This window comes from Dermacentor albipictus, chromosome 1, assembly GCF_038994185.2.
Source record: "Dermacentor albipictus isolate Rhodes 1998 colony chromosome 1, USDA_Dalb.pri_finalv2, whole genome shotgun sequence".
Classification (NCBI taxonomy): domain Eukaryota; kingdom Metazoa; phylum Arthropoda; class Arachnida; order Ixodida; family Ixodidae; genus Dermacentor; species Dermacentor albipictus.
The window spans coordinates 46,633,233-46,705,321 of record NC_091821.1 but is presented as its reverse complement, the minus strand read 5'-3'; the positions used below and the strand labels follow the sequence as shown (position 1 = coordinate 46,705,321).

Here is a 72,089-nt window from a genome sequence, read left to right as displayed (position 1 = left end):
GTTGCCATTTAGCCTTATGCGTAGCATAAAATCAGGAGGGTTTATAACTGCTGGTGTTCGAGCGCTGACAACACCATGCAGAAAAGCACTCAGAAATCCTTGGCGCGGCGCCACCAGCAGAGAACGAAACACTATGCGAACACCGCGCTCACGCCTATGCGTTGCTTAAGCTTAACTATCGCGCATTTATTCAATACGTGCTATTGCACCTGCCGCCAACATATTACTATGCTAAACACCTGTGTAATCTTGATGGCGCAGATGTACGAATAGACTAATTCAGAACTGGAAAATCCCGTAACTGCTGGCTCTTTCAAATGGAAAAACGGATGAACCAGATGGCATCCCAGCGGAAGCCTACAGAAGCGCTTAGAGGAGAAGGAAGCGATACATCACGTAACGTGGTGAGAAATATTTGCGGGCGAGAACAACATGTCCCATATTAATGGCGAGAAAACACCATCGTCTCCTCTCATTAGAGTAAGATTCAAGAACCGCAAGAACTGCGCAAATACTGTGACACATACCATGAACAATTTTGAACCGATCTCGAACAAAATGGCATTACCAGAAATAAGTTTTGGGCCCTAAAAGTTTGGATTCACACCTGTGAAGTCACTACAAATGCAATCTTTGGCCTCGGGGCATAGATGGGTACAATGTAAAAGCCAACCGTAATTTTAACGGTGATGTTTTTATCATTTTTGGCAAGCCATCAACGCCATACCGTTAAGACGTTTCTATCACTGTGAACAAGCAGGAAAGGAGAGACTGGTGAATACAACGAGACAAAAAAAAAATGCTCGCGATAATAATGCGATTCGATTGGCTGCCGTGTGGAGCATATCGGGGTGTACGCCTTATAATACGACGACCTGCCGTCCCCTCGACGGTCTAATGCTTGGAAATAAAGCTGCCAAGATATTTCCTGTCATTTACAGTAGTCTTTGCCGCGTATGTATAAATAAACACATCGACGGTTTGTGCACCTCCTTAAATGACATTTGCAAAGTTAATGAGGCTCCGTCAAAAAGTGTGCAGAGACCTTACAAAAAGAAGAAAAAAAAAGTGGCGAGCTTCAGTTTGTCTGGCTGATTCAAAGAAATGCATATTCCGGAAAGCAGGGACAAAGCTTCGTATGGCGGCCTCTATAAACTGGAAGCTTTGAAGTGATCCAATCGCAGTAGCCCAAAGATTGGTCTATCACCTGCATTACTGCAAGTACTCTGTCGCTGTCCTTTCATGACTGCTCATGGCGAAGATAAAGGATGGCTGTCCTTTATCTTCGCGGCATCCAGCTCACTCAGACGACGGACTGCTCATGAAACGAATGATTCTGTGAGCCTCAGCTCGGGAACGATCTACACAAGAATCCACTAAGTGCTCCTGAGGGTCATAAATGGAGGGAGGGAGGGAGGGAGGGAGGGAGGGAGGGAGGGAGGGAGGGAGGGAGGGAGGGAGGGATGGACGGACGGACGGACGGACGGACGGACGGATGGATGGATGTTATAAGCGTCCCCTTTGGAACGGGGTGGTGGGTTGCGCCACCAAGCTCTTGCTACTATACTGCCTAATATCCTAGCTAGGTTACACAATGAAAAAAGAAAAAGAAACACTATCAAATACCACGCCCAAATTTTCTGATCCCCTATTGCGAACTGTGCTTTTGTACGTCTCCGTCTTTTGTCGTTTCCCTACTTTTCTTCCACAAATCCTCCAATCGCCTCTTACTAATGTCTATTGCGGACATGTTTGCTTTTACCACTGCTCCCGCTGAACCCAAGGGCTTCAAGGAGGCCAGTGGTGCCTAAATCGACCGCTGGGTAGACGTCTTCACATTCTAATAAAACATACTCCGTCGTTTCCCTAGCTTTACAGCAGCAAGCACATGCTTCTTCCTTCTTATATCTCGCTTTGTAGGTGCGTGTTCTAAGACAGCCCGACCTCGCTTTGAAAAGTAATGAGCTTCCCCTTGAGAAATCATAAATGGTTTCTTTCCTGAGTTCGTTTTTTCCTCTTAAGTAGTTACTCATGGCAGGTTTCTGTTCCATTGCCGCCACCCATGAGACTAATTCAGCCTCTCTGACTTGCCGCTTGACCTTCTGTGTTGCTGTGTTGCCCGCCCTACAGGCCGCATACTTGCTGGTAAGCTTCCTAGTTCTTTTCCTCCACTGTGAATCAATGTTTTTCCTGTACAGATACCTGAACACTCTCCCAGCCCATTTACTTTCTTCCATATTCCTCAGCCGTTCTTCATACTCAATTTTACTGCGAGCTTCCCTAACTTCAAAACTAGTCCAGCCCATATCACCCTGCACAGCTTCATTTGTTGTCTTCCCGTGAGCGCCCAATGCGAGGCGACCCACTGACCTTTGGTTCCCGTCGAGTCCTGATTGTACCCCTGATTTAAAGCAAATAACCGCATTTCCAAAAGTAAGTCCTGGAACCATTACACATTTCCACATACCTCGGAGTACCTCGTACCTATTGTATCCCCATAGCGATCTGTGCTTCATTATGGCTGCATTTCTCTTCCCCTTTACTGTTATGTTTTTTTTCCTGTGTTTCCATATATCCATTGCCTTCGCTTATCCGTATACCAAGGTATTTATATTCTGTTACCCGAGGTATTTGTGGGCCCTGTATCTCCACTGTCTGTTCACTGCTTTCATTGAATACCATAACACCTGATTTTCTAACACTAAATTTCAAACCTAAATTGTTGCCTTCCTGTCCACAGATATTATTCAGACGTTGCAAATCACTTTGCTTGTTAGCTAGCAACACAATGTTGTCCGCATAAAATAAACCTGGGGGTTGCTGCTGTATTACTGTACCCGCTTGTATGTATGAGAGATTAAACCCGATATTATCAACCTTCTAGCACCCTCTCCATCCTTACCATGTACATCATAAACAGCAGCGGGGATAAAGGGCACCCCTGCCTCAGTCCCTTGTTGATATGAACTTTCTCCTCGCTCCTCATCCCTTCCCATTCAACGCAAACAGTATTTTCTAGGTAAATCTCTCTCAAAGGCTGTAGACAATCGTTACCTAAGCCTTCCCCTTCCAGAATATCCCACAAAATGTTGCGGTCTACGTTGTCATAGGCTCCTGTAATGTCTAAAAAGGCCACATACAACGGTCTGCTTTCTGCTTTTGATATTTCAATACACTGAGTAAGAACAAACAAGTTATCATCCAAACGCCTACCTATTGCTCTCCCAAAATGCCATCATTCTCTTCCCATGCTTGAAGCTTTAATTTGATTGCCTGCATTGCTAGCCTGTATATTACCGATGTAATGGTCAACGGTCAAAGACAACCATGATAAGCGACCCCCTGTGGCTGTGTGGTGAACTTTTGCGTGCGTGCGCTCATTAACTGCCTTTTCTGTCTTTCTCATTACTGCGACCCCGTTTGCTTTTCTCCAAGAGAGAGAGAATACAGAGGAATGCAGGGAGGTTAAACAGAGGTAGTTCCGGTTGGCTACCCTGCACGGGGGGAAGGGTTAAGGGGGATAAAAAGAGAAAGAGAGTGGAAGGGGGAGATAGAGAGAAAGCGAGACAAGCACTAACAAAGCGCGTACACTATAGAGCGGTAGTGGGCGACGTTCTAAAAGTTTGTCGTTAAGCCCCGTAGACCGCAGGAACCTTAATAATGCGAGTAAGGCCTTCAACGCGGATGTTCTGTCAGAGCACTGACCTAAATCTTTCAGTTCTGATAGTGGACGATTGTCCAACTGGTCCAGTACTCTGCACATCACTTTTCTCTGGCCACTATATCCAACGTTGTGTAAACAACTGGGCACAATCATGCCCAACCTTCCTGGCCTTTTTTTTTTTCTGCTCTTTTCCCCTTCCATTTCGGCGGTGATACCTACATTCTCTCTCGCTTACTATACTCTAACTTCACCCAGTTCACACGTATCGTATCTACGGATTTAGTTTAACTTCTAACATAATTATTTATTTATTTATTTATTTATTTATTTATTTATTTATTTATTTATTTATATCTCATTATTCCAATCCACTGTTGTTACCATTCATCTACTGTCCATTGCCACTTTTACCTATAATTTTGCTGCTGTTGTCTTTTTGCACGATTATTGTCTGTTTTCCTTTTTAGTTTTTCTTTGTACTTTGTTGTCAAATAACATCCAATTCATCCTCCTGATAAACTGCACTTCGCTTCCCTAGTGTTGCCGTCCGGTCCTTCTTTCATTGTTTGTGTTCTTTTCTTTGTTAACACGCAGATGGTGACGTTGAATATCTCTAATACGTGAGAAAATAAATGTAATGCGCAAAGTTCAACACAACGACGTAGTAAGAGACACGGACCAGCGCTAACTTTCAACTAACTTTATTCCTTGTCCCTCGTCAATATATGCACTTAATCGCACGTGCGTGAAACCGTGTGATCACATTGTCATGAATACAGCTTATAATAGCAAGCCACGCAAAAAAACACTTGTCACTATTCATTAGAGAAATTGATGTGCCACTTGCGCATTCTTTCCCCCTGAAAGGTATATAGAATGATTCTATCAGCTCCCGGGCAGTGGTATCATAGCTTTTACCGAAATTCTTGATTTCTTGGAAATCTCGAGCGCACATGCAAGCTTGACAACTCGCCGGCAAATGCGCATTCCCTTTATTTCTAATTGAAAGCTCATGTTCCTTTGCACGATCCTTTACACACGATCCGGTTTGTCCTACATATGACTTTCCACAAGGTAGCGGTATTTTGTAGACAACGCCAGCCGCGCATCTCTGATATATTTCCGCCAAGTATACATACCTTGCGATTTTTTAACAAGAACACGCGAGAATCGACTGCATGCCGCGTCAGTTGCCTTGTAGGGGCGTCTAGAAGCGTACGGTGAGGGGCTAGTTGGTATGACATTGTGAGAACAAAGAAAAACTGCGCAAAAAAGGACAAGACAGAGAAAGAACCACACGACACAGGCGCAGACTAATAACTGGTTTAATGCTCCAACGCCTCTTTCCTGCCAACAACAGAACGCATGCGCACCAACCACAAAGACCAATGCCGCTATCATGTAGTCGAGCCTAGAAACGCCAACTCCTTGCGGTACAAATGTATGGAAGCCTCAATAACACATTTATCTGGCCCTAATCTCGCGATTTCTAAACAACGACATATGCACAACCGCTTTAGAAATCGCGAGATTAGGGCCAGATAAATGTGTTAGTGAGGCTTCCATACATTTGTACCGCAAGGAGTTGGCGTTTCTAGGCTCGACTACATGATAGCGGCATTAGTCTTTGTGGTTGGTGCGCATGCGTTCTGTTGTTGGTAGGAAAGAGGCGTTGGAGCATTAAACCAGTTGTTAGTCTGCGCCTGTGTCGTGTGGTTCTTTCTCTGTCTTGTTCTTTTTTGCGCAGTTTTTCTTTGTTCTCATATTGTAGGGGCGGCGGGATCAGAGACAGTAGGTGCGGGCGCGCAATGCAATTCCCAGTTCGTATGTATTCTGCAGCGCAGGTCGCTTCAGAAGTTCCCCTTACAAGGACCATGACAAGCCGTGCGGTCGACGCTCTCGTGTGTTCTGGTTAGAAATTTGCGAAGGTGTACGTAAGCCCTCCTGCGAAGAAATCAGGAGTTGATAGCCAGCGCTTGTCTTGTTTAATCTTTCTTTGATCCTGCTGCTGCGCTGTTTTCCTCGGAATGTCTAACCAACTAGCCCGACTTCGCCCTCTTGTCAAATGAATCTTATGATGACGGATCTCACGGGGCGACCGCTGCACCAGCTGAGCTTGTGCCGGACATATCCTCGAAAACGCGATGGCGTTCACTTTGCTTTTCATGTGGTGATAGTAGCACGGTTAGTTAAAAGGGCCACATATGACATCTCATCTTTCTTTTTTGACGCCAGAAATGCTGATGTTGGCTTGGTGAGTGCAGGCACCACAATGTGGTAAAGACGGTCTAGCTGCAGGCTTGAAGCTCTACGGTAAAGTTACACGGTGGGCAGCGATAATACCGGTAAATACTGTTATTATCCGCAATAAGAGAAGCCAGATGATGTGCTTGAAGACGAGCGCTCTATCTTATGTGCATTCTCAAAGCGCCGACAAGAACATACGTCTTGATGGGATAATCATGAGCGAGCTTGGACTATTGGTACTGCCGTGTATGTACAGCTGGGCAGGCCAAGACATGTTCGTAAAGCTTGAGCATGCACATAGGGGAGGACATGAAGGCTGCTCCTACAGCTCCCACCACTCAGCACAGGTAAGCTATTGGATAATAAACCCATTAACACTGCGTTGTCCAATTTGAATCGCTCGCACGGAAGGCAACTCGTGCCCCACGATTTTCCCGTGAAAAATCTTAGGACGTTAGTGGTCATAGGGCCTATAACGTAAAGCTATTCCAATATGTTTTCTCCAATCTCCTGATGTCGAAGTTCCCTAATCGCCGAAGCAAGTATCGGACGGTGACCCGCACGGTTACCTGAAGGGACCAATCAAACGCTCTTCTCATTTATAGGAGGTCACTTTTGCTTGCTTTAAAAACGAATAACATGGCCTACACTGAGCGGCTTGTCTTATCCAATTGGCTGACAAGAGGCGAGGAGCACGCTCAAGGAGCACTTTTGGCATGGCCCCGTAACCTCTGCTTCTGTTCTGTGCAGGCTGCTATCGCACTCCTGGTGGCGCCATCAACGGACACACTCACCGACTTAGAATGCGTTTCCGCGCATCTTCCTGACGCAACCTGTGCTTACATCGACGTCGACGCGCATTTTCCTGCTGTGGTGTCACCAGCAAGGCTATTCTTCCGTGCGCGAACCACATCGACCGCTGCATCACCATCAAGGGACATTTAAATGGCTTCTCTGGAAACTTCACTTTCAGTAGGCACTCGAGCAGCACTTTCGGCATGGCCCGTAACCTCTGCTTCTGTCCTGTGCAGGTGTTTACTAAACTTTCCTTATACGCGAGAAAAAGTGATGACCGCTTCTTAGTGCTGTTCCCATGCCCACGGGTGTTGTGTGAGACCATTTGTGAATGCTTGACTTCGTGGTTTGCCTTATTGATGAACTGTTCAGGGGATGTTGAGACAAACCCTGGGCCTAGTACTAGGGCGGACACACTTTTTGATATTGAAACACTGCCTGACGACCCTGCAGAACAAATGAAGATAATGTCTCGCTTCATTAAAGACAAACACACCCGCTCACTCCAGTCCTCAAAAACTTTAGCCGAAGAAGCCGCCGATATTAAAACTATCAAGAATGGCCAAAGAAACATGGAAGCGAGATTCACGGTATTGAGCAAACGGATGGACGATATGGAAGAAAAATGCAATAATTTCGAGGCAAGGTGTGTAGTACTGTCTACTATGAAGAGCACTGTGGGGCCCTAAAAGAAAGAAACGCAATTCTGTGGGCTCGCGCCAATGAGCTTGAAGACAGATCTTGGCGAAATAACCTAATCATTCGCAACATTCCAGACGCTAAAGAAACATGGGAACAAACCGAGAACAAGGTTATATCTGCTTTGAAAACCGTACTTCCATTTTTTCATCCGACTCAATTGAACGTGCTCATCGCTTAGGCGTTTTTTCACCGGGAGAATGCCGACCCGTAATTGTAAATTTCTCGAATATTAAAATAAAAGGAAATGTTCTTTCAGTACGTAATGATCTCAAAACAAGAAATATCACTCTTAGGGAAGATTGCTCCCCCGCAACCCGTCTCGCTCGGGGAAATCTTACCGAGTCTGGAAAAAATCAGCCCGGTGCACCTGCGTTTAAACTAAGATACGACGAACTACTTATGAACGACAGGTGCTTCGTTTTTGACGCCGAGATGAAATGCGTGAAAGAAAAGCCGTCGGTCGCAGGGCCAACGCGCAAGGAACATAGTTCCTGCGGGCAATTTCACCTAGCGGAGCGAGAGGTGAAGTGGACAGACTTCACAACACCATGTTTCCATCTTTTTTACTAACATTAGAAGTGTGCTGAACAAATATTTTTCATTGTTCTAAGCGATTGACACTTGTTCTTCACACATTATTGACTTAACAGAAACGTGGCTTTCGAACAACATTAATGATTCTGAAATCTTTGAGGATGCCCATCGCTTCGCTATATATAGGGAGGATCGTGCTGCGAGTCGTGAAGGCGGCGTCCTACTTGCCATTTCTAACGACATTCCTTCTTCACGAATTTCTATTGCCACTGATCTTGAAATTTTCTGGGCTTCATTTAACATTCATGACCAGAAGGCAGTTATAGGCGTATGCTACCGATCTCCTTCTTCCTCGCCCACATTCGTTAGTGAATTGCATGATGTAATAATAATGTATCATCACGTTTTCCATCATCGCCCCTTTACTTATTAGGCGACTTTAACTTTCCGAACATTAAATGGAACTCTCAGTCTCCTTCATTACTCTTTTTTTCGTCTCAGGCCAGGGAATTTTTCGATTTATGTTCCACTTTTTCCTTTTCGCAAGTGGTCACTCAACCAACTCGGAATAGTACTTACAACTGAGCCCAAACTAACTTCCAACATTAACTTCCTTCCGCCTTTGAGTGACCATTCTGCTATGCATTTTACCATTAGTGCCAACCACCCAAAAAATATCAAGAAAAAGAAAACAATACTCAACTATAGGAGAGCAAACTTCGAGGCCATCAATAGCTAACTACATACGTTTCTTGGCACATTCCTGATCAACTTTGATGACCGTTCTATGCAAACTAATTCGGACCTGTTTTCTCATAAAGTAAATGAACTAATGAACAAATATGTTCCCAGCCGTATCTTAACTTCTAAACCACAAGCCTCCTGGTATAACACTCGCATTAAACGACTTTCTAACCGTAAAAAGCGTATCTACCGCTCAGATAAGTTGTCCTCGAGTGCTTCTTGTTGGACGGCATACCAGGCGGCTTCTAACGAATATATTCTAGCATTAAAACTTGCTAAGCGTACTTTTCTTGCTGTTACTCTTCCATCTATTCTTAAAACTAGCATTAAAAATTTTGGAAAATAACTAGGCCTGTCTCTGATAACTTATTCTATTAAACGACTCTACTGGGCAGCCCGTTCCTAAAAATTGGGCTGCAACTTACCTTAACGAAGCCTTTCTCAAGAATTTTTCGGGAACTCTAAATAAGCAACTTCCTGAGTTACGTAACTATGATTATCCAGTCATGTTTCCAGTAATAATTCATACATCTGGTGTTGCTAAACTTATTGCAAGCTCGACTACAATTCTTCGCCTGGCTTTGACTCAATTAACACTAAGTTCCTAAAGAACACTTCCGCATACAGTTCTATTACACTAACCAAAATTTTTCAACAATCACTCAACACAGACGCTTTGCCTTATCAGAGGAAGGCCGGGAAAGTGGTTCCGCTCCACAAACTAGTAATAAAAACTTGGCAACCAACTATCGCCCCATCTCACTTACCAGCACGTGCTGCAAACTACTAGAACACATTGTATTCACAAACCTCGTCGACTTTCTTGAAGATAACAGATTTTTTTCACCTGCACAACATGGCTTTAGGAAATCATACTCATGCGGGACTCAACTTGTATCCTTCACTCATCAGTTGCATCGAATTCTTGATGGTTCATCATGCACCGGCTGCATATTTTTAGACTTCTCAAAAGCATTCGATAAAGTCTGTCGCAAACTTCTAGTCCACAAGCTAACCCATTTGAATATTGATGCTAATCTTTTAATATGGATCAAATGTTTTCTTGTTCATCGCTCACAATACGTTACTGCTAACGGCTGCAATTCACCGGTGTGCTCTGTTGCTTCCGGAGTGCTCCAAGAATCGGTTCGCGGTCCTTTGTTGTTCTTAATATATATTAACAACCTTCCTTCACAAGTAACTTCTAACATTCATCTCTTCGCGGATGATTATGTTATCTTTAGAGAAATAACTGCGGATTGTGATACTAACCGTCTTCAATCGGACCTTGATATAATATCTAAGGTGCAGTTTATGGCTAATGGAATTAAATGTTAACAAGTGTAAAGTTATGCATATATCTAGAACACCTAACGTCTCTCCGGTAAGCTATTTAAATTACCTTTCTTTAGAACAGGTAACTTCGTACAAGTACTTAGGAATGCATATTAGATACGACCTTACCTGGGCAACTCACATTACTCATATAGTGAACAATGCTAACCGCTCTCTTGGTTACTTAAGGCGAAACTTTTTTAAGGCTCCACACTCTTTGAAATGATTGCTTTATAAAACACTAATACGCCCGAAATTAGAATACTCTAAATTAGTTTGGAACTCTAATAACCTAAACTTAATTAACGCATTAGAATTAGTTCAGAATAACGCTGCTCGTTTTATTCCTTCGAATTATAACAGAACTGTCAGCGTAAGAGCCATAAAAACTAGCCTTTCTCTTTCATCTCTTGCAGCTCGACGTAAGGTTTCCCGTTTATGATTATTTCACAAAATTTTTCACTACACAACACTGCGTGATGTATTCATCCATACTCCACACTACGTATCTCGTCGCATCGATCATTCTTCCAAAGTTCACGTCCCTTCTTGCAGCCCAAATACATTTTCCCAGTCATTCATACCTCGGACATCACTAGAGTGGAACCACCTTCCCGCCAACATTGTATCCATCAGCAATAATCTTTTGTTTCTTGATGCCTTAACCAACATTACTTGCTAGAATGCTGTTTAACGTGCTTTTTTATCTTGTCCTTTCTTTGTAATAACTTTTGTAATTGCTCATTGTATTCCTACTTAATTTGTCTAATTGTATTTTTATGTTGTATATCTTTCTCTTGTAAGACTTAGTGTTTGAATTTACTTGTAACCCACTCCTCTCTGTAAAGCCTTCACAGGCTTGAGGGTATAATAAATGAAATGAAATGGAAGGGGAGAGGGATTCGATGGGACCGAGCCACTGCACTGAAAATCGATAACCGGATGAAGAGGGTTGTGCCGGCGTCTGGGATTGGTCCGCTTTCCCTTACTTAGCTTGTAGTGGCTGAACGAAAATCGCAGCGGCATGCAATGGGAGGTTAAGAATACTGCTAAAACGGATCCTTAGCAAAGAAGAGTTGGCAGAGCGAAGTTGTAAACGTGCCGAAAGTGCTCGAGAACGATACACGGTCACGCAAAAAGTTTTATTTTACCCAAATAAACCCATCCTCTCCGGCAGGTGCGAGTACCCAGTGCCTGAGCGATCGGCGACAGCCATCTTTTATTCCTTTCGGAACTGGGCAGCCTGCGGCTATTCAGAAAAAAAAAATTGTTTCGCTCGGCATATCAACGCACCTTTAACGCGTACACGTCACTCTGACGGGGTGAGTTTTCGCGGTTTTGTGACGTCGCGTGACAGGCAGGTGAAGTGGGTGCAGCTCGAAAACTTGTGACCAATAGCCGAGGGTTAATGGCTAAAAGGCGTCGAATCAGAAATAACTATTTTTTGTTGTTGTTGTTGGGCAGTCCAATCATTCATAATCAGTGTGTAACGTCATATCAGATGGGGAGCTATCGCGGTTTTTGTGGCGTCATGTTACATACAGGCGAGGTGGGGGTGGTCCAAACAATTTTCTAACCAATTGCGGAGGGCTGATTGCAGAATTGGAAAAGTTTGAATAGCTTTACGTTACAGCGTCCATAGTTTCTTTTTCAACTAGTAGGCAAGAGAGGTTTAGGGCAGGTTCGGATCGATTTTTACTCCTAGAAAGTAATGCACCTTTGTATAGATAATTACGTATCAATTACTTCAAATGCCGTACGCTCCATTACATTGTGCGTGACAGCAGCTACAAAGCAGTTCTCGGAGGACACATCCAGAGTTCGTCCTCAAACGCAGTCTGACGCTAGTCTGGCCACTTTCTGGATTCTAACACGCACCCAAGACGCGTTATCCCGGACGCCCAAAGGTAGATATCGTCTACATACACTGTAAACGGAAATAACTCCGAGGTGGGAGTATACTGCTTGTCCTCTGGCGACCCCCCGGTTGGGAGTTTATTATGCTCCGTATGATCGGAGTAGAATTTTTACTCCGTGCGAGCGGAATTCTTGCGTGGAATTATGGGAGTTTTTTTCTGTCTTTTCTTTATTTTTTTGCTTTTCAATTGACGGAGTTTTTTCGAGGTGCAACGGGAGTATAAGAAGAGGCATCGCATGAGTTTGCGCGAACATGTTTACATGCAGAGGCTGCTGGTCAAATTTCGAAATATGCACACGAGACCGCTTCAAATTCGGCGAAACAAGTCAATGAAAGCACATATATAATGACATACATAAACATTTCAGAAACGCTCAATGCAGAAATTTGGAACACATCCCACGTACACGCGATACTTCAGAAGCAACGGTGCCAGCATATATAGCCACGATACTGTGTGCCTCGAAACCGCCTAGGGAGCAGCTGTGCTGTTTTCAGAATTACGACTCACATGCTCGTTCATACGAGATCTGCCTCTCTGAAATTAACAGAATACCTTAATCAACACAAAACTGTTAATTGAGAATAGTGAGAGAAAAAAAGTTAATGACGTAATTTTTCAAAATTATCATGTCATTCTGTGAATGCTGAAGCGACTTCGCACACTGCCGGCGTTCGCGGCCAAAAAGTAGTGCGTTAGTTACAGAAAGCAAGAAAAGTGTAAGTGCGTGTGCTACATAGCAAAATTAAAATTTTGCGATATAGTGGTAGCGTAGCAAGAAATTATTACGTCTCAGCATGACACGCAGCAGCCGACGTAACACCGAAAAATGCGCAGTCATACATTTTATACACCGCACTACTTTCTATGCGCCCAAGCAATCTCTCTCGGTTGTGAAAAGGAGCTACATTGCTGATCTGTCGAGGGAATCCTTAAACTCGGAGCCAGCAGGCATGCGTCTAAATCAGTGTTTCGGATAGAGCGTAATGTTAATGCAATATCGGAAGCAACCACGTGACCAGAACTTATATGCGCGATAACAATTCGATTCACATCGCTCAATAAGAAGCTTTATTTTCAGTACGCATACTTATGTCCTACCGCTTTTCTTCGGGCGAGGATATCCGTTCACAGATACATAAAAACAGTTGCTTGCACTCCGATCTTTCTCACTGGCAACACAGCACCGCAACGAACTTGGGGTACGCCATTCATATGCGACTAGCACGCATGTCGTCACTCGAACAGTGGCTGCTGTTGCCATTGCTACGCGGTCCTTTCAAACACTACACTGGACATTGTCAGCATGTACCCAAAACGACATAGAAGTCGCATTTCGCGTACTGAAGAACACAAGCCAGGGTCACGCAGCACGAAAACACAGTCAGAACCTGAACCGACATCACGAGCCAGTGAGCAGCTTCGAGGTATACTATAGAGCGACACATTAACGGACTGTGGAAGGCAGTCAACAAGGCCACCAGCTCTGGGTTAAACGGCGTGGGGCCACATAGTGGTACGCTTCGGGAGGTACCATGGTGCGATGTCGCACCATCCTCTGTTTGAATAAAGTATGAGCTGTACTTCAAATAGCTGCATATCCATTAAAAGACACATCCACCTAAGCCTAAGACTCAATGATGACTGGATGAGTATATGTAGTGTCTATAGTCGGGTGCGGAAGTGCGGCAGCCGATTTCCTCCGCGACTAAAGAAACAGTCCAGCTCAAAAGTCCAGGCCAGTTCGAAGCGCGGGCGGCCTTGTTCTCCGTTGGCGGGGCCACCAGCTGCCCGGCTCATGACGTCAGTCTAGAGTGCGCGCCCTTTAGTGGAAGCTCGTGTGCATCCGCCTTGGAGGGCAAATGCCGCTGCCTTCTAAAGTTGTGCCCGACTATAGGTGGCTCCAACGTTCAAAGTCATCGCCACCAACAATCTTTGTAGTTTTGTTTTTCTTTTTTTCAAATGAAACAGAGTCAATTATGTTATCTCCAAATAAAAGTTCCTGTCGAAACCGGCCATGGCGTCAGGGTATATATTACACGTCCGCAATATAGTGCTCGTAATCATAGTGTTAACTGCGAAACTTCCGAATTAAAGACAGCTGTAGAACTAAAACACCTAAATGCAAATTCAATTTTTCCTAGGCCTTCTGCCATCGAGCACTGCCGCTTGACGGATAGCCATTGCAACGAAATTGCAGTCAGGATACTAATCACTAGTTGTGTTGAGAGATAGGAAGACATTGCGGCATTTTTTTTTCTATAATTGCTCAGCATCAGCGCCACAAGTTATCGGAAATGTTGCCACTGAGAAACGGGTTTAATTTACATTCGTAACTGGTTGGGTACGGATCAGTCGTTGCCATTGTTGAACACTACGATGAGTCACTGTCGTGATGGATATATCCACAGGTATTAGTTTTTGTATATATCGAGGGTATGAAGAAACATTCTAAAGTTTCGCAAATCGTTGTGGCACAATTAGTATTTCCAATGTACAACAACATGCCGGCGCAATTCAGGAGTACACAGATGGCTCGTGCACTAAAGACACTTCAGCGTGTGCCTTTGCTATACCGACATTAAGCGTACAACGCATGTTTCAGCTCTGTCCTGTTGCTACACCAACCACGGCAAAACTCTACGTAATATTGGAAGCGACTATTTATTGCAACTAGTCAGCCTCCACATAAATCGGTCGTGTGCACAGATTCACAGTCTACACTTGAGCTGCTTTTCAACGTTCAGGCAAAAAGTTTACACTGTAAGTTAATCGTGTGAATTGCCGAGCTGACACAAGTTGCGGAAACTCGCGGTCACGAAATTGCACATCAGTGGGTTCGCAGTTATACCGGCACAACTGGAAATAAACGAGTGGACGAAATGGCGAAACGTGTACACGAACATGGAGAAGAACACAATATTGCGCTGTTCCAGAAAATGAAGTTGGAAACATATTACGAAAACACTCAGCGAGGAGATCATCTGCGACATGGTTCGGTGAAGAATCCAAAAGATCGTCTTTGTATGCCGTAGACTCTCGGCTGAAACTCGGTGTATATGAGAAGATACCGCGAAGTGTGGAAGCGTTGTTCCACCGCTTTCGCCTTTGTGTAAGCGCTGAGTCTTGTTGCTGTGGAGTGGCGGATGAGGACAGAGCCCACGTCCTGATGGACTCCCCATTATACGTCCAGCAAAGGCAACAGGGAGGGAAAGAGATAAGAAGAAGGCAGGGAGGTTAACCAAAATCACGTCCGGTTGGCTACCCTACACCGGGGGAATGGGAAAGGGGGAAAACAAAGATAATAGGGAGAGAGAGGAGGGAAGGAAATTGCAGTGAGTTCGATGACGTGTGTGGCCTTACAGAAATTGCATTAATAGTCACAAATGGTCGCACAAGCCCGTCGTCCTTAAGAAGCACAAAAGTGCCTTCACCGCTTTTTGGGCCGACGGGCGATGGGGGCGGTGTTCTAGCAGCACCTGCACAGAAAGCGGCCGATTGTCCAGTTTTTGAGAAGCTTTGGCAAGTTTGTCTCTCAGGGATGTATCGTGGACAGTGGCACAGCAGGTGGTCGATGTTTTCTTCCGTGCCACAGACCTCGCATGCTCCACTGTCAGTCACTCCAATTAATGTAGAGTATGCCTTTGTGAAGGCAACTCCTAACCAAAGGCGACAGAGAAGCGTAGCGTCACGTCGAGGAAGTCAGAGTGGAGGCCGGAGTTGCAGGGAGGGGTTTAGTCGATGCAGTCGTGTAAGTCGTAAGTTTGTCGAGTTCCACTCGGTCAGTGTGAGACTGCGTGCCAGGTGTCGAAGCTGCCTAGCGGCGTCTGTCCTCGAAAGCGGAATTGGAACGCTCTGCTCTTCATGATGCGCTTCAAACCTATGGTTCTGGGAAATCATCCATTGTTTCTTGGGACAATGCTTGGACCATGCTTAGTTAGTAGCCTTGGAAGAACAGCTTTCAGCGCAGTAAAACACTTCTTTATAAGTACGGACATGCGCGCGAAATACTATATAGGGACAGTTTTGTGCAGTGACTCGCCTTTGTTATGTTTCGTTTGTTTTTCTTTCACTTGTGAGCGTTTGCGCGCCCTAAATTATTCTTTTACACCGAAGCTGTATATGGCTAGCCGATTCATCCGTCCGTCTGTCACCTGTACGCCGAAAACTCCTCCGGCGCAACCCCATGCGCATGCGCGAAAAGAAAAAGGTGAAAGAGAGGCGCGCGATTTGCTGCACCAGTAGTGACGTCGTTGCTCTCCATCGCAGCCAAGCGCGCGCGCAGCAGTTCTTCCCCGGTTTCGAAATTGGTAGGCCACGCGTCATACGTACTCCTGAGGAGCAGGCATCTTTCGATCAGCAACGCCCCGAGCAGAACTGGGAACAACCTCGTCTGCGCCGCGCTGATGCTGCAGCCCGGGCACAAGAACAGGCTCGTGCAGCTGAGCGCAAGCAGGAACTGCGTACCGAGGATCCAGAAGCCTGCCAAGCCGTCGTTTAATGAAGCGTCGGGATTAACCCAGTGATAAACACCGAGGCCACACGTTTCAGCTTCACTGGTTAACCATCTTTACGGAGTGCTTGGGCAGTGATGTTTTTATATTTGGTTATTATTCTTTTTAATTTAAAAAAATATATTTTTTGCATATAAGTGCAATGGAGTAGCCAGAGACGTACTGCTTCCGACCTCTTCCCTTTTAAACCCCATTTAGGCATATTTACCTACTAAGGATAGTGGAATTGCTACGGAGTTTCAGCTGCTTCGAGGGGATGCTTCGGTTACAACAAGCTGTACGGTGTCATGGTATAATTGCATTGTAGTTGGCAGCGAGGTTGCCACTCTATGTGTCTGCTCGTTTGCCCATAAGGTTCCGTGATTCACGTATGGCATAGATACATGCAGCCCGTTACACAAGAACGCTATCGTCAACTGTGACAATCATCTTCAATTGTCTCTGCCGCAAATTTTTATACAATTCGACAAGATTAGGAAAATCACAGAGGCCATGTGCGGTGAACGGGGTCAATTGGCTGGCGTCCCTCGTGCAGACGCTCTTGGCTACATGAATGTTTCGATGACCCCTATAGAGCACTGGACATTTAAAGGGGTAGTGCTTCTGTGGCGATGACTAAGACTACGAAGACTACGCAAAGTTATCCATATGTGCGAAAGAGGCTTAAATGGGTCAAGTGGTTCACAGAGACTTTCGCCTTGGACTGCAACGCACTGATGCGACGCGGAATCGTATGCGATCGCTTCAAATTCAGAGAGTTTTGCAATAGGCCTAAAAGTACACGTAGCTTTTTCAGACTTGTTAATTATGTATCGAGGTTTCCAGGGAGATACTGCAACGACACATGTCTCCATGAATGAATTGTGCTTAGGCCGGTCGAAGCGTTAAAGAAACGGTAACCTCGCGTAACCTTTCCTAGGCACTTGATTTAAATATAACTCGGACTGTGGTCATTGTCATGGGATTCGTTATCTGAAACCTACAGCCCACTGTCACTGAGGAACCGTGAGGTAAAAGTTAAGTGCAGGCAGTAGCTGTAAATCAAGCGCCACAAAATCGTGGGACAGTCATCGTTTAGGCAGAAGAGTCCATGATCCAACGCAATGGATGGCGCACGTCTTCCTCGACAATCCATCTTTAAGCTTCCCCGTGTAGTGAATGATGAGCATTGAAATCGTCGACATAGCCTAAGGTGCATTAAGGGCTCAAGTCACTTGCAAGTGCTTCTTTGCATGTGTCAGGTTTGCTGGTACGTTCGTGGACGGCCCCTCTCAGAGACGGTGGCACTGTGCTGGTCCTTTTGGTCCTTCTTGGTCGCGGACTGAACACATCGTGCTGCAGGCAGACGATGTAAGGGATAGCATTCTTTACTGCCAAGTTGCACGCTGCTACGTCCATGTCATGGAGTAAGATCGTGTAGTCGTCGCCATCGTCGTCACCTTGCTGCTGTCGTCACATACATACACGCTTGCGTCATACGCGATTGCTCGCCTTACACAAGCATGTTGGTCCATCCAGTAACGGTTTGCAGAATCCAAAGCGATGCTAGGTAGCCAGCTACCGGCAAAATGCTTCGCATAACACCGATTCCCGCAGTGCGTAGTATCTTCATATTTTCTTTTTTTTCCCAGCTGCATGCTAACGAGCTGACGGACTACCATGACACGCACTTAACGCGATCGTCGCCGGGTTTTACGATGTCGGCACGACTTTAATGGCTGGCGGGCGCCGTCCGTTCTCGCGCGCACAGCTTTTTTACTTGCTGCCCTTTCCGTACAGCGGTGTACAGATTTAGCGCTAACAACTAGCGGGGAAAGAAATGGGAAAGAACCCCTTTTCAAAGGCGCAAGCATTGCGAGGTATGCGAGTCGGCGCTCCTGTCTGCCCTCATGCGTGGCCCACGCTTTCATTCAGACTGGCGTACACCAACCGGGATTCGGCAAGTGAACGTGCTCGTAATGTGTGGCAAGGTATGCGAAACCGTTGTAACAGTGCAATAGTGGTGCATGTGGTCTTACTAGTGCGACTTGGGGTATACGGGTGACTGGCCTTTCAACTTTTGAATGTTTACTTTGTTGGTTCTAGCTGTTTTCATGTATGCGACCTTGTAACCAGCATTAGTTACAGCTTACCGCGCGTGTGTGCGCCAAATGAGTAACACTTGTATGCAGAAACACGGCTCATGATGAAGAAAGCCTGTCAGAAGGCCTGCCTTCATCCCGCGGCAGAGCCGCGCGGCTTGCGTGCACAGGTGAGAAGTGAAAGGGCGCCGAACCGGTGAATTGAGGATTACCGGCGTCTCTTGGGAAAGGCTGCGCGAACTTGCAAACTTCCGCGTCTTTGTTTCCCTGGATTTTCTTTTCTTTGTTATTTTCGTCAGCTGCACTTTAACGGCAAAACGAAAAAAGTAAACAAGTTTAGTGTAGTTCTTTGCGAATCGGATGTCATAAGATTGACAAGCAACTTACCGCCAAGCCTTTTCTTCGTTATTTCTTATGTATATCAGAAATGGAGCTCGTTATGTACGCAAAGCACGACACAGCGGCCATCCATCAAACTTGGAGCCAGTGTAGACACATAACGACGCCAAGGGTGCCTCTCTTCAACGCCCGCCCGAGCTTGTTTACCGTGTGTGCGGCCAGGCAAACATCTCTAGCACCCATCAAATCATCTCTCTCTCTCTCTCTTGAACACCCGTCGTTCAACTTATGCATCTAATCATGGTGGAAACAATTTGAATATTTTACCCTGGTCGTTCCTAAACCCTAAGAAAAGGAAAACTGACAATAGAGAAACACCTTTAGAGAAGTTGTGGAACCGTAGGCGTGATTGCGGAGTTATGGCCCGTGCAACTGCGGAGATTTCCTCGGCCACAAACGCTGTTGATCCGGCAAAGATGCTGTGAGCTGGCAGAAACTTGCGTGAGTCCTTCCTGCAATGGCTTAAGCCACCACGCTTCCATCAACTTTTGACGCGGCCGGAAACAAATGACGGAAACAAATGACAAACACAGCCTGTACGTACTCGGAGCAGGTGTCCCCGCTGCTGGCTTCCGACAAGTCCTTTACTTCCGGCCTGCTTCTGTCACTTGCACTGTTCCACGTCTTGAGCATTCCTTGTGTTACAGCAGCGTATACAAACACCCTGCATGCGTAATACGCGTGCCTTACGCCTGTTTGCTCGGACAACAGCCGAACGTCTGCGCGAGAATTAGAGCGGAACGGGAGCATTGGAAGGCACAGAGAAGGGGGTACTAGTTGGTGCAGCTAATTCTTTCACTCTACTCTTCAAAATGAAAGCATATGAAAGTCCTTCTGTATAGACCTTTTCATCGGGCGAGGAGGAAAGGGCACGCCGAGAGCTGTTCCTCCTCTCTGTCGTGTGCTAACCGGCGCGGCGCTGCTTGAATGTGTGGCCATCGCGTGCTGCGGTACGACTTGGAGATGTTGTAGCTCGTTCTCCGAGATGTTTACGTGCTGTCATTTGATACAAGGTCACCGGGGAACCACTGTGTAGCCTTTGGGTGCAGCGGTAACTATATACAATGTGCGGAAATTTCACTTGGCTGCGCAAGCACGCAACGTGCATCATCAGCCGCGGTGTGTGTGCATGTTGGGGACTATTTTGGCTGTATCGGTGTCCACCCGACGAAGAGCAGCGGTGTTTGTGAATTGACAGCATGAATGGAAAAATATTCTCACTATCTGATCGCTTGGCGTGGGAACTGAAACATAAGAGTGCCCGTCTACGGCAAACCCAATGCAGCCTCGAAACATCTAAGCGCCAATTGTTATGTAGAATCTTTGCATCAGCCACCAACGTCGTTCTCGCGTATTTGAAATATACTTACTATGCCTAAATTAGCCTCATGTATGAGGCTGATGGTGTTGCTCAACATAGCGGTCACTGCGGTTGGTAAACCAGCATCATAAATATAAGCTTTGTGCTTCTGCATTTCATCGTTGCCCTGTAAAGCAGCAATATCCAAAGGGGATCGCATAGACAGAATGCAAAAGGCGTTTCGTGAGAAAAAGTTTCCTTAAAGACCGTAGCAATTTTATTTAATCAATTCGTTCATTTCATTTGTATTCAACACAGTAAGATAATTCACACAGCGACTGGACCGATAGCCTTATAAGGTGTTGGCGTTACACTAACGCATAATCGTACATGTCGTCGCGTCTTGATCATCGATTTAAAGTGTTCATTCCTTTCTGTCGCACAAATGTTTTCTCTGACTCATTTCTGCCGAAAACCAGGGCCGAGTGGAACCGCCTTCCCCCCTCCATCGCCTGCATCGAGGAGGCATCATCTTTCAAGACTGCAATAACTGATTATGTCTTGAATTTATCACCTTAATACTAATAATTGTTTGAGCATCTATTTTTTATTATTATTATTGTACCCACCCCCTCTGTAACGCCCTTCTGGGCCCTGAGGGTACTGTAAATAAATAAATAAAATGTTTTGTGAAGAAGCCAATGGTAAGAAATCACCGCCCAAGCACTCCGTACAGATGGTTAACCAGCGAAGCTCAAACGTGCGGCACTGGTGTTTTTCGCTGGGTTAATCCCGATGGTTCATTAAACGACGGCTTGGTAGGCTGCCGGATCCTCGGTAAGCAATTGTGGCTTGCGCTCGGCTGCACGAGCCTGTTCTTGTGCCCGGGCTGCAGCATCGGCGCGGCGTAGACGACCTCGTTCACAGTTCTGCTCGCGGCGTTGCTGATAGAATGCTGCCTACTCCTAAGGAGTACGTATGATGCGTGGCCTACCCATTTCGTAGGCGGAGAAAAACTGCTGCGCGCGCGCTCGGCTGCGACGGAGTGCAACGACGTCACTACTGGCGCAGCTAATCCAACAACACGTAGATAGCACAAGGCCTTTTCACTCCGATCCATGACGTCATGTTACCTGGCCCGACTGCCATAGAATCTAATGGGGATGCTCCCGAGTAGGCAACAGCGATTTTGACGTCACCGCTTTCATGACGCTAGCCTTATCAATGGAAACTTTGGGTCAGGTAGCGTGACGCCATGGATGAGAGTAAATCGGCCTTGTACTATCTAGGTGGTGTTGGTTTATTGCCCGCCTCTCTTTCTCTATCTTTCCTCTTTTATTCGCGCATGCGCATGGTGTTGCTCCGGAGGAATTTTTGGCGTACAGACGACCGATAGACAGGCGGACGGACGAATCGGCTATAGCCCTATACAGCTTCGCTGTAAAATAGGGTCATAACAGGCGGTTTTCTTGCTTCTCATTGCAAACAGCTGTGGCTCCTTTCCAGACTTCGACAGATGTGCGGTTATAGGACGTCATCATAATGAGCTGACACGCGAAATAAAGGAAGCCATAGCAAACTTTGCAGGTATTTGTGTAAGATCGTGTCTCTAGCTTTATCATGTAAAGAATTGACGTTTGTGCGTTTGCTGGCACGTCTACAATGAGCTGTGTGTATATTGCTGTTTCCACTGAGTATATAAGCTTTCATGGGTGTCGCAAAATGAATCAGTTGGAAGTTTAGCACCCTCCTGTCTCCTGTTTTGTCATGTTCGTCTTTCTCCTTCCCTCTCTAACGACTGGAGTTATCTCGCTTAGCTGTTTCCCTTGGCCGGCCGGCCGAAGTTATACCAACGCGCAAACACCAGAACTCAACACGCAAATGTTTAATTCGATGTAGGCTTCATTACACGTGCTCTACACACTTGCTCCTAGGACGCCGCCTAGTTCGTTGGCCCCCACATGAATATACTGTCGAGACACGAAAGAGCTCCTCGAGGTCGCCGAAACGCGTCTCCGTGCTCCCTGCAAAAAACCGCTGAAAGGTCCTTTTCATGTAGCTAATTTCACGGTTTCGTGACATGGCGGGACGAGCCTGAGATAATCATGCTCGCGGAAGCTACGAAATTCGAATTCCGTTGTCTAAGCGAAACTAAAGTTGAAAATTTCAGAAGGGCGAATGGATGCACCAGAGCGGATGTCGACACAAAATGCAGCCCGTGAGCTTGCCCATTACTCTAGCGCGTCACTGCAGTGCATTCGGCAACAGTTCTATGCACTACAGGTGTAGTATACGCGCACGAGATTGCATCTTGGGCGTTGCCGACTGCCCCTTTTCCCTTGGTTTTATAAAATACTGACATTACAATCTCGCCCCAGTGTCAAAATGTAGCAAATAAGCGAACATAAGAGCAACGCAGAAATTGGAATACGCTCACGTACAATTCACGCTGAGTTTAGAATGTGCGCATACAGAACACCACAGCGCACGTCACGCGCAGACACACTTCGAAAGCATGCGCAAGTTGGGGGCAGCACCGCAGTAATGGTACGCACACGTGTGTTCACCTATGTGTAGAATCCACCTAAGCACGACATCAATAGTTTTTGGCGTCAGTCAGCAGGAACGTTGGCGCATAGCTCAGCTCCGCGCTTCCAAGTAAACATCGATGGAGGGCAGTTGTCCGTGTTTAAAATTAAATTATGGGGTTGAGCGTCACGAAACAGGCGCAGTGTATTGCGAGGGACGCCGTATAGTGGAGGGCTCCGAATTAATTTGGACCACCCGGGGTTCTTTATAGCGTGCACCTTAATCTAAATACACTTCGCCCTCTTCTAAACTTGGCCGCCGTGGACGGGAACCCGCGACCTCGTGCTCAGCAGCGTGACCCCACCGGTGAGCGTTTTCTGCGCTTCGAGATCCGCGGCAGGATGCTTCTCCGCACGGCGGCTGTACGGCACGCACATTCCTCGGATGCGGCGGTGGCGATCAGCCTGCGTTTCATAACGCGCCCGAGTTGCCGCTGTGATCGAGCCAACGGTGCGCTTGTATCAGCTGACGGGACGAGGAAGTGCGCGATGAGCTAGCCGGCGCAGCTCCTTTCCTCGAGAGAGCGAAACCTGTTGCGTGTGGAAGCATATGTATACGTGTGTACAGGCGCACGTGCGTCTAAGTGTATTTATAAAAACGCAAACGTGGCTCCCACTCTGGCCGCGGAAGCAACACAACATGGCCGCCACTGCGTCGCGCGGAGACGGCCGGCTCGCTGCCGTGATGGGGGTAATTTGAGCCGCCTCCGGAAGTGCGCGCTTCCTCGGAGTTCCTCAGTTCCGCGGCGCAATCGGCGCCCGATGGTGGCAGTTACCATTACGCGAGAAACGTGACGCGCGGGTTTCCGCGACGGTGGCGCTTTCGGACCGCTCCCTCGATTCAAACCGGCGCGTGGTCCACGGTACTGCAGGGCACTACCCCCCCTTCTACCCCCTCCTTACCCACCGCAGGACAGGGCAGGGCAGGACACTGGCGCCAAATGCGAACACCGCTTTTGATTCTTTTAACAACGTTTCCAAAAAAGAAGCGCAATGCTGCTATGGTGGGCTCGCTTAAAATGCAGACCGATTAGTACGAAGACAAGGCACTAAACACAGGCGTTGGCGCTGGTGTTTCATCTCGCTTGCCGTCGTCCCAGTCGCGCTGCGTTTTAATGAAGTATGAAGCACCTCGCTCAAATCAAGATTTCACTGCGATAGACCTCGCTGGCCAGGACTTCATTCATTCAAATAACTTTATTGAGTGCCCTGTGATTTGGTGGGTTGGGCCTTGACCGCGCCTAGGTTTCGGCGAAGGGTTGTTGGCCCTTGGTGGCTTCCTCGGCTCGCTGGACAGCCCAGAATTGGTTCTGCAGGTCCGCGCTGAGCAACGCAGACTCCCAGTGCGCACGGAGGCTGTCGCTGTTTGAGGCTTCATCACCGTTATTGTGTATTATAGCCGTACATTCCCATAGGATATGCTCCAGGGTGGCTCTAGCGTCGCAATGTCTGCACTTGTCTGTCGTGTATAAATCTGGGTCTAATAGGTGCATGATAGCTGGACTCGGATAGGATCTGGTCTGTAACTGCCACCATTCGACAGACTGATTTTTGCTTAGTTTTGGGTGCGGCGGCGGGAATGTGCGCCTCTACTATCTGTGGTGTTGAGTAATTTCGTGAAATCTGGTCATTCGATCTTCCCACTCCCACTCCCACTCGTCGGTGCTCGGTGAGGCGGGGCTAACCGCGGCTCGGTCCGTAAGCTCTCGAGCCATGCGGTGCAGCGCCTCATTGCTGCCGTCTGGTAGCGTGTGAGCTGGTGTCCAGATGAGATGGACACTTTTGTTGTGCTTATTAGCTAATTTTAGGAGTCGTCGTGCCTCTGGGGAGATTCGACCGTAGGCGAAATTTCGTATCGCCGTCTGGGAATCACTGATGATTATGCACACTTGCGTTTGTGCTATGGCTAACGCGATAGCTATTTTTTCTGCGGTTTCTGCATCTAGCGGGTTGACTGTAGCGCTCGTCGTGCACTTTCCCTCGTAATTCGTAATTTATCATCACTGCTGTGTAGGCACGCTTGTCTGTTTCTAGCTGCGTCTACAAATGTGGTGTCCTTGATGTTACTGAATTTCTTCTGTATTTAGCGTGCTCTGCTTTCCCGTCTACCCTGATGATGGGTGGGATGCATATTCTTGGGCATTGGAGGGCCCGTTATCATGTCTCTGATGTATCTGGGCATATCTACTTTGACGTCATATTGGGTAAGGTACCTTATACCTAGGCGATCCAATATTTCCCTATCTGTTTTAGATTTGGACATGCGTTTGTATTCTGCTATTGGTTGTGCGTCGATTAGCTCATCCAGTGTATTGTGGAGACTTAGCTGCAGTAGTCTATTGTTGCTGGTGGTGATGGAGAGTCCGATTGCTTGTCGTAGATTTTTCTGATTAAGCAGTTCAATTTGTATTTTTCTGACGAGTACCATCGTAGGTACGATGCCACGTATACTATTCTGCTTACTACGAACGCTTGGACTAGTCTAAGCAGATTGCCCTCTTTCATTCCGCTATGTTTGTTGGCTATTCGTTTAGGCAGTCGCATGATCGGGTCGATAAACAAAAGATGACCGCAAAGTTGTGCTCCTCATCTTTGTAAATACGTTTGGACCATTGAAATATATATATCTCTCTCTCTCTTTATATATATATATATATATATATATATATATATATATATATATATATATATATATATATATATATATATATATATATATCGGCTGTTTCAGCGAACACTTTCAATTTTTTTTTTATTTGCCTGTGGCAGATAGCACCATTCAGATCCATGAACTCGTTACTCGAAGAGGCAGACATTAGGGGCACAAGAAAATTATATGCTTAATCATCGAATTAACAAAATTTAGCTAATTAAATTTTTATCTAATTACCTTATGATAGATATTGCAATTTAAGAATTCTAGTGGGTGAGACTGCGAGGCATATCCACTTGAAAAGGAATGTTTTGATGACACTATTTACGAGGTATGCGCTGTCAAACTTGCGGTAAAAATGCACGGTCGTTCCATTTACTCTCTCAACAAAACGTCATATTATGCAATGAAGCACAAAAGTAACTGGAACGCCAATGCATTTCTCCGCAAAGTTCGGGGGATAATATCCCGAAACTGGTGTCATCCGGAGAGGTCGTTCCAAGTGGGTCTGCCTTGCAAACTCACCGGCTAGAATTTGTAAATTGCAATATGTCTCATAAGGTAATTAGTTGAAAACTTAATTAGTAATTTCTTGTTAGTTAGTCCATCATGCATCTCTATTTTTTGTATAATTAATGTCCGCCTCTTCCAGTAGGCCAGCTCATGGACTTGGACTGTTCTGTCTGCCCCGGACAATTAAAAATGAACTGAGCGTTCGCTGATACACGCGGTATATATACTTGCCGGCTCGCGCAACTTCCAATCTCAATGCAGCCGAGCCAAATGTTGCATCCCCTTCATCCGCTTTTTTTTTTTCTTGGCCCCATGTGGCCGCTCGTGAAAATTCCCGCCCACGACTGCTACTCTTTGTTCCCTTAACACATCTTTCCTTTATTCTGTAGTAAAATAAGAAAAAAAGTAGGGGTGATTTCATTCAAGTGCAGTTTATGTCGCGTTCGCCGCTTTTAGGTTACAACAAAAGCGCCCGCAGGGGGGCAGCTCTATACCGTGCAGTGATGCGCGCGCAGCGTCGGGAGATGGAATGAGATTAGAAAAATTGGTGCTTCCGCGGTTTTCGTAGCCAGCTTTCCGGCGCTTCCGTCTGGCGTTAGCGAAGACGGAAGGCAGCCGAGGCGCGCCTCGGGCGACCTTCGCAAGAACGAGGGGAAACGCTCCGCCGCCATGGCCAGCCCGCTGATCTCCCTCCACGCTCGCCTCGCTGGCGCCGAGTGAAGTAGTTTGAGCCGTTGAGCAAATATCGCACTCTTCGCCAAGTTGAGAACTCCCGCAAGTGGGACTCAATCCCCTTCTGACTCGCGGTAGCCCTCGAGTGCATGATCGAGAATGCAATAGCGAGCGCATATGCATGCATAGCTGTACATGCCACCGTAGAGCGACATGCGTAATATCGGCGCCACCTTGTGGAAGCACGCGAGTGCTTCCACTGATAAACATCAGCCGATCCGCTTTCTTTCTTCTTAGCTTTGTTGCTGCAAGGAACGCGAGGCTATGTGTTTGTGCGCTCCTTGTGAGTCTTATTATATCTGAAATTCATCTACTCGATATGCGGTACACCTTAATTAGGGAAGCTGGCAGGATTAACAAGGTTCGACAAAACAAATCGTTTTTTCTCTCAAATCGAAGAGAGAATTGGGGGGGGGGGGGGGGTGAAGCATGGTCTTGGTGTGCCAAAGAGTTGGCTGCGGCAGTATGGCCGTGCCAGAAATGTGTGTGTGTATATGTATATATGTATGTATGTATGTATATATGTATATATAGTACAACCACTTCGTGACATGTCTTTGACCATGTACAGTATAGTTGAATTTTTGACCCTCTTCGCCCTCTCATACGAATGTTAGGCAGACCTATATGCCCTGTAAACACCGCCTCCCACATATGGGGGGGGGGCGTTCTCCTTCAGAATAAATTTCTCGCTATACGTCAACGATGGGCGTTAAAACATTGCAAGTAGGTCACGATTGAAAACAAGAAGGGTAGAGTTGTTGCTGAGATAGGGAAAAGTAAGCCAGCGTGGAGCTGTTTTAACCCAGAAAATATTTAGGAAACCCACATAATCTATAAAAAGTGCAGCAGGGTTCTGATGGCTTTCTGTCCTCATGACGGTCGAGTCCATAGTCCCAAAATCTTTCCTTCTGTGAACTCCTTGTCATCCAGTCGGCTTAAGAGGAAGCTTTAGCTAGGGCCCAACTCCGACGCGGCCTATTCAAATACATGTGAAAACGCAAAAACGTTTTTCTGAGATAACTCCTGGACCGATTTTGATGAAATTTGTTGCATTTGAGAGAGTAAGATGAATTCTAGTGACTGTTGGAAGTAGAATTTTGATTTAGGGCTTGAAGTTTGTTAGAAAGATTTTCAAAAATTCAGGAGTTTGAAAAAAATAGAAGCATGAAGTTTACAAACAAATAGCTCTACATCAAGAACAGATATCGCGGTTCTGTAAACGGAATCCGTTAGATCATTCAAAGCGGACAAATACTATATGTCATTTTACATCTTACGTGAATTCGTTACATTGTTTACGAGGGTTCTGCAAAAGTTGTAATTACATATTATTACAATTTTTGAGGTTCATGTGTAACATATCAATTTTGTCCGCTTTAGATGTGCTATCAGATACAATTCACAGAATTGTGATATCGTTTTTTCTTACTGAGTTACAGAGTTGTAAACTTGATAGTTTCGTTTTCTGAAAATTTGCAATTTTTGTCAATTTTTTTATAAAAAATTGACGACATAACTCGAAAATTCGAAACCAACAGTCACTAGATTTTAAGTTCTTCTTTTAAATGCAGCAAACCCAGTCAAATTTGGTGCACTGGTTGCCGAGAAAAACGAATTCTCCTTTTACATGTATTTAGATAGGAGCACCCGAGCTAAAGCTTCCTCTTAAAGGAGCAAGCAATACCTGCCTTCTGTCATCAAAAGAAGAGCAGTAGATGAAGATGTGCGCTGTGGTCTCGTCGCAGTCACGAAGGTGGCACGTGGCCCTGTCCATCATGCCGATGCCAGTGTTTGTTGAAGCGACGCCCAGCCACAAGCAACGCAGTATAAGGTTGCCTTACATCGAGATAGACCACGCAGGCCTTGAAAACGGCACAGGCGCAGTGTCACAACACTGGAGTCTGCCTTTGAACGCAACGTGGTCGCACGCGTTTTGCGCGCGCGCCCCTTCTTATCTTTTTTTTTTCCATTTTCTTCTCGCATACCCCTCCCACAGGGTATATAGGCTAGTAAACACAGGTACACCCTGTCTAACCTGCCTGCCTTTCATTCTCTTTGTTTTTCTCACTCTAGGGAACCCACGCTACTCCCTAAAACAAAAGCAAAAAAGAACTGTCATCGCAACAAACACAACTTGCGCTAGGTCGTTCCCACCGGGCGCATTTTTCTCGTGCCACTTTCCGAGTGAGCGCAGTCTTGTTCAATTCTTTAGAATTTAATTACTGATAAAATTGCTGAAGATTTTGCAGCAAATGCAGCCCTGTTCTACTTAGATGATGATGATGATAATAACAATAATGTGTGTTTTTGCGCAAGAGCCCGACATGACCAAAGAGCGCCACGTTCTACTTGGAGAACTCCATACCGTGAAGATTGCAGTGCGGCTTATCATGCATGGGGAGTACATTTCGAGTTGCTCGGCGCCGTGAGGCCAGCAAGGTGAGGGGGTTACGCCGCGCACACCTAGTAACGTTGGCGCACACAACCAGAGCACTGCAGCATAGTCGCCGACACCTTTCGCAGCCGACTTCAGTGGCTGCGGATTCCATTTCCTTTGGCAAGGCGGCCGACCGCGTTTCGATGAAGCCCAAATGCAAATGTCCGCTCGCGAACCGATCCGGGGCACGCGATGGATGCACTAAATCGAAGAGACCAACGAAGATGGCGCGCAGCGATAAAGTGTGCACTACATGCACGCGAGGCCAGCTATGCAGGACGGGAGAGCGAAGTTATCTCCCACGAGCAAGTCCCGTGTCATCAGTTGGCACCTTTCTACCTTCGATTCCTTTCTCCATTACACGTTGCCTTAAGTTCACTGACCTCAAGGTATCTCGAGACTTTTGAGGACGAAAAGAGATCGAAGGACAGCAAGGGAGTCGCTCGGAATATGAATCAAAGTGATACGGCCGACTATATTGCGCCAGTTTCCGGTACAATCGCGTGCAATATGAGCTGCAACACATTGCACGTGCTGAAAAGGGCCTCGAGACTGAACGGCGGCGCCTACGTACGAAAAATTGGTGTAATAAATACCACTAATTGTATACGGGTGTTTAGACCTCCAGTTATTCGTACGTCGGCGCTGCCGTACGGTCTTGGTGTCCTTCTGAACATGGGCACCGTGTTGCAGCTCATATTGCACGCGACTGTATGTCCACGAAGTAGCTATTGTCAGTTCGTTTTCCTTTTATTTATCTATTTTTTGTAGGATTTCACGCGAAGAAAACTGCGTGCGAGAAGAAACCTCTATCACCAAGATGGCGAATCACGTTTTCGTTAAATAGAAAGGAATTACACCTATAAGCAGTATTGTAATCACTAACAGTGTCCTAATTCTTAATTCCACGAATGCCGCAATGCGTGATACTGAACATTTCTGTGGGTGGTTCTTTCTGCTGTTAGTATTCTCTCGTAATTGAAATTTTAACCGTTGCCTTTAAACTCGCAATTCTTCTTTCTTGGCAGGATGAATTCAGCAATTCTGTACAGGAACAACCAGCACCTCACAGTGGCTACGAGCTGGAAAAATGGTCTGAAACGAGGTAATTGGCAAATATGTAATTGCACAGGCAATAAACTGGATTTGGAGCGAGGAAATTAGTTTCTACTCGGACAAAGCCACGCACCACATGTGCACATGTCGCGGAACTGTTTTTTGTGGCCCATTTAATTCCGGCTTCAAACATTTGAAAAGTTTCAACTTGAAAGTCTGCGGAAATCGCACATATAAGAACAATTTACGACGAATGTGCCATGCATGAAGTGGATCCTGTAGAGTAGTGGCTTCACATAGTTTAAAGGGGCATCTGTATACCACGCTGCCATGAACATGCGAGCCAAATATTATTTCGCTGCATGCGGCAGGGAGCCCACAGTCTCACTTAATGGTTGACTTGCTCTCCTCTACGACTTTCGAGACCACCGTCAATGCCGTCATAGCCAGCAAGACAGCCCCACAGGAGCATGCTCACCACTCCAATCTTCTAGTAAATGAAGAAGCTGCGGTTGTTAACACGTCTCGCCCGCCCTGTCACGGATACTTTGTCGTTCACGGACACCTTGGTCAGACGCCAGTCTTGAAGGGTTACCATGAGTGCACCGCCAAAAAAGAAAGAAAGAGAAAGGAGCAATGGGCAGGGCACTGCTATCAGCACCGTCCCTAAGAACAAACGTCCAGTTGAGAGCGAATAAGAAAGGTATACATTGCGCTCTTTATATCTCCGTTATTATTAGGCCCCTTCCAAAATTTATTGGGGAATATATTCATAAAAGGCATCGCACCTATGCCAGTGTGATTGAAGTTCGGTCGGTTTGAAGAAAAGGTGTTGCACAAGGTCCCTTTGGGGGCGTTGCTTCCAAACAGCGCGTCTGCAAAGTACACAGCACCAGTTCTAGGAACTCTGATCCCTTCCTAGACCAAGTTGCACAATATAGCGTCAGTGTAGATATGCTATGACAGGACATGCAGTATAGGAGAGAACAAGAAGCTCCTAAGACGGACAGCACAGCAGAGCTTGAGCTACCTTCGCTCTTACGCACAGCGCTGTCTCTGTTGCGAATACACGGTGTAAATAGCCTCTGCAGAAAAACATATTTTATCCAAGTGACATCTCAGGGGAGCTATGCGGTCTAAGGAGGCAATGGTCCCGATCTATTTCATGCCGCATCGAAGCTATTCTGGTCGACACGCATATTAAGATGCGCGCCAATCACAACCACTTATTTGCGTGCATTAAACTTCTCAAGTAGTATACAGTTTGCATCACGATTTGCATTTACTTTTGCGTAGGGAACCAGCGCTGGCCAGAAGGCGCTTCGACAGTTTGAGTGAGTAACTAAGATGGGCCGAGACCGCGCGGTGGAGATGACACGAAAATTACTCATTTCGAATGATAACAGACCTGCGCCTGTACCAACGCTTGCTTTAGCCCGGTGCGTCAGGTTGGGCTATACGTCCGTGGCCATGAGCGTCGCGAGGAGCGCATGCGCTTCTACGCTCTCGTACGTCGTTGCCCAGTCAGATCAGAAGCTGGACCCGTGTGCCTTACGATGAGCTGTGAATTTGTTGACGTGAAATTGGGCTGCATATATCATATATGCTACTGAAAACTGTTTCATCTACTCGCTGTAGGCTGCGTGTTGCAGAGCTGGTTGCCCGACTCCATAGCCCACCTTGTCACCGCGTCTCTCTCTCTCTCTCTCTCTCTTTCGTCTTTCTGTTCCCCTTATCCCTTCTCCGGGAGTATAGGGTAGCCAACCAGATGCTTTTCCGGCTAACATCGCTGCATTCTCCCTTTCTTTTCTCCTCCTTTTTGCGCCTTAATCAGTGACATCACAAAGGTCGATCGATCACCCTTGTATACAGCCAAGTGGGAAAGGCAAGAAGTGATCAGATAGCGCCGGTTACTGCGTCCCATTTTTATTCCCATAATGCTTGCTTGCTAATGGAGAAGTCGGTCTAGCTCTATGACGTTGAGGTTCGAAGCGTGTGAGCTTCGTGTTATCTATGTAGTATATATAGGTTCTTACGTGTTTCTTTCTTTTTTTATAACAGAATAAAACATAAAAGCGTTTTGCATTGCTTCAGCACAGTTCTTTCGCACGAGTTTCGGTTAGAACAAAGTACATTTTCACCTTATGCATTTGTGTGTCAGTTGATGTGTGATTAACACGGTAAATGTTAAATGTCTTCGCATCTTACCGAGACGCATTGAGAAAACAGCGTAGTCTTTATTTATTTATTTATTTATTTATTTATTTATTTATTTATTTATTTATTTATTTATTGCAAATGTCTGTATTGCCTATCCGTACGTAGTTTCATTGCAGATATAAAGAAAGGGAAGGGGGGGGGGGGCGCTACCGGAACGTATCTATTTTATATAGCAAATGCGTGCACTGTCATTCCAAAGCTCTTGGCGCGCAAATCTAAATAACGGCGATGGCGCTTTGTCTCAAGTGAAAATACAAAAGCAGGAACTTTAGCTAAATGAGCTCAGAAATTATTACATCAAGGTGTAATTCCGAAGAAGAGTTAAAGTGTCTTCCTGCTCGCGTAGCAACAGCCATATGCTTACTGCTCCAGTATAACGCAAGAAGTGACCAAACAAGCAGTTAATTTTGGCACCCCGAGCTGCAAGGGAGCGCTCGAATCGGATTCGCAGCGGTCGGCGTGCGGCCGGCCTTCCTGTCTGAAGAATAGAACAAAGAGCGTGGCCAATTATTCTACCGCAGTAGAGAGAGTAGTCCTGTAGCCGTACCGCGGACGCACAAAGCTCGCGACTGCCGTTCGATTGAGCGCGGCAGTTTCTTCCTCTTGATGGTGCACCTTCCAGACAGGCCGTGCGATACCCATCTTCACGGAGCGTGCGCGCATTCCGGCCGAGACCCGCACGATGGGTTTTCCTGCAACGCTTCCGAAGCGCGTACCTCGCAAGAAACGCCCATGAAATGCATGCAATGCTGCCGCGTCGGCTACACCAAGCGAAGGAGCGCGGGAGCGTGTGGCATTAAACGGCCAGATCATACTAGCCAACTTCTCTCCACCACGAGAAAGAAAGAAGGAAGGTGGTAAAACAAGCGTGTAATGGAGGACGTCTCGGTTTTCCGACTTTCCCCTGCCGCTTGGAAGTGCGTTCTTTCCTCCGCCGCACAAGAAGGCTGGTAGTGAACAGTTCCGTGCAGTCGAGCGACGTCACACGGCATCGATAGTCAGCCGAATCGGTGCAGTGATGGAAGACACGCAGTAAAGGTGTGCGCACTGTCGATTTAAAAGTACCTATCCGCGTTAATTTCCTCAGGTGTGCTCCGAAAGGGCTGGGCACGACACTCTTTTTCTTTTTTCTTTCTTTTTACCGTGACGATTCAAGTTTATAGCGTGCTCAGCAGAGCGCGACTGAAAAAAATAATTTCTAGGGTGTTACGTTCCAAAATCGCGATCTGATTATGAGGCACGCCGTAGTGGGGGTCTCCGGGTTGATTTTGATCACATGGAGTTCTTTAAAGCGCACCCAATGCACGGTACACGAGTGTTCTTGCCTTTCGTGCCCATCGAAATGCAGGCGCTGCGGCCGAAATCGAACCCACGACCTCAGCAGCTCAATGCCATGACCACTGGGTCACCACCCCAGGTAGCGCGCGGTATGGACGGTGTTCGAGCGTCATTTGTAGAGACAAAAGCGTCAACTCAGCTCTACCATGTCGCATCTCGAAAGCACGTCTGGCCAGCGCGTATACGGATTCGGCTCCATGTTTGCACACGATTAAGGCAACTAACTCCCCGCTGTACCATGGACTTCAAACTCTAGTAGTTTTATGCGCGCTGTGGTGAGTGTCGCCACTTGGGTTGACAGCGGTTCCGACACAACGAGGTGCACTCTAACGAGACTCCATCCCCTTTTTAGCCGTCGTTCTGCCGTGCGGCGGTTCCTGTCTAAGATCGGGGAAAGAAAACCAAGGCCGGGGAATGAGGACAGAGAGCTACGGGGATGTTCCGCACAGGCTCCAGCACTAAGGTGGCTTCCTTGCTGGCACTTGCGAGTAGCCAACATGCCCCGCGAGAGAGAGAGAGAAAGTGATAAATGAAAGGCGGGGAGGTTAACCAGGACTGGGCCCGGTTGGCTTTAAAGGGGATCTGCAACGACGCCTCTCACCGAAACGTGTCGCACCGATCCTTTGTATCTGAAGCCGCGAGACATTTTCCCTCCGCTCTTGTCGTTTCGTGCCCGTTGCATTATATACTGTGGCTGGGTCATGGCTCATCAAAGCACCCGGCATACTCAGTCGTACCAATGTGTATCCGCCCGCTGCACTTGTTTCTTTCTGGCACCATCTATACGCGAAACAGAAGCCCATACTTCTCCAGGCGCGCCTTTCTTATCTTTTCTCCCTCTTTTTTTGTCACTGCACCCGCGAAGTGCTCCGCTCTCCTCCGATGACACCTGCCATTATAGTACATTTCACCTTCGATAAAGCACTCGTGTGCATCATATCGACGCAAATGTGTTCACGACCGATTACGAAGAGTGAAAAGCAGGAAAAGGTTAACAACAGGTATAAAGCACCCTTTTAACCAATTACGCACTAACACGGAAAGATACGCTGACGTTACTCGAGAGCTCGACCAGCAACTTCCATATAACGCAAGGCATGCCGGCTTTGAGCCGTGACGTCACACTGGAAGGCTGAGAGCCCATACATTTCAATGGAAGACGACGCCAACGATGCTTACCTCTATCATCAGTTTCTCTCTCTCTCTCTCTCTCTCCCTCTTATTCTACAACGCGCTGTTGTCAGTGGGAGCCTCGGCCTTCCTTGATGACGTCACAGTCAGAGCGCACAAGCCTTCCGTTATCCAGCAGGTGTTGGCTGAACCGGCTGAACCAAGCGAGACGCAGACGTACAGCGCCAGCAGGAACAGAAGTAGGAAATGTATGTTACGTAAGGTAATGGGAGCGCGCAGTGCACCCGCGAGTCCATAGGCACTGCGAAATGGCAGCAGCCTGGTGTGCGTGTGTATTCTTGGAAAATGAGTTTAGAACGGCTGACACGGCGAAACCATCGTTAGTGCTGAAGCACCCCCCAAACGTCGGGAGCCCGTAACACGCGCATTTCCTTGCGTGTTACGCGTTTCCGGCTCTTCACATGTCTCACTTCCGGCTCGCCTGAAGGCGGCCGCTTGCATTTTCCGCAGGAAGCAGACGCATGGCGATAGTTTCGAAGTTAACTTGCATAATAGTGCTTGTCGCTCTGAAGGTTTGGGGACCTAAATATAAATTTTGGGTACATAGAAAAGTGCTTATTACATAATAAATATATGAGGCTACCATTGCTTCGGCATCCCGCAAAGAGGTCGTAAACACGCGTTTTTCATAGCTACAGGGCCCTTCACGCTGTGGTAGAATCGACATGCTGCGGACAGCTAGAAAAGCGTTCACTTATGATGCCGATGATGACGAAGCCCGTTATCATGAGATATGATGCCCATGACAGTGACAGGGCACTTTAACATTGACATAGCTGGCCACGCTAACAATTGTGTCTTCAAGTTCATGAAGGAGGCCGTCAGGCAAAGCGACGTGACGCCAGGTGCTGCCTGCAATAGAAAGGTGCGGCAGGACAAACGACGCCAGTATGCGGCTTCCGCAACCAGCACTGCGCTGTCAGGAGAATACCATATTCGACACGAGTCTCAACTTGCTTCGGCGTGGTGTTCCCGTGGCACTGCGTCTTCTGACCGCCGTGGCAGCATCGGCTGCTTACACAGCCGAGCAGAACGCGATAACTAGATGGCACAGGTGACGTTCGTTGTTCAGTCTCACACCATGAGCGGTGGAGACACGGTTTACAACTTCGGTGTTGCAAGTCAGGGACTGCGAGCTGTACCGCTCTCTAGCGAGCTCGTCGGCCCGGCGACTCTTCTGGTGTTCATAAAACGACTGGTGCGTAAATCCCTGCAGGAACATACCTTCGCCTGGAACAGCCGTACACAGATTGCGGGAGACGCTCAATTGCATGCCATAATAATGCATAATTATACAGAACAACAAAAAACAGTCAGCAAACTTGAACGCTATATCCTGAGGGATGCTACGGCAACAAATTAAACAGCAAGAGTTTCAAAAGACCCTGCGAAAGATTATGCGCGATTATTACGCCAGATGACAGCTTCGGAAACCTGTAAGTTGATACTGGTACGGCGCCGTTGTCTCTCTCTCTCTCCTTCTCTTTCTATCTATCTATCTATCTACTCATTTCGTCAAGACGCGCACCACTTCCGTTTCCACCGTCCACGCTGCTCCTCCGTGGGTGCAAAGCAAAAACACTGAGGATGGCTCTGGAAATGTACAGGTCTGTTCTTTGTTATATATATATGTGTGTGTGTGTGTGTGTGTGTGTGTGTGTGTGTGTGTGTGTGTGTGTGTGTGTGTGTGTGCGTGTGCGTGTGCGTGTGCGTGTGTGTGTGTGTTCTTTCCCTCTTTCAAACAGCTTGCCTGCATTCGCGCCGGGCAACGCGAATGGATCCACGGCCCCGGGCGGACGTTCCTTCTCAAGCTGCTGCGGCTCGGTGGCGTTGCACGAAACTATATTAGCGCACCACACGGAGCGGCGCGCGGCAGCTGCGGCATGCGACAACCGCCAGTGGCGGCGGCCCTCCCGCGAGGAGCAGCCGCCGGTGTTGCAGCGGCGAGTGGTGAAGGGTTCCTCTCTCCGTGGATGTGCGTGTGTGAACGCTCTCGCCGATGCATGCACTCAGGAACGAGGAATTTCCCCGTCCGCGCTGACACCGTCGAGCATCTGCGTCCGCTCGCTGTTCCTCCCGAAAGGCGTGCCCGGCGGTACCTTAGACGGAGGGACCCTCTCCACAACTGCTACTCTTTATCTCTTTATTTAAGAAAGTGGATCATCCCGCCATTCGGCACCGTCGCCGTCGTTATGTGGCTGCAGGCGCGATATGGTATGCCAGTCTGGAGGGGCAGGCGGTTCGTTTTTGTCGCCCCAGAGCTTGGAAGTATGCTTGTGTGCGAGCGCACGTGTGTGCATGCGTCTTTAGACCAGAAATGTGGTGCTAACAATCAGATTCAACAAGGATGACGACGCCGATCGATGTTCACTGAATATACACTTCACAAGGCACGAGGCCATTCCTCAAGCTGAAGGCAATTGTAGCCTTGTTCAACGCATCGTGAAAGAAATGTGGCTTATAATTAAGACTTACGAATCAGCAGTAGAAAGTACAGCAGCAGTGTATATCTGGCGGTCGTACGAGAGAGTTGCGCAATAGAGTGGCGGTCAAGGGATTGTTGGGCCTCTCTCGCCCCACCCTAATCTCCCACATTCCATATTTTACCATTTTAAATGCTATATAAACTCTCAAGTCTTGGAGTACTATGTAAGAATTGAAGTTTCTTTCTGGGCTTTTCTTTTGCTTTACTCTGATATATTCACGGCTAGCATTCGTCACTGAATGTCAACAGTACGCGCCCTTTGCATAGGCGGTGAAAGTCCGACGACCAACCACCGACTACGAAAACGATTGAAAGAGCCAACCCCTTCGCCCTCCCCCCTCAACAAAAAAAAAATTGCTTTAAAACAAAATATATGCGCATCATTTTATGACGTGTGCTGCCTTGTGCACTCAAAACCACAGCTTCGCAGGCCTTTTGTCGCACTGCTCCATGTTGGAATAACATTTTTTAGCGCCAGCGGACGAGGATGGAAAGGGAGACGTTGACAACACAACGCGCGATTGATCTGCATTGTGTTGTCGACGTCTTCCTTTCCGTCCTCGTCCTCTGGTGCTAAAAAATGTGGTCGTCTATCGTTTTCATTCTCCCTGCCAAAAGTTTAGCATGGTGCGAGCGAGCTGGAAGCCATTCGGTGCGGTTCGGGCACCGCTCTTGCGAAGCGCCACGCTAGTAACACCGTCTGATACGAATTTCTTTGATACACATGTGTTGTACACTACACTTGATGCGCCATTTCGCGTGCGATAATTTTTTTTCTAGAGTCACTTATGGTGTTCAAACCCACGCAGTCACAAAATGCGCAGATATGAGGTGGTACGGATACGAATAACTATTAAAAGCATCCTGAGAAGCACCGCCCCTTGGGGCGACACCGCGGGCCACGTGTCCCACGTGGGGACAGTTAGGCCTAGCCTAACCGCCGCATCGCAGGCTCTCTGGACAGTCCAAAGCTGACGATGGTATTCCGAGCTCTTGATGGCTAAGTTCCACTTCTGATCAGTGATGTCCTTATCCTCTGGTAACGAGGGACATGGCCAGAGCATGTGATCTAATTTGCATGTCCCTCCGCAGCTAGGACACTGTGAGCTAAAAAGTTCCGGGAATAAACAGTTCATGAAGGCCAGACTACGATAAGAGCTAGTCTGAAGCATCCTAAGAGATACAGCCTGAGGTCTTGTGAGCTTTTTATGTGGCGGAGGAAAGATTCTTCTCTCCGGATAGAAATGTTTAGAGAATTCTTTAAAGGTGAATAGAGTGTCCCGGAACTCTTGGACATTGCACTGTGACAAGGCTCCTCCTCCCGCGCGGAGAGTTAGTACGCGCGCCTCGGAGTGGCAATGTCGGTGAAATCGGTGAGCGATCATGACGGATGATATATGTATAGCTGTGCGGCACTCTTGGTCATCATATTTGTGAACATTATCTTCCTCCTCCAGCAGGTACGCAACAGTCAATGATATATAGCTAAATGAACATAATTTACACATATATGTCTTGCGGAAGACATTACGTACCCACATTTCTCCCAAATATTTCGTCGATGCACGCCCAGCGACTGTAGTGTTGTAAACTTTATCAGCCCCTTGTTTATCGGTATAATATAAAAATCGGTTTAACGGTATCGGTATAAAAATACAAAGCATTGAAATTACCGGCGCGATACTCATCGGTGTGGTGCAGAGCCCGGCGTCCTTCACGTAATTAATGTATTAAAGAAAAGAGACGAGGCACCTTGAAGAAACGCGGAAGCAGCTTTTTCTTAAAGAACTTCGTAACCTGTTTTGAGGAAGCTTGTTTGGCGATAAATATTATATACGCAAATGATAAAAGTGCCTGCCCTACTGACAGTGGTGCTGATATCCCAGATATCATGTGTATGACGCATGCCCCTATCGTCATCTGTGAGCCCCTCTCGTCATCTTTTCCAGCTGGGGCTCCTAGATCTCAAGTCTGTCACCAGCAGCAGTCACCTCATGAGTGTGCAGTTATTCTGTGCCACCTCATGCCGAGCGAGGTGACCTTCAGTCAAATGTAATAAAATAAACTGTGCTGGCTCCCGTATAGAGCGGGTGCCATGTTGTATATAGGAAAACATAAAATAGTACCCATATTTTCGGAGGTTTGTCAGCTATATGTTACTGACTTTTTGTGAGAGAGCCCGCGTTCAAACCGCGAGCTATCTGTGAACGAAGGGTTCCGTTGTAGCAAAAAAAAAAGAAGAAAAAAAAACGAGAGAGAGAGAGAGAATTGAGAGAGAGACTTTGAAAGGGCTTCTTTTTGTTGATTTTTTACGATAACATATAGAAAACGACCTAGACGACAACGTGATTGCGATTATACCACGATATCCCTGACTTCTATGGACTTTGACAGCGAACGACAGTCAAGGACAGTGATTGTATGACTGGAACAGCCGAACGTACCCGCATGTTGTCCGTGGAAAACTAAACGAACATATCTCCAAGACTGTCGGAAATATTCTGCTTCCCGTTCAAATCAATCATCTGAAAGCAGGAAATTTACCACGTTCCTTGTGGTACTTGCAGAAATCTTGTGTGCCTCGCCTTGCTTGCACAATTGCCTGATAACTCGCGTTATCTAGTACACATTTTGTGCGAGCTTTAAAGCTGACCCTCCTGGAGTAACGACAGTGCTCACAGCCTTCGAAGAAGATAGCGTACTCGGTCGTTCCTGCGATAGTTTCCACTGGTGGCAGACAGAAGTTCGACGAATTGTTGCAAAGAGGCCCTGGATTTCTTGTAATTTTCTTACTATTTGCTTAGTCATACGAAGAAATCCCATCAAATCTTTAAGACGCCCTCACAGTAAAAAAAAAATGCTATTTGGCATTGCTGACGGCAGATGCTTTGTCGCATGTTGCAACTTCCAGTGTCACGCAAGCGCTGGCGGTAGACGGCGCCAGGCTATGCCCTCAGATAAGGTGCCTTAATACCACGCTGGCATCGAGGAACCCTACTTACACAACCATCAGTTAGTGACAGCTGAAGAATGCAGTGGCAAATGCACCTGAAAGAGTGTCTACTACGTGCGCCAGCAGGTGTAGTCTCGCAGCTGTAAGGGTAGTATGCCACCTTAGTACAGAGTTAGCATAGAGCTAGATACTGACTCTATTCTCGAAGCGTGTAGGTGCGTGCACATGCTTTGTGTCCATTTCCCGCAGGCCAGTCAATCCTCGTCGCTAATTTGCGCCCTCTTGGAGCGTGAGTGCGCTTGCGTTGCGAATACGTCGCCCTATCAACTGGTAGCAATTTGTTGGGCGCAGTTATTGTACTCATCACACTAATCATGAGTACTCATCATAAGCGGTATCGTGTGTCTCCGGCTTTAAAGTGTGCTTCTTTCTTTTCCTCTCTGCCAATTGCATATATATGTTTTCAACCCGAATAATTAGCAGCTTATTCGGCTAGACCATAATAGTGCATAACGAAACAACTCAGAGGAGGCAGTTTTGTTGTAGTTATGCGTAACTGGTCCTGGTCCTCGAAGATTACCTATTGCTCCTGCGAACATGCAATGAAGCGTCACTGGGCCTTGCCCTATTGTCAGTGTTAAAGAGGCGGAAGTGACGTTCTGTAGCAACACTCCCTTGCACTCTTTGACTCTGCTTGACATTTTCTCATGCTGCTTTTGTTTCATTATTATCACACAAATCCAGAAGACGAGGATATTTACCACTTAGCGTATATACAAACAAGTGCACCAGTCTCAGTACGACTTGAAACAGCGGCCACGCATTCTGTTCGGTGTTTTCCAAACAAGTGAGAAACGCCTCACAGGCAGCATTAGGAAAACAAGAGAAAAATATAATAGAGTTACGAGGTTAACGTTTAATTTCCCGTATTACTTGAACTACTGCAGGGCACCTTAATATGCACATTTCATATTTTCATTGCAACTGTCGCATTACTGAGGCATGAAGCATATCAAAAACTCAGTGCCCTTCCACTCTGTTAAGAAGCATGACAAGCGAAGCTGTGTATATGGGCCCCTTAATGTCGAACTGCACCTCCACCGCGGGTCGGCCCGGCATTGCACTATCTTCGAGATCGGCCCACGTATGGGAATGCTTAACGCCTGCTTCACCTCCACCGCGGGTCGATCCGGTATTACACTATCTTCGGAATCTGCCGACGTATGGGGAGTGCTTAACGCCTGATTCACCTCCACCGCGGGTCGGGCCGGCATTGGACTATCTTCGGGATCGGTCTACGTATGGGGAGTGCTAATTACCGCCTGTTTCACCTCCGCCGCGGGTCGGCTCTTCATTATACTATCTCCGGGATCGGCCCACGTATGGGGGTTTTTTGCTTACCACGCCAACAACGACATGAAAATTTCCTTGGACGGGAGAGGCATACAGCATCGCTGTAAAATCAGTTTGCTTTTGTGCTGGTGTTTGCATAGTATTCTGGCTCTGCTCCTCTATCTTTTCGCCAGCCGTGGGACGTAGCGACGACCGCCGCGCGCCCCCAGAAGGTCCTGTGGGCAGTTCCCACCGACCCTTTGTTGTCTAGAATTGAGCCCTCGCTCTTCTCGCCCCGCATGAGCGCAGATGAGTAAGCGCATACGAAGCTTGGCCGCCGATGCATCCTCAAATGCCATGTACAGGGACACTAACCTCTATGGGAAAGCGTAGGCTTCACAAGCTTTTTCTGACGTCCAACGGCTCCTCTTGGAAATGCTCGCACATGAGCTTGTATACGGCGCTTTGCACCTGCGGCAAACGCGTACCATTTGTTGAGCCTTTCCGAACGTTAATACAAAGTGCTGTGTCTACAATCGTAGTCAAATCCCGCTTATAACAGTGCCGCCTATCAAGGAGAAAAGTTCAAAATAACTGCACTTACTATGCGGCCCGAGTACATATATGCTCGAGCCGCACGCCGCATCGCCCGCCTGCCGCACGCGTGTGATGGTGCGAAAAATTGCACATGTCGTATACTATGTGAGGACCCTACCTTCTCTGGCTTCAACACTGTATCGGTCAGGAACCAGGGAGGCAGAGGACTAGCCACGATGATAAAAAAAAAATCTAGCCTTTATTGAACATCCAATACAATCTGGACGGGGTGAGGTGGAGGTCCTTTTCGTGGAGGTTATACCGCACGGGGTTATACCAATATGACTAACCTCGTGCATAGGCAAGGTAGCGGAGTACGCGAGCTTAAACAGGATTTCCGGGTACATAGAGAGCAGAGACCTCTCCCCACATAATATGGTTGGTTTTCGGCCCGGCCTATCGACGCTGGACGTTATGCTAATGCTAAAGAAGCAAATCTTTGATAGCGGCACCCGGGACGTGAGAGGGATTCCCGCCCTGGGTCTCACTAAGGTGTTCGACACAGTGTTACATCGATACATTCTGCAGGCCACGGCCGGGATAGGCCTGGGAGTCCAATTCCAGGCCTTTGTCAGGTCCTTTCTCATTAATAGAACTGCTACTATTCAGGTGGGGCAGATTCGGTCGAGCCTGTACGGATAGGGAGCTCGGGGTACCCCTCAGGGATCAGTCATCTCGTCACTGCTTTTCAATGTAGTCATGAAGGGTCTTTCAGACAGGCTGGGCGGCCTCCAGGGCATAGGTCATGCATTTTACGGAGATGACATGACGATCTGGTGCCCAGGGGGCTCCCAAGCGGAAATGGAGCAAGCTCTACAAGCGGCCTTGGATGAGACGGAGGCTTACCTCGCAGACGGAGGCTTACCTTACCACGGGTCTCAAGCTGTCTACGAGTAAGTCGGAGCTGTTACTTTACAGACCCGCAAGGCAAGGAGTTAGGGCCGATTTACGCTCGAGCCGCCCATCGCCGCAAGCCGCACCGCACGCTTGTGGTCTCGCGAAAAATTGCACATATCCAGCACTTGTGCACAAATTACCATTTACACTGTGTGCACAGTGTATACCTTACACATTGTAAACCGAAATTTGTGCACAACTGTTTGATACGTGCAATCTTTTGCGCGACCGCACGCGTGCGGTCCAGGTTACAGGCGATTTCCAGGTTCCAGGTTTCTGCCCCGTACGTGAGTGCTGGTAAGACACAGCTGTTATACATTTTTCTCTTGAGGGATAATGGCAATCTGCTGTTCATGATCTGAGAATGCCTGCCAAACGCACCCCAGCCCAATCTTATTCTTCTGATTATTTCCGCCTCATGATCCGGATCCGCCGTCACTACCCGCCCTAAGTAAATGTATTCCCTTACCACTTCCAGTGCCTCGCTACCTATTGTAAATTGCTGTTCTCTTCCGAGACTGTTAAATATTACTTTAGTTTTCTGCAGATTAATATTTAGACCCACTCTTCTGCTTTGCCTCTCCAGGTCAGTGAGCATGCATTGCAATTGGTCCCCTGAGTTACTAAGCAAGGCAATATCATCAGCGAATCGCAAGTTACTAAGGTATTCTCCATTAACTTTTATCCCCGATTCTTCCCAATCCAGGTCTCTGAATACCTCCTGTAAACACGCTGTGAATAGCATCGGAGCGATCGTATCTCCCTGCCTGACGCCTTTCTTTATTGGGATTTTGTTGCTTTCTTTATGGAGGACTACGGTGGCTGTGGAGCCGCTATAGATATCTTTCAGTATTTTTACAAACGGCTCGTCTACACCCTGATTCCGTAATGCCTCCATGACTGCTGAGGTTTCGACTGAATCAAACGCTTTCTCGTAATCAATGAAATCTATATATAAGGTTTGGTTATATTCCGCCCATTTCTCTATCACCTGAATGACAGTGTGAATATGGTCTATTGTTGAGTAGCCTTTACGGAATCCTGCCTGGTCCTTTGGTTGACAGAAGTCTAAGGTGTTCCTGATTCTATTTGCGATTACCTTAGTAAATACTTTGTAGGCAACGGACAGTAAGCTGATCGGTCTATAATTTTTCAAGTCTTTGGCGATCCCTTTCTTATGGATTAGGATTATGTTACCGTTCTTCCAAGATTCCGGTACGCTCGAAGTCATGAGGCATTGCGTATACAGAGTGGCCAGTTTTTCTAGTACAATCTGCCTGCCATCCTTCAACAAATCTGGTGTTACCTGATCCTCCCCAGCTGCCTTCCCCCTTTGCATACCTCCCAAGGCTTTCTTTACTTCTTCCGGCGTTATTTGTGGGATTTCAAATTCCTCTAGACTATTATCTCTTCGAGTATCATCGTGGGTGCCACTGGTACTGTACAAATCTCTATAGAACTCCTCAGCCACTTGAACTATCTCATCCATATTAGTAATGATATTGCCGGCTTTGTCTCTTAACGCATACATCTGATTCTTGTCTATCCCTAGTTTCTTTTTCACTGCTTTTAGGCTTCCTCCGTTCCAGGGGGACAGCCGTGCAATAAATGAATACCACATCAAGTCATGCGCTACATCGAGGGCCGAGCCATCGGCCATGACTTAGGTGAACTGGAAGTACAAAACTATAACTGATTTATGCTAGAAAGCAGTGCAAAGCTAACGGAGCGTAACTTAACGCGGTACGTAGCACTATGTAGAACTATTTCCGAATGGTTCTAACATCGTGGTTCCAAATTGCACGTATGCACGTAAACATGCAACCGTGGGAGCTGCTAGGGTAGTTGGCTAGGTAGTTAGTTGGTTTATGCGTCTACAAATAGTTCTCTAAACTTGTAGGGAGCATGGATGCTTGTCATATGAACAAGACACATATGAACGAGGCACCACTGGACGTGCTTTTCTGTCAATATATGTCCGACGGGCGACAGTGGTGTGTCTTGCATACATAGATTGATGTTGGCGTGTAAACATCACATTTATTGATACAGTGTGGTTGTGCAATGGGCACAGTGTTCAACTTCTGAACGCTCACCTCTTCTGTTTTTTTTTTCCGTCGCATTACAGCCGCATTTTAGAAGGTGATTACTGCCCGTGCCGGCGCGCATGGAGCGCTTGTGTTCCTGTGGAGGCTCATTGAAACAGCGGCTAGTTTGACCTATGCGGGACCAGCCGCACGACAGAGGTATGCATTTAGTCAACTTGCTCGGATGGTTCTTCTTGCATGAGCTATACTCCTTTTTTGCTTTAGTCAGTAACGTTGGCCAACTTTCGTAAGTTTGCAAGGCGCTGAAAAGACGGCGGGAATCCCATATCGTTTGGCAACTTTCTTAACATTATGGGATAGACAATGAAAATATGGCACGACAAAAGGTGGTTTTCGGCCCAAGCGTTGCTCTTTCCTTTCTGGAGATTCTAGTTTTTGACTCAGGCTTTCGAATGTACTGCGAATTAAGTGGTGTGGGTAGCCAGCAGACAACAGACGCTCAACCTGACACGTTAAACTAGACGATGCTGCGTGTGCACAAGATTTCTGTAGGGCAGAAAGGCAACTAGACGTGGTGATGCCTCGTTTCCCAAATTTCGAATGCGAACTCTCGTAGGGTAATATACTTTTGTTAGACCTTGCATTATTCGACCAACAAACAAGGGCATCGGTGAACTGCAATTTAAGGTCTAGAAACTGGATGTGGTTGTCCTTAGTCAACTCATGGATGAAAGTCGAATCTTGCCCGTCAGAGGAGAAGGAGTTAAGAACATCAGTGACAACACTTTGAAGGTCAATATTGAAAGAATTACCTAAAATCACTAAAACGTCTTTCTTTTTTGCATTCCGCCTAGTTACACGGTTAGTCTTAAGTAATTAATCAACTTCTCAAATATAATTGGACGAAAAGTGTCAGTGAGAAAATTGTTGAGAAACATGAAAAACTCCTGATACAGCTTTCTGTTGCCCAATATGTGCTACATATAAAAGTGCTTTTCCGAGCGTGAAAGAAGCCCGCGAATATACGCAAAGTGCCTCGAGCGGCCAGTCGCGCGGCAATTTTACGTGTATTTGCGGGCTTCTTTCGCGCTCGAAAACAAAAAAAAAAAACTTTTCTACAGGACGCATTGAGCAACAGAAAGCTGAATCGCGAGTTTTTCATGTTGCTCTACAAGTTTTTTTCATTGACACTTTTCATCTAATTGTAATATTTGAGGCGTTGATTATTTAATTAAGACTCATTATGTATTAGGCGGAAGGCAAAACATAATCTGAGCATCTCCAAGCGACGACAAACAACGCATATTACCTTGGTTCTGTTCAGCTATGTGGCATTTGCGTATTTTTAAATATTGGTGCATGATAGTTCGAACACCCTGTACATACGAAGGTTATATGTGCGCCGAATGCCAGTGCCATCAAACTGACTTATATTGCTCGTGTATGCCGACTGACAGAGTAGGACGAGCGCGTGCATCTTTATTATCGTAATAAATAATTAAGTTCCTGCATAAAACCTGAACATATAATGCCGACTCGGGTACATCTGGAGCACATTGATTTGTTAATGGAACAGCGCATTATATTCAGCAGATTCTTTGGTTTATTTATATTCGATTTAATCATTCGGTATGTGCCCATGGCCCACTTTTTGGTCAATCCTCCGGAACGGTTATGTGATATACTGCGGAACAAGTGGAACATAATTCAGACATGTTACAATATGTGCGCTGTAACTTCCTGCACATAAACCTGCCATCACTATTCTTCCTTCGACAAACGCCTTACATCGCCGTCGCCCTCATAACATCGTTACACAGACGTCTCACACTGTACCTACCTGATCTCGTGTTTATAGTTCGCCATAGCTTGTGCGCGGTGTAGTGCATAAACGTGCGCAAAATGAAAGAAAAATGCGTGTACTTCATGTTTTATATTTACAGTGGAACCACATAATCCTTTTATCAGGTTGAACGCTGCATAGAATGAAATTAAACACGATTGTGTGTACCGCCGTTACTTGTAAAGTACATAATCTACCGCTTCGCTTCGCGTGTATTCGAACATGTGCGTTTATTTTGCATAACTTTGGTTTCATATTTTTCTTAATCGCTACTAATTAACAGTAATCCTCTATCAGAGACCACCTCCAAATGGGTACAAGGAAGCCACTTATCTCCAAGTGTGCGTTCCTTAGCTTGTGTGAAGTATTGAAATAAAGAGGCTAAAATTGTACAAAACCTTCCTGCATTGAAGGAATTATCTGCTCTATACGTATGACCATATATACTTTGCTTACACTATACGTAGATGCGAACATGTACCAAACAGCCATTCCTTTTGTCATTGAGCGAAAACTTGTCTTCATCACATACTCGTACAAAACAACATACCGTTCTTATATAGATTGAAGCACGTACAAACAGCTGTTTGTGTGTGCTGACCACCTGCCCTTCTACACTTCAAGCACTTTACTTGAAGCCAAAAAATACCCAGCTGCCCAAAATACCTCCATTTTAGGCCCTGAAACGCCAATATTTGCAGCTAAGATTGCAAAAAAATTTCAGCTATATATTTTTGAACGCTCATTTGTATGGATTGTATACAATTGTATTTGGATTGGATTGCAGTTGTCACCAAGTGCAACTTGTATACTCATGCTGTGCTGTCGTCCGTCAAATGATTCTACTGAATGTGTGAATAATTTCAACGATTCACTTAGTTTTTTGTTCAGTCACAGACATCCAACATTACCAATAATATTAGCCGGGGATTTCAATTATCCTGAAATAGACTGGCGGACCTGCCCACCTCTGGGCGGTACAAGAATAAATGAGTGTACGGCATTCCTTGATACGATTTCATTGTTCAACTGTACGCAAATGGTTTCTCTCCCAACACGTGGAAGTTCTGTTCTTCCTTTAGTGGTTACTACCGAGCTGCAGAATATGTGCGTTCATGTACTGGAATGTATCAGTGAGCATAATGTTTTGCACTGCGAAGCCATGATAAAAGTCGAAAAGCCAGAAAGAAAAATTATTATACGAATACAAACGGGCGGACGTGGAGCACCTTTTAACCGACTTGTCCTCTTTCTCATATTTTTTTTTCCAGCTTCTATAATCGAAATAATAACGAAAACTGGCGAATGGTTCACAAGAAGCTCTTACAACTAAAACATCAACACATTCCTAAAATCACAATCACGTCTTCGTTGAGTTGAGTTGAGTGGCTGAAGGCTACTCGTGGGATTAGCCTTGCAGTTGCTGCTGGCAATTGCTCCACCGTAGCGACACTTAAAATATATAAATCATATAAATCAGATACAGACCTCACAACTACACATAGTCACTCCTAAGGTCACCATGTGGAGGCCAAATCCATGTCCTGCAGGTAATTTAAAAGAAGGCGAGAAACCTCCTTCCTACACAACTGGTTCCCACGCGAGAAAACAATGACCTGAAGAGAACTGTGAGGCATTCCTGTCTTCTTGAGGGATCCGAATAACACACTCCTTTCCGCGTTATACAGAGTACAGCACATAAGGTAATGTTCTATATCACCGCAAACACCACACGTTGAACATAATGGAGACAACGCCAGGCCAGCCTTATACATCCACGCAGGGGTACGAGCAGAGCCCGTGCGAATGCGGAGCAGTAAAGTGGCTTGGTTTCTCTTGAGACCCTTGATCACACATAGCTTGTGAGGTGAGCTCCACAAAGAACTGAAGTGGCATGACACCGCTTCTCTGAAGAGTCTCTTGTCCTCCTGAGGCACTTTTCTCAATGGATTCCCAGACAGCGCTCTATGGGGGAGGCTGTCCGCCATCTCGTTGCCTATGATACCTATGTGCGAGGGCACCCATTGGAACCGTATGGAGAAGCCTTTGATATGGAGATTGTGCACCGAGCGTAGAGAGCTTAGACATAAGGCATCAGTTGGGAACCCGTGCTCTAACCTTTGAAGGGCGGATTTTGAATCTGTAATACTGACAACAGGTTGAGGCGTACAAAACCGTAGCTTCTTTAGAGCTGCCTCAATGGCAACGGTTTCGGCCATTGTGGAGGACGCGACTGCAGTGAAGCGTACCGACCAATCATACTTCAAAGAGGGAATGTGAAAAGCAGCTGCAGTAGATCCTCTGACCTTGTCCACAGAGCCATCAGTAAAAATTTGAAGATGACGTGCATATTCAGTCTCAAGATATTCCAGTACGAGCGAACGCGTTGCCGCCAAAGGAGAAGTTCGCTTAGCGCGAACGTGAGGAATTGTCAACGAACAATCGAGGCTGGTTTCAACCAAGGTGGTTTCAACCTCTTAGTTCGACCTCTAGCGTCAAGACCCAGGTAACCAAAAAAAATTAAATTATGGGGTTTTACGTGCTAAAACCACTTTCTGATTATGAGGCACGCCGTAGTGGCGGGCTCCGAAAATTTCGACCACCTGGGGTTCTTTAACGTGCACCTAAATCCAAGTACACGGGTGTTTTCGCATTTCGCCCCCATCGAAATGCGGCCGCCGTGGCCGGGATTCGATCCCGCGACCTCGTGCTCAGCAGCCTAACACCATAGCCACTGAGCAACCACGGCGGGTCAGGTAACCAAGAGTATTAAGGGCCAAGTATGCTCGCCACTCAAATCTCTTTCGAAGGCTCTGTAGAAGGGCTCGCCCGGCTACCGTTTGTTTGAGGCGGCTAATTTCCATCAATAACCTTTGTAAAGCGACTAGGCTAAGAAGTCTTGAGACTCATAAAGTACTGGATTGTTAGGAGCAGTCTGCGGAACGCCAAGAGCCCTCCTTAGGCCCTTTCTGTTCAAAACCTTAAGTCGTTCCAGCTGTGATATCAAGGGGGAAATTAAAGGGAACTGGTACATTATTCGACTCGTCAGTAGTGCATCGTGCAGCCTGATCATTGAAGAAGGGTGATTTCCCCATTGCTCACTTGCAACTCTACGGATCACATTGAGACGCGGAGATAGTGATGTCACAATAGAGTCCACAGCTCGTCGCCACTGTAGACGGTAGTCAATAATGACGCCCAAAAAGCGCTTGTGCTTCAATTGACGAAGGCAAGATTGATCAATGTCTATCTTCAGCCGCGCATACCGTCTTCCTCTACCTGGAAACATGATGAAGCCAGATTTTTCCACCGAGAGAGTCAACCCAACACCTTGAAGGTAATTTTGAACTGAAAGTAATGCCTGTCGAGCTATCAGAGCTAAACGCTTGTGTTGATATCGGCTTAACCAAATACAAATGTCGCCCGCATATATCGACATATGGATATGCCTGCAATTTTTTTTTTTTGCACTTCAGCGGGAAGACCAGCCATTACAACATTAAACAGCGTCGGGGAAAGAACACTTTCCTGAGGTACACTTCGCGATAGCGCCCTTTCGGTGCTTATGGTACTTCCTAACCGCACTTGAATTTTACGATCACTGATAAATGAGTGAATGAATCGCAGAAGATAGCCCTGTATGCCTATAGCCTGCAAGCTATTTAGTATTGAGCTCTGAAGGATGCTATCATAAGCCTTTTATACGTCTAGGAAAATAGCTAGTGTTGAGAGGCCGAAAGCTCTTTGATGTTCAATGTGGCTTATCAAGTCCAAGACGTTATCTTGCGCACTTAAACCTGTGCGGAATCCAGTCATGCATGTTGGCAGAGCCCTTCTATCTTCGAGCCACCATGATAAACGCTTACTTGCCAGCTTCTCCATGAGCTTAGCCACACACGACGTCAGTGATACAGGACGATACGAGGCCAAGTCTGTCATTTCTTTGCCGGGCTTTAGCACTGGGACAACACAAGCCACCTTCCGTGAGGGAGGAAGGTTGCCAGTCTCCCATACTCGATTGAGATAGCTTAGGAGCATCTTCCGGTTTTCTAGAGGTAGGTTCTGCATCAACTGGTTGTGCCGTCAGGACCTGGTGCACATCGACGCCGCAGGCTGCTGAGTGCTGTCTGTAGCTCTCGAAGTGTGAACAGGGCGTCCATAACAGACGTAGATGTTGCAGGCAGAGCACATGGATGAATTCCAGAACTTGCACGTACAAATGCATCTGCAATTTCCTCTGCCACGCATGCGAGAGGTTTCTACTTACGCAGTGCAAGCGCTTCGAAAGGCTTACTAGGACGAGAATCACCAGCAAAGCTACCAATGACTCGCCAAATTCTCGTCATCGGTGAAAAAAGTCAAGCTAGCGCGTCTTCCACGTCTTCCAGTCACGGTCCGTGGTTAACTTCACACGTAAAGCGGTAAATCAACAACAAAAAGCGCTTGTATTCAAAAGCAACGTTCCCAGACTCTGATGGCGATAGGGAAAATTATAGAAAGCAAGCAAGTTTATGTAATAAAGAAATATCAATAGCTAAAGGCAAATTTTTTTAATGGTGATGTACATGCTTAGATAACAAACAATACTAAAAATTTTGGAAAGTGGTTAATCCTAGAATTTCCTCTGTAAATTCCATTCATTTAACTAAAGACTGTGAGATATTGTCTCCATCGGAGGCTGCAGCAGAGTTAAACTTATCCTTTGATTCCGTTTTCAATGAAAAGGAGCCCATTTCTGCTGTTATAAAATTTGACTCCATTAACGCCACAATGAATGACATCGTGATCACTTATGAAGGAATCGAATGAGCTATTGAACGTCTCAAAAATAACTCATCACTTGGTCCAGACGGTATATGCCTCAAATTATTAAAATTACCAAGCCGGTTATGTCACTCATTTTTCAACAATCTATTGACACAGGATGTGTGCCTGAAAACTGGATAATTGCTCGCGTGACTCCGACATTGAAATCAGGCGGTCCTTCCGTGCTTTCAGATTACAGGCCCATTTCCTTACCCATTATACCTTGCAAATTACTAGAAGGCATCATATCATCCGCAATAATAAGTGAGCACAATTATTTTATTTATAACCACCATGGTTCCCAACGCGGTCGTTCATGTGAAGCACAATTATTCAAATTATTTACCGACCTCCATCATGCTGTTCGTGTGTCCACACTAATTGATGCCATATTTATCGATTTTGCTAAAGCGTTTGATAAGGTTCCTCACAGTCGTCTCATAATGAAACTTTACCGTCTTAACAAACATAAACATTATTAACTAGATTACTAGTTTTTTTACGTAATCGTAATCAATTCGCTACTGTGAATGATTGGTCGTCATCATTGATCCAAGTTAAATCGGGTGTACCTCATGCAAGGGTCAGTACTTGGGCCGATACTCTTCCTCATCTACATTAACGACATTATTTACAACCTGACATCTACGACACACTTATTTGCAGACGACTGCGTCATTTATAGACAGATTGCTAACCGCGACGACAACGCCGCTTTACAAAAAGAACTTTTACGACTGTTACTAACCTTCCACTGCATCACTACGTGATTAACGCAATGTCCATTGAACACGTTCCTTCATTAAAGTACTCAGGCGTGCACCTGTCTGCCGGCCTAACATGAAATACCCACATTGACGCAATAACTCTCAAAGCATCCAAAACACTCGGATTTATCAGACGTCGCTTACATCGAGCTAACACGAAGACAAGACTTATGGTAGATAGAATAAACTTTAATGTCCAACAGAAAAGGCGATCTACCCACCCCCCGACACGGAGGTCAGGGGGCGAGTGCCGCCGCCTCAGATGCAGGCTGGGAGGTCTTGGGTCCCAGCAGCCTCTTCAGCCAGTTGGACGAGCCGGAGCTGGAGCTCAGAGTCCGAGCTGCGCAGCAGGGTCTCCCAGGTGTCTCTACTATCTAGTTTGTGCGTTCCCCCGGGAGAGTACGGACATTCCCATATTATGTGGTCGAGGGTCCCACTCGCCCCACAAAGATTACACTTATCGCTCCTGGCCTCGGGGAACATGTGGTTCGCCATAACCGGGTGCGGATATGTATAAGTTTGTAGTCGTCTCCACGCGACTGCTTGTCTGTTGTTTAATTTTGGGTCTGGCGGGGATACCAGTCTACGAGCCAATCTATAATGCTGCGTGATCTCCCCATATTTTAGCATGCGCTCTCCGCTCCCTCGGTCATCGAGGGGCCCCGTAGCGGCTCGGCGGTAGAGATCTCGAGCCAGCTCGTGGGACGCCTCGTTGCCGGGGACGGCTTCGTGCGCCGGAGTCCAAATTATTTTAATTTTTCTATCTAGCTTTCTCTGGCCTAGGATTCTGGCCGCTAAGGGCGAGATCCTTCCCTTGCTAAAATTTTGTATGGCAGTTTTGCTGTCACTGATCACAAATTTCGCGTCCGTTCCAGCGCAAGCTAATGCGATCGCAATTTCCTCGGCAACTTCTATGTTGCGCCCGCGCAGAGTGACAGCGGTCACGGGAATACCCCGGCCGCTGACGGCCGTTGCCACCGTAAAACTGCCGCTACCTCCCGCCGCGTCTACATAGGCCACCTCATGTTCCGGGATATTACCGAATCTAATTTTTAATGCTTCGGCTCGTTTATGCCTCCTGTCTTTGCTATGTTCCGGGTGCATGTTTTTTGGCAGGGGGGGGGGGGGGGGATAATTAGTTTTTTTCTAACTTCCCTATCTACTTCCACCTTCTGGGTGGCGCCTCTGTCCGGATTTATTCCAACTTTGGCCAATATGGCTCTTCCTGTCCTCGTGGTGCTAAGTCTCTCAATTTGAGAGGTTCGCACCGCTTCCGCCAGTTCTGCCCATGTGTTGTGCACTCCTAGAGCCATCAGTCTCTCTGTTGATGTACACATGGGCAGTCCTAGCGCTCGTTTTACGCATTTTCTCATTAGAGAATCAATCTTTTCTCTTTGCACCACTTTCAAATCGAGATATGGCGTTGCATAGCTCACCCGGCTGAATATGTACGCCTGTATTAGTTTAATTAATTTTTTTTCCTTTAGCCCTCGGCCTTTGCTGGCCACCCGCCTAATTAGGCTCAGGGTCTGTATTGCGTGATTCTGCAGCCTCTTGACGGTCTCGCCATTGTGGCCGTGTGACTGGAGAATCAGGCCCAAGATTCTAATTTGCTCGACTATTGGTACCTCTCTACCCGCCACTTTAATTTTGATCTCCGACGGTGCCTTGCACCTTAAGTGTTTCGGATTGTATATAAACAATTCTGATTTCTGCGGCGAGCGTGCTAAGCCTCTCTCGGCCGCGTAATCGACTATGATGTCGGTGGCGGCCTGGAGCAGGCTTTCGACGGCTGAATCACTTCCCCGGTTGACCAAGAGGGTGATATCATCCGCATATATACTAAATTTTAATCCCTCGAGCTTTGCCAATTGCTCGGGGAGTTCTCTCATAGCCACGTTGAAGAGTAGGGGAGACAGCACCGATCCTTGGGGCGTACCCTTACTCCCTAGCTCAATTGTGGGCGATTCCAGCGTTTGGAACCTCATGCAAGCAGTTCTTCCCGTCAGGAAGTCCCTGATGTATCGATATGTCCTGGTACCTACATTAATCTTGTTCAGCCCTTCCAGGACGGCCTCATGCTTTACGTTATCAAATGCCTTCGTGAGGTCCAGTCCCAGAATTGCTTTTGCATCTTTAGACCTTGAGTCTATTATATCACGTTTGATTTGGAGCATGACGTCCTGCGTACACAAGTGAGGTCGGAAACCGACCATCTCATGTGGCCACAGATCGCCCTGCTCCATAAAGCCCATCAGTCTGGTCTGGACGACGTGCTCCATCAATTTCCCCACGCATGAAGTTAAGGAAATTGGCCGTAAGTTTTCCAATTGCGGAGGCTTCCCGGGTTTTGGTATTAAAATAATGCTTGCCGTCTTCCACTGTTGTGGGAGCTCGCCTTTTTCCCAACATTCCTGCATGTACTTCGTTAGATAACTAATGGAATCATCGTCTAAGTTTCTGAGCATTTTGTTCGTTACCCCGTCAGGGCCCGGAGCCGACTTCGTTCTGAGTCTTACAATCTCTGCTCGCACTTCCGCTTCTGTGATGGGGGCGTCCAACGCCTCGTTAGGCGCTCCACCATAGTCGGGTAGTGAAGTTCGCGATGTTTCCCCCACGAACGTCTCAATTAATTTCTTCATGAAATAATGATCGTTCCCTACGAACGCGTGCCTAGCTTTTGCCAATCTTATACCGGATTGAGTTTTCGAGCTTGCGGGGTCCAACAAGTGCCGGAGGATGTTCCACGTCTTGGAGAGGTTCATGCTCCCCTCCATTTCGTCACACTTGTTGGCCCAATTTTGTTCGCATAGTGTAAAAGTATAATCTTCGATTTCCTTATTATGCCTAGCAATCCTTCTGAGGTTGCGGTTCCATTTCCGATTTTTGAGACGACGCTCCATGCTTTGCTTAGCTTCCCACATATGCAGAAGACGGCTGTCCGCTATCTCCGGGGCGTTATCCCCTTCGAGCATTTTTGTCATCTCTCTAACGTCCGATTTGAGCACCGTCGTCCATTCCTCGATGTTTCTGATGGGCCCCAGTTCCTGCGCTCTCCTGATATCTCTAAACTTATCCCATTCAACAACGGCCGGCGCGCGAGCCCTGCGCGTTTGAAGGCCCTCTTTCAGTATGGAAACAATTATGTAGTGGTCGCTGCCAAAATTTTGATCCGAATTATGCCATTCTAGATCTTTAATGTTTTTCGAGAATGTCAGATCTGGAGATGTATCCTTACTAACGCTGTTGCCCACCCTCGTCGTACTCTCAGGGTCCGTGTGCAGAGTGAGCCCTATGTCGTGCGTATCTTCCCACAGCTGTCTGCCTTTCGGGCTTTGGTGCGGGTACCCCCATTCCTGGTGATGTGCATTAAAGTCCCCCGCTATCAACAGTGGCTGGTTGCTTGAAATTTTGAGGGCCTTGCAAAGCAGAGCCCTGAACCTCACCTTCCTTTGCCTGGGTGAGCTGTATAAATTTAAAAGGAATAAACTAGGGTCCTTCTGTTTTCCGGTTAGAATTTCGACAAACACGTTCTCGATCTCTCTCGACTCTAGATCGTGTTCAATGGCCGCGATATTTCTTTTCACGAGCGTTGTGACCGAGGATTTCTCCCCCTGCCACTACGAAATGCCTGATAACCTGACAGTTTTGCGGGTCCTCCAGTTTCCTGGAGGGCAATCGCCAAAGGAGTCTCATCTAATAGCGGAAGGTACTGTTGCAGAATCGACCGCTTGCGCCGGAAGCCGCGACAGTTCCACTGCCAGATTTGATTTTCATTTGCGCGCCTGGCCATTTTGCATGTTGAGTGACGATCTGCTCCATATTCTGTTGCCACCCGTTCATGGCGACCATCTCATTCCTTAGCCTTTGGCATTCCTCGGCCTGTTTCTGAACTGCCCCGAGGACAGCTTGAATTTGGATGTTGATATGGTTCATAAATTCATTCATCTTGGCCTCTAAGCTTTCCAAATTTTCGACCCTTTTCTCTATAGCCTGAATAGGGTCGGCGTCTTGAATTTTGCGTTTCGTTGGTGGCGGGAGGGACGCCTCTGTGACCATCTTATCCTCTCCTTGCGGCTGTTGACGTGCCGCTGGGGGGGTCATCTGTCTAATGGGTTGTTGCGGAGGAGGGGTTGCCTGCCTCTGTGATTTCTTTAAGTTTTGGATTTTGGACCGTTGCAAATCGACTATTCCGGTTAATTTTTCGACCATTTTCTTTAATTTCTCAATTTCCTCGTCCCGTTTATCCCTCGGATTATTTTCCTGGGAGACCTTGCCCGCAAAATTCACACCCTTACGCTCCATGCTCCTACCTGTTAGATGCTGTTAGATATGGCGCCGTTTCCTGAGGCTACTTCGAGTTCCCCAGACCACATCGAATCGCAGCACAGCTAATTGAGGAATGCAGAAGCAGGGATGCCACATTCCTGAGGCAAGACACGTGTAAACAAGTTGGCGGCCCCCAGGTCGTGTGCCGCGGGGGAAGTATTCACTGCTTGTCTTCCAGAAAGCGAGGGGATAGCCCGGCACTGTTGGAAGAAAAGGGGGTCTCGAACCAAGACGGCTGTAATGCGCCGTGACAACATGACGGCTGTAATTGAGCGTGTCCGCCTTCGTCCGCCGTCACCCCCTGCCCTCTAGGCTGACGGAGCACTGCAAGTCAGCAAGGCAAGACCGCAGTGAGCTGCCGGGTGTGACACCGCCGCACGGGCACCTTCCATTGGCCGAAGATGGCGTCATCTGAGCGGGCTCTCCTATTGGCCGAACATGACGCGTCTTCCCGAGATCGAAGGGTTTAAAAGACGGAGACCGGGAGCAGCAGAGGATTCCAGAGATTCCAGAGCATTCCCTGATTCACCTCTCTCGAACTTCTTGCCGCGGGCCGCAGCGTCCGAGTTGCTGCCGGCCCGTAATGACTGTACGACTATTACTTGACTCTCACCTCTCTGTATATAATGTAAAATAAACCCTCCCAAGTTTGTTTTCATCTCGACGTCCGTCCTTCAACCCCTACAATGCCATCAGCCCCCCACCTATGTAATGGCCGGAAGTGCCTTTAGGGTACGTGAATAAAAAAAAAGAATAGTTTGCACATGCTACTTATTCGTTAACGTACGTTGACCCAAATAAGTATTATTTTACTGAAACCGAGCCTAATGGCAATAACTCTGTCATTCAATGTATTAATTTCTCGCCATATACATATTCCTTTTTGAGTTATTGACAATATCGGCATTTCGCAAAATGCACTGACACTATATCACAAGAAAGCGCGAACACAACACAACTCAAAAACGCGCACCATATCTGAACGCGGTCTCTCGCTGCACGCCCTTCGCTTCCCCTTTCCCTGACCAAGTCGCAGTTTCGCCCAAAATGCGAAGCGTTGATAGCGAAAGAAATAATTAGACAGCTGTACGAAGTAAGGTTAGCAAAGTTATCGACTGTATAAACTGCAGCAAACATTCGCTCGCAAGCTAAACTAAAAGCATGGCGTCACGCGCGCATATAGGCAATCACTCACTCTCAGAATGCTGGCGTGATGAAGAGCCGCAGCAACGGCGGCGCGAACACTTCATGCTGCCACCTCCAGCTTCAATGTGTCTTCGAAACTTGAGATTTCTTGGCTCCACTTCTGGGGGCAGTGCTTCATATATGCTGTTTTTCAAGCATGGTCCTTTTGTGTGCGGCCGAGCGGGCCGTTTGTGGGCTGGTCCCGGTTAACGCCGCTTTTGAGGATCGCTCGCTATATGGGACTTTTTTTTTCTGCTAAAATTGGTGCGTGGTCGTACTTCGCCGCACTCATTGGAGGCTAACGCTGAGTGAGAGGGCCGTGCGCTCTCGCAGCAACGAGCTATAGCGGCGCCCATGCTGCGTTTTCGCCCATGGCGCGGAGGAACATTTGCTTCCTCTGCCGCCAGCGACTAGGCGTTTGTACAGTGCTAGGTGTTCGATGGAGGCAAAATAAACCTGTCCTTCGTCGACTTGGCCACTGCCGTGCTTCTTGCGGCGCAACGCTCGGTGCCCCTCGAGCGCGATATACGGTGCGCCCGATTGCGCGCGGCGACGCGGCCGGCACTGCGGCTCGCACTGAACCCGCCGTGGTCGGAACGCCGGCCAAAAATCGCGTCACCACAGTACAAACGAAGAAACTCAATGACAAAAGAAAAGCATCCCGGGGCCACGTTACACAAAGGAAAAAAAAGGGAACTACGTTTTACCGGTGTTCATACAAAACCGCGAAACGACTTCTTAAGGCTCAAGTTTGAGGCTCTTGTTTGTCTCAAGTTACGTGGGACACTGTAGTTGAATTTTTGACTGGTTTTGCCTTCTCACACGAATGTTAGTCAGACCTATACATGTGAGCCGCCTTACACATGCGGGGCTGCTCTCCTTCAGAATATATATATATATATTGAAGCGGTCTGCGCTGGACGCATGAAAGAAGACGAAGGAAGGTGCTAGGGGAGAAGTGAGGAGGAAGAAGTTGGAATAAAATGGCGGACGACACCCGTCTCACTTAGATGATGTCATTTCTGTTGCCGTTATAGTTAGGAACGCTACATTTTGGCGCAGCCGACAGTTTTCGAAGACCAGCGATGCGGGTGACGTTTTTCGTCGACCAGGCGTCATCAGAGTCTGTTGTGTTCACCCGATACCAAGTGCACGGTGAGCCAGCGACGGACCTTCCTCTTGAAGTTAGTTCTACCGCGCTGATCAACGTGGTACTGCAACAAGCTGCAATCAGCCGCCAAGCCCTCGTGCAAACAGGATCGGTGACAGTGAATCTACAACTGCAGACACTGAGCGAACTCGTTCTGGAACCCATACGACGTGGCACCCTCAAAGAGGAAACACCTGCCGGGAAGGTGAGCCTAGACTTGAGTGTTATGGAACTGCAAAGGAACATTATACAACAGATCGAAATAATGAGAACTTTCGTCCAAGCGCTTAGTCGAGAGCAGTCAGCACGAAGTATTGTTGAACCAGATGTTTTTGAAGGAAAATCGCAAAATGCACACTACTGGCTGTGTTTTTTCGAGTACGCCTGTGACAAGAATCTGTGGCACTCCGACGACACAAAGATTTTGCATATGCGCCGCTATTTGGGCGGTATAGCCAGAAAATGGTATGACGTGCAACTCATGGATTATGGAACAACATGTTGGAAACTGTGGAAAAGCAACTTTTTAGGGGCTTTCGAAGGCAACGCAGTAGAAAGATGGGATGCGGCACTGCGGTTCAGTTATACAGGTGGCTCTCTGCTTGAGTACTGTCTTGAGAAGCGTCGCCTGTTGTATTCTGCAGAACCGAAGCTGTCGTCTTCTGCTGTTGTAGCTTTAATAACGCAAGGGTTGTGTATCGAGATCCGTTGTCATGTCCAGCTCAAAGGTCCAAGAACGTTTGATGACCTTCTGAACTTTCTACAGACCTCAGTGCCAAGAATTACATCGAGAAGACAGCCAGATGGTAGAACAGAGCAACTTGATTCCAATCTAGAGTCGTTGCCGTCAACTGAATGTGAACACAGCTTCATAAACAAATCTCTGGGAAGCGTAAATCATGACTGTGAGGATGGTGAAGAACCAATTACCGCAGTTCACGGCAACCTACTTCCACATAATCTGTCTACCGTGCATCACAAGCCCCAGAAAAAGAGCTTCAGTGAGACAGTATATTTGGTGTCGTCAAGCTTATTGTACGCCCCCATTAAGGTAGATGGCATTGAAGTGAAGGCTCTCGTTGACAGTGGAGCTTCGGTATCTATTATCAACAAGACTCGAGTGGATGCCAGTCGTCTGCACGCTGGTAGAACATTGCGTGTCCAAGCCTACGATGGGTCAGTGACCATGCATAGCGAATGGGTAACCCTGGCTATTGAATTTCAAGGAAATGCTATTACCAGTGACGTATTGGCCATTCCCAATGTCACCTACGATTTTCTTTTGTCCCGTCCAGACATGAAAAAAACTTAAGATGAACCTCTATTGGGATGACAAGGTAATGGCCGAAGACACGATAAGAACAGAAGACCCTGGTGAAGAACCTAGTGTATCAAGGCTAATTTTTCACCACGAAGACATCAAGACTAAGTACCCAGAGCTTATATGCATAGGAAGCTACCCTCCAGCAATGAAATCCCATGTCGTTCCTTTCGAGCTCGCAGATAAAACAGTGGTTCGTAGAACCCCCTATAATATGTCCAGAGATAAAAAGGTGTGGCTGAAAAAGGAGTTGCAAGAAATGTTAGACGCAGGTATCATCCGGCCTTCTGTATCCCCATTTGCTTCTCCTATCACTATTGCACCTAAAGAAGACGGGACATTCCGCCTCTGCACAGACTACCGGGCTCTCAATCGTCAAACTGAATTGATACCTTATCCAATGCCGAGAATCGACGACATCATTGACGAAACCGGTGGTTGCCATTGGTTTTCACGAATCGATCTCTGCAAGGGCTTTTGGCAGATTCCACTAAGTGAAGAAACGAAGAAGTACACCGCGTTCATAACCCCATTTGACTTGTTTGAGTACAACCGCCTACCATTTGGTTGGAAAAACTCCCCTGCGTGGTTTCAGAAGATTATGACGGACATTCTGAAACCTTACCTGGGCACATTTTGCAATGTGTACATCGACGACATCATCATCTACTCAAAGACAAAGGACGAACACCGTAGTCATCTTTCAAAAGTTCTTCATGCTCTCAGTCTTGCCCAACTCAAAGTCAACTTCAAGAAAAGTGCGTTCTTTCAAGATACCGTAGTATTTCTTGGCAGGGTGTTTGATGGACAGACTAAAAGCACCAAGCAAGAATCGGTAGAGAGAATCTCCAAGCTGGTAAAGCCTTATGATGTGCACTCCCTGCGCGTTTTTCTTGGCCTTGCAGGACACTTCCGGGCGTTTATCAAAGACTACGCACTGAGAACAAGGTGCCTCACACGTTTAACTCAGAAAGACGTGCCTTTTCATTGGGACGAGAAGTGCGAAGCTGTCTATCGTGAGCTTGTAAAACTAATATCGTCGGACCCTATCTTGCGAATACCGGATTTTTCCTTGCCTTTCGTGCTGAACACGGACGCATCACATTATGCTACCGGTGCAGTTCTATACCAGAAGCCATCCAAACAAGCTGATCAAACCAAACACTACGTCGTGGGGTACTACAGCTATACCCTGAAACCCGCCGAAATCAATTACTGTACCACAGAAAAGGAAGCTCTGGCCGTCTTAAAAGCTGTGCAGTACTTTCGTACTTACCTGGAAGGTGCCAAATTCATACTTTTCACGGACCATCAAGCATTGACTCAACTTCTGAGCATGGCCCAGCCAAGAGGCCGCATTGCTAGATGGGTGAACTATCCGCAACAATTTGATTTCGTAATTTCGCACCGTCCTGGCCCACTCCTCACTGACGCTGACGCACTATCAAGATTACTTGTACAGGAATCAAGCAATAATCCAGATACAATCAATCATATTAAGCTATGGGAAGGTACTGAAGAGCTCCAGTTTATCAATGGAAGGTATCACGTACCACCAACTATGATTCCAAGGATTCTTCATCTATACCACGACACCCCTGAATCGGGTGGACATGATGGCTTCTGGCGCACTTATAAGAAATTGCTCATGAGATTCACATGGCCGGGCATGAAAAACGACATCAGCCATTACATCCGCACATGCCACCTCTGCCAGGTGAACAAAGTTAAATTCAAGCAATCGACAGACGTTATGACAAACCCTGAATATTCAAGCATCCCGTTCGAAGTAATTCATTTGGACTTCGCGGAGCTCAAAAAGAAGGGGGAAAGAGTCAAGCGAACGCAAGCTTTCTTGCTCTCCATAGATGAGTGCACACGGACGATTGCGGCTAAAGCTGGCAAAAAAGACGCAAACAGCGTAATAGACCTCCTCAAAGCTGAGTGTTTTAAACACACAAAGACGCTCGTCTGCGACAACGGGCCGGCTTTTCGGAGTGCCAAATTATCAAAGTGGGCCCAGGAGCACGGCATCATGATAAAGTATTCTTCTCCATACCACCCGGCAGCAAACGGCCTAGTGGAACGTGCCATACGAGACATCAAACAGTATCTGAAGATGTATCCAGACTTTGCCGGTGGCTGGAAGTGCTGTCTCGAGGCCGCTGTGAAGCATCACAACAGATCATACACCACGAGTTTAGGCTGCAGCCCTCATTTTGTAACTTCAGGTACAGCGCCCATACTTCCTGCAGATCGTGAGCTAGGTCTCCTAGAGAACCTCGAACTTGCGGAAGTAAGGAAAACTGTCAAAGAACAGGAGATCTACAAGCGCCGCATGAAGCGAAACTTTGATAAAAGGCACAGTAGCGAGATACCGGACATACAGCCTGGAGACTATGTCCTTGTAAGGAAAGGAGCTGTGCCCTCAAATTCAAAATATTGCGGACCATTTCAAGTTATTAAGACTGCATGCCAGCATGGAATATTGAAGAATGTCTGGTACGCCGGAGCCTCGGGCCAAACGGAGTGCGCCGCTATTGGAAACGTATTCAAGTATTACCCCAGGAGGTGTAATTAAAAGAAATCCGGAAGAGTGAAGCGGTCTGCGCTGGACGCATGAAAGAAGACGAAGGAAGGTGCTAGGGGAGAAGTGAGGAGGAAGAAGTTGGAATAAAATGGCGGACGACACCCGTCTCACTTAGATGATGTCATTTCTGTTGCCGTTCTAGTTAGGAACGCTACATATATATATATATATATATATATATATATATATATTGCAACTAACGGTGCTCTGCCGGACCGCCGTCAGTTGCACTTCGTTCCTTGAAGAGGCAAGACGTGCGTTGTGTAAGCTCCCGAAAAACACTTTGCAGCGTGGCGAACACGCTTTATAGATCATGGATCCGGGACATCAATGAGGTGTGACGTAACGCTTACGCATTTGTCACGCATTTAACGCGGGGGGTTGGATGGGCACACCCAAAGTATATGATCTTGGTCTGCACTTAGGTTTGGATTTTTTCTTGAAATTTCAGCCATCCTTTTGGAACTTAGCACGGATGGAGTCTGTATACCCGCCGTAAAGTCGTGACCTGATCCTGGGAGAGAATCAATTCTTCGGCAAGCCCCCACGCTCGATGACTGGGAGTATGCGATCAAGACGGATGACGCAGAATGCGAAGTCATGTTGGCAGAGAGGGCTATCCGTGTTGCGGCCACCTGACCTCCGCGCTAGCTCCTCTGCCAGGGTCTCAACGAGTAATTTACGGCTCCAATAAAGTTTATTTCTCTCACTCTCTCGCATTTACCGCTAAATAGCCACTGAATGTTTGTTTGTGCATCATTCGATTGATCTACCCACCGGTTGACAGACGAAGCAACCGACCAATGAAGCACTCCACACGGCGCGAGCTCAAGTATAGAGCTCACCCTTCGAGCGCTGGCAGACAAGCGTCTTCTCGGCTCTCTGGGAATCAAAACTAGAGGCCTGCCGCTCCTATATAGACACGTGCACTAGTTAGCGCCGCAGCGCGGCCGACCGCACCGAGGAGTTCCTCCTTAACCACTCGGTATATAAAAAGCTTCCATTATTCTGCGGGCACGAGAGCCGCCTTTCACGTTGCCTTTTCTTCCGCCATTGTGGCTTTTCTTTTTAAATTCACTTGTCTCGCATCGCTCTCTCACTCTCTCTTGCTTTGTTCGCGCCGAACAGCAGAGCTGCCGCATACCGCAGACTGAACGCAAATGTCCCAAATTATTACGACAGGAGATGCCGGCTCGTTCGGCTCAACACGGTAGTTAAATTTTGACACACGGACAGTCGTTTAACGTGCATCTCTGCACGAGAGCTTTCGTGCGCTTCGGTGCTTTCCCAAGTGCGACCGCTCGTGCGCAGGAAGCTGAACGACAACGTCTGACATTACGTGCTCCTCGGCTCGAACACGTAAATGTGGCTTGAATGGATAAATATAGCTGTAGGCGCGCCCGTGAAGCCAATCCGGATTTTACTTTCATTGCAAAAAGTTGTCAAAAGAATGCAAGGGTAGCTTCGGGTAGCAACTGCAAGCTTTAAAGAAAGAGACAGAATAAAGTTTCGCGCGGTATAAATACCCAAATGGATACAACAGGCACGTACCCAGGAATTTTTTTCAGGGGGGGGGGGGGGGGGCAAACCAAGGTAACTTCTATGCAAATGAGGGGGAGGGTACTTTACTAGTACAGATGTGGATAACGTCCCCCATTCGCCATAAAAACGCGTAAACTCACAAAATAGAAATGAAATAAGGTGTATTTTACAGGTACGCCTGTGCGATACACCTCTCCTTTACTTGGCAAACAAGGTACTACGTCAAATGGACCTGCGCAGGAAAGAAGCGCAGGAAGAACACTGCCAAGAACAAGTCAAGAAGCCGAAGTGTAAAATAAAGATTACTTTAGTAGAATACAACTATAAAAAAAAAACAGCAGTTTGCAACCAAGGCACAAAAATCGCACGGAGTTGTGTTACTTCGCCAGCCAAGCACAGAAGCAAACAAAATCGTCGTCATGGGGCCTATTCAAAATGGCGTCGTACTTGATACCTCCGGAGCGTCTGCTCTTCTTGTAGAGTCTTTTCATCGCCGGAAGCAATGAGGTGTGCAACAGACATGGACAAAGTGTATGGAGTCTGAGCATTTCACTCTTCAAAACTCTGCGGTGCCGGTCATTTCACTGCTGAACCCGTTTTACTCATGAAACTTCACTGCCAACTGAAGTGAGACTTGACAATAAATAGTTGCAGCAAAGCAAGCATATTATTTCAGTTCAATAAAGAATTAGGCTTTGGCCATTCCACTATTCCATTTAATTCCACTTAAATACGGGAAGGGGGGGGGCGTGCCCCCCCGGGCCCCCCCTTGGGTACGTGCCTGGTATACAGCATATACGCGCAACAAGACATGGGCCAACAAAGCCCGCCAAATGCAACAGAGGGCCCTTTGAGCCCCCCCCCCCCCCCCCCCCCCGCTCTGAAAGGCCGCCGGGTGCCACAAGCGAGCCGCCTTGAAGTAAACGATGAGGCGTGGCAACTGCATGTTGCCGAGGTGGCATTCCCCACTCTGAAGGGCCGCCGGGCACAACACTATCCAGCCTCTCCAGGTGCGTATTTTTGCTTGCACGACAAATCGCATGTTTCATTAATTGGTTTGTTCACTTCAAAGTGCATGTTGCAACTGCAGAAGTGAAGCCGGGCTATCACGGTCGAGGCGCAGTGAACCCTCGTTCAACCGGAGTAACAAGCATCGTAAGTGCTATTCCAATAACACGGGAGCTCAGAAAACGCATATTGTAAGAAAGGCGCTTTCGACAGTGGCGAAATTGCAACATATTATTTTTTTACCAAATCACAGGCGGGCGTAGCGTTTGAGGGACGTTTCTTCAAGGCGCCAGTAATACACCCACCTTCTAAATCTTTTGCGCACCTTCTAAAGCCCTCCTGGCCGTCACTGCACTCTACTTTGTTCCAAAGTAATCGAAGATTGGTCCGCCTCTCTGATGTCGAGGGCATTTCGCGGGGTTCTCTGTCCGCCTCAATGTCCTCTTCATCTGCGCGCCATCAGCACAATAACGTCGACGGTTTCTGCGTCTGTGTCAGCTGCAAGCCTATAGCAGTGTCCACGCTGGCAAGTGTAGGCGAAATCGTCCTCGTGCATGCGCTCTTCGCCGACAACCTGTGTGCGCACGCCAGCAGAGCTCGCTATACAGCTGCAAGTTTCATCAGCTAGCTCTCGGGCACATATGAGCGACAGAAAGTATGGTATCCGCGAAAGAATTGGTGATCTATGCGGGCGCAAGGGGGGGTTGACAGTGCAGTTGACAGTGCAGCCACGTCCATGTCTGTTCGTTCCTTTCTGTGTCCGTGTTCTACTATTTATACTACCGCAATCCTGGAATACCGTATAACACTTTTCGAGATTGATACAAATAAAGACAAAAGGTCACCGTCTATGTAGCCCCGATCCTCCCGCTTCGCATTTCGTACGAAGCGGAGTACGGCGTCACTCCTCTTCAAATAAACCGTTCTCAAATGCACGTGACGTGGCCGGAACCACGAAAATGGAACGTAAACGCAAGCAGGGAAGCACATTTGTCCAGTGTTATACGTGTGCTCATGTTCCCCTTTGCGCTGCAAGAAATATGTCAAAGTGACGTCAAATATGACGATTTCGCCCCGAATAACTATGCAATAAGGGAATAACTCGATATATTCATCCCATTACTGCTGTTGGGCCATGCGACAAACTATAAAAGTTTTTTATGATGATGATCACCGTCATCATCATTATAATATTTATTATTAATATTATCCCCATCATCATCCTTATCATCCGCCTTGAAACAGCCGGTGTCGAGGTAGATTATACGACCAAGCTCGTTTTTTAACCTTTCTGTGTCTTCATCTTAAGCTAACGGCTAAATTAGGAAAAATAGAAACTTCGCTTCATTGCACGTTTTCTTTTCTTTACGCCACCAGTCAAACATCCAGCCATCAGACACTATATTCGCGGACAACTTTCCGTTACAATGAAGGGAAAGCTACGGAGGCAAAGCGCGCACAAGTGAGAGCGCTTCTGAAAAGAGTCCCGTGTTTTTATCCCCATTTGTTTAAGCTGGGGAAGAGAAAACATAAACACCTTATTCGCAATAGTTAAATTAGATAAAACACACCACTGAACGTAAAAGCTTACTTATTTTGCGGCTTTTCCCTTCCGCGTCTGGGCAAACGCGAAACCGTCGTACGTGAAGCTGCGTCGATTCCGCGTCTGCTCCGAGCAACCAAAAGCACTGTCAAACGCTGGCGGACTACTTGGCGCAGTAACACATGTGAAGAGGCTCCGCCCCCGTAGCTTTCGCTTTATTGCCACAGAAACTTGTCCGCGAATATAGTCTCTACCGCAGATCCATTCACGTTTCCCCATGTTCCCTAAAACCAAAGGCCACGCACGGGCATGCAGATAGCTATACGTTATCGCTGGGTGGTATACTGTGACCCGCCGTCGTTGCTTAGTGGGTGTGGTGTTGGGCTGCTAAGCACGAAGTCGAGGGATCGAATCCCGGCCCAAGCGGCCGCATTTCGATGGGGGCGAAATGCGAAAACACCCGTGGTACTTAGATACAGGTGCATACTAAAGAACCCCAGGTGGTCAAAATTTCCGGAGTCCCCCACTACTGCGTGCCTCATAATCATGTCGTGGTTTTGGCATGTAAAACCCCATAATGTCATTGGGTGGGTACTGTGACATAATAACACGACATGCTCAATGGTGTCCACACCATTTCCACACGCTATAGACAAATCTTCATCTGGAAATTTCCTGCTATAATTCCGTGTTTGGGACACCCTCACCCGGCTTTGAACAATAGGGCAAACTAGAGAACGATAGAGCTAGCTTCCTCTCCATTGCGTCTATCTAGAATAATATTTCTGCATATCTGACTTTAAGTTAGCGTAATATACTTACTGGTTATTTGCCTACTTCAATTCCGCCAGTGTGAGTCAAGGTTCTTTCTACGCAGGTATTACCGAAATAATCTACCCGTTTATCTATTTACGTTCATATTCCTCAGTCATTCCTCAGTCGTTTTTCTAAGAAGATTTTGCTCTGAACCTCCGGCACTTCACACAAACTTGCAGCGGCCGAAAACTGGACCAAGGGACACACACATGTACAGTCAGGAGCAAAAGTCGAGAGACCACGGCTTCAGCCGTGAAATTGTCTCAACGCTATACATTAGTCCAACAGGCGCACGTAACCTGTAGCATAATGGCGTAGCCAGCTAGGAGTGGTTTTTTTTCTTGTTTTTTGTGGAGGGGGCGCACTTGTTCGGGGACGGGGAAGGAGAGGGGGCAGGGCAGGCGGCATCCTGGTACACAGAATTTTTTTAGGGGGAGGGGTGGGGGGGTAGGGGACGTGCTCAATATGCTCCCCCATTGGCGACGCATCTGGCCGGTACCACTTGATTTCAGCCTGCAGGGCTAGGCGGCGAAGGGAAAAAAATTCATGCCTTCTGCGGCCACTATACTTTCATTCGCGACTCTATAGCATACATACAGAGCTGACCGGCATGAAGGCTTTATTCGCGGATCGGTCTTATATAATAATGAACAAGACTTTCATATTGAATATCCTTACGCGACCCCCATTACAGCATGTTGCGTAAATATATTCAATGTCTCAGTTTCCAGAGAGATACACTGAAGGGCTGGCAACACCATCATTCTTGCACCGATCAAATGCGACAGCTCCTAGTATGTCCCTTGTTAGCATTGTCTGGATGCTTGTGCAACGACGTAAACATTAATGAAGGGTTGGCGAACAATCGCACTGGCGGCAATGGGGTGCTAGATTGCCCAATATAGCAGTTCTGCCTGTAATGTATACTATATTATGTTCCCTTAATCTAACACTGACACATCTAACATTAATCTAACATTGACACATCGACGTAGCTCTTTCCACAGGACACCGGCAGCGAGAAGACAACGCGCTCCGTGCCTGCCACTAACTGGTTTTGGTGGCCTGTGTAATTTTCGCTGCTATTAAAAGATACGTCTTGTGGATGTGTCGGTGATAGATTAAGTAAACATAACTGCAATACAGTCGGAGCTGCTGCATCTGGTAACCTAGTCCTCCACTGCCACGAGTGCGATTGCTCCCCTACCTTTCATGAATGTACGTATCGCCCCCTCCCCCCACGCCTCGGTGTTAGACACAAGAATTCAGACAAACCAACCAGAGTACTAGGAGCTTTCATAATTGATCCATGCAAGAATGATTGTATCAGCAGCCATGGAAAAGAAATTGAATGTCTACGCAGTATTGCAATCACCGATAAGAAAACCTTGGGCGAAATTAACCAAGCGAACTAACGAACAAATTTTGGCGTATGAAAGACCTTACGAAAAAAGCGTATTCACAAACCTATAGAACTGTTCGTAAGATCAGCAAGCTTGCGATGCCTGCTGCTGCCAAGACGAGCGCTGTAGCCGAAAAAAGGCGTGTATGTAATGGTAGCGCAGGTGCGAACTTCCGTATACTTGCGCCAATAGTAAGCGCATAAGTCGATTAACAAAACCTAACAGCCGTCGTAGCTGCCGACATAAGAAGAAATTTCAACAATAGGCGGGTAGCAGTCTTACGAACCTAATTATGTCTGTCTCCGCTGCTCTAGCTGAAGCGGGTAAACATTGGAACGTGCTGTAGCGGCCATTTGGCCAGAGGCCACCACTGATAGCCGAGGATAGCGCGTGCTTACGTTTTTGTGGGGCGCTCTGATTTTTCATCTCAAAATGCATTGAACAGTTTTAGTGAATACATGTGTTGGGCGGGCGCTGCTGTGAAAGACTGTAACATTAATGCACAGCTGAGAACTTCTTCCTAATGTCTGATAGGCTGTTTCTTCGTGCGCGCAATAGCCGGATTTTTCATACTCCTCATGACATTCTGTTGGGTGGTAGCAAATAGAAGTGTAGCGTCCGTCCCTGACAACCATCAAGTTTGTAATTTGTCTTTTGGACACTGCTATACATATTTCTTTCTAATTTCAGCTTTCTCTCGCTCATAGGGCTGCAGATGATTATTTTTCCCGACCCTATTGAGGTTATAATTCTCCATGTGCGATGAAAAAAAAAACAGAAACCGCCTAAACATTTATAATTATCAAATCTTATTGCTTTTGTACAATTCGCTGTCTTCCATGCGTTACCCTCAGCCTTCTATTATGTTGCTCTAACTTCAATTCAGCACTAAGTAGAAGCGACATAGTGTCTCTGCCCACGGTTTGGCTTATCCTGTGGCCTATGGTGTGAGTGAACGTATGCATGCGTACAACGGACGACAATCCTGTCTTCGCATGATATGAAGCGGGACGACAAATTCGATGACGTATAGAAAATTAAATGGCGAATAAAATCGCGTACCACCATTGCTACGAAAATCATGTGGACTGCTCGAACAAGAGTGATGCTGTAAAATACACCTCACGAACGGCGCGAATAATTGTCACATAAGTCCACACACACACACGCACACGCGCGCGTGCCCATGCACGCATGTACTGTACCTTCGTAATACACACTTCGTTTTTGGTGCTTGTTCTTTCTATCTTTTCCTCCTCTCACTTAAGAAGCCCTTCATGGGCGTTTGTGAATTCAGCGCAAGAACTTTCCTCCAGCGGGTGACGTTCTTACGGTCTTCCGAGCCTGCTACACAGCAGTGAATCCAAATAACTGCATGAAAAGGCTGGCCACAGCGGCCTGGTATCGCCAAGCGAACAACGTGAAGCGAGCACGACGATACGTGTGGTCACTAAAACGCGTCGTATCAGCAAGATCAGCGTTTGCATCGCTCCAATTATGCTGCCTTGTCTGCTGACCCGGCGGCGTACAGTTCCATCACTTAAGCCAGCGCGCTTGGACGAAGCTACGACATTTGCGCATAATTGGCGGTGCGAGTGCACATCGTATGGATTGTACTGAAGGATTTAACGACCTTCACATCAAGGCAGTGGTCATTGCAGCATTCGGCTGACAACTCGAAAACGATTTCATTTACGTGTAACGTCCCTATTTACGTTCAGCCACAGCGAACGCATCCCGCAACTCCTCAGACTTCTACTTTGCCTCAGTGGGATTTCCGGCTTCATGTTTTAATTAGCCGCAGGAAAAGTGGGAAAATGTACGTTTATCAAGAAAGTGGTCAGGCAAGGAGACACAATCTCTCCAACGATATTCACTGCATGCTTAGAAGAAATATTCAAGCTGTTACACTGGGAAGGAATATGAGCGACGATCAACGGCGAATTTCTCAACATCCTTCAGCTTGCCGACGATATTGTTCTGTTCAGCAACGCTAGGGACACATTGCAACAATTGAATGAGGACCTGAACCGAAAAAGTGTATGAGTAGGTTGGAGATTATTATGCAAAAGACAAAGGTAATGTTGAATAATCTGTCAAGCGAACAAGAATTTCTGATCGGCAGTCAGCCTCTAGAGTGTGTGCAGGAGTAAGTTTATCTAGGTCAATTACTCACTGGGAGCCTTGATAATGAGAAGGAAATTGACAGAAGAATGACAATCGGTCAGAGCGCATACGGCCGGCATTACCAAATCATGACTGGGAGCATCACCGCGGTGGTTGAAAAAGATAGTCTACAATAATTCCTTTTCTTCTATTACTATCATATATACAACAGAAACTTGGAGGTTAACAATGAAACTTGAGAAAAAGATAAGGAGCGCTCAAACAAGCGGTGGAACGAGAAATGTTGGGCCTAGCGTTGAGACAGAAAGAGAGCGGTGTGGATCAGAGAGCAAACGGGAGTTGTGCTAGATGAAATTAAGAGGAAAACTTGGAGCTGGGCAGG

General features: G+C 47.0%; 1 long non-coding RNA gene across 1 annotated transcript; it reads left to right on the top strand.

Annotated features, from left to right (window-relative positions):
• Nucleotides 1-22,895: 22,895 nt before the first annotated feature.
• On the top strand, nt 22,896-63,919 carry LOC139054898 (uncharacterized). Its single transcript, XR_011511604.1, has 3 exons — nt 22,896-23,129; nt 45,358-45,475; nt 63,720-63,919. It is a non-coding gene; the product is annotated as an uncharacterized lncRNA (long non-coding RNA).
• The last annotated feature ends 8,170 nt before the right edge of the window (nt 63,920-72,089 follow it).